General features: G+C 38.0%; 2 protein-coding genes across 2 annotated transcripts; one reads left to right on the top strand and one right to left on the bottom strand.

The window, feature by feature from the left end:
* The first annotated feature begins 28,380 nt into the window (after nucleotides 1-28,380).
* rbp2a (retinol binding protein 2a, cellular) lies at nucleotides 28,381-30,276 on the top strand. Its single transcript, XM_017422014.2, has 4 exons — nucleotides 28,381-28,464; nucleotides 29,383-29,561; nucleotides 29,651-29,752; nucleotides 30,007-30,276. The coding sequence occupies exons 1-4, from the start codon at nucleotides 28,392-28,394 to the stop codon at nucleotides 30,058-30,060; spliced, it is 408 nt and encodes a 135-aa protein (XP_017277503.1). The 5' UTR covers nucleotides 28,381-28,391; the 3' UTR covers nucleotides 30,061-30,276.
* Nucleotides 30,277-37,370: 7,094 nt separating this feature from the next.
* mrps22 (mitochondrial ribosomal protein S22) lies at nucleotides 37,371-43,176 on the bottom strand. Its single transcript, XM_017422012.3, has 8 exons — nucleotides 43,020-43,176; nucleotides 42,370-42,527; nucleotides 42,115-42,279; nucleotides 41,756-41,899; nucleotides 39,925-40,008; nucleotides 38,471-38,616; nucleotides 38,274-38,382; nucleotides 37,371-37,742 (listed from the first exon to the last, which is right to left on the bottom strand). The coding sequence occupies exons 1-8, from the start codon at nucleotides 43,144-43,146 to the stop codon at nucleotides 37,650-37,652; spliced, it is 1,026 nt and encodes a 341-aa protein (XP_017277501.1). The 5' UTR covers nucleotides 43,147-43,176; the 3' UTR covers nucleotides 37,371-37,649.
* Between the last annotated feature and the right edge of the window lie 28,913 nt (nucleotides 43,177-72,089).

Here is a 72,089-nt window from a genome sequence, read left to right as displayed (position 1 = left end):
TTTTTTAAGGAGCTTTGAGGACAAACCCCTGACCTGCATTAACGACCTGCTATGCACCAAAGATGGAAATTGCTTTTGTAACCACAATTTTTCTCATTTTGACTTCAACGAAGTATTGAGGGAAGGGACAGAGACAGGAAGGGACGGAACGGGACTTAGACAATACATCAAGAAGCTCCAGTAGCAACACTATATACTTGGTATGCATTGATTTGTTGTTTTATTTGCTGTTATTGTTTAGGCTGTTACACTGAACTGATGTTACTTTGTTGCATGCAGAAATAGAAACTTTAATACAGGCTTTAGGTCATTTGTGTCAAACGTCACAAATAATACAGCCACACTTCCAATTTGGTCTTCAGATGACCTGAGTGCAGAGATCTGTTTATACTTAAAGCACTTTTCCCCCCTTTCCTGCCCACTACAATAATTTTTGCTGTACTCAAACTAACTACAAGGATTCATTTATTCACTCATTCATTTATTCTGACATGCCCATGCAATGTGATTGCCATCCTCTGCTTTGGAAGACTCTTCAAACTTCACTGGCTACAGACCCTTTGTAGCATGATGCCATGCTGTGATGTCTCAATTTCCCACTTGTGGGCAAAAGACCCCAATTTTAAATTGAACAAGATCATAAAATGTACAAAAAGTCCAAATGCCAATGAGTTGTTGTACATATAGGTGTACAATAAGGTTTGTTTTGAGCTCAGGTGTTAATTTGTACAGATTTCTTAAAGGAAAAAAGCAAAAATCTGCGCAAGCCAACTACTCTGTGTATTGACATCAGTAACTCAAAAAAAGCGCTGGACCCTTCAGATCACTATCACATGTGTAGCCTGCATTTTACTAGATATATTTTTCTTTGGGTTATTTATTTTGTTATAATTCTGTTTACTTTTAGTCTTAGCTTCAGGAGTAAGCCCAACACAACATCAACAGCACTCATTATTGAGCTCGTAGCTGGCTCCCACCTCGCCTGTACCTGAGCGTGCCAAGTGAAACAAACAGAAACTAAATCATCAGTGAAAACTCCACTGTTTTACTTATTCAGCTTTACAGCTGCAGTGGGCACTGATGACAAATTTATCATTCTTTATAAAGGCACACTCACAGCCCACAAGGCTTGCCAGACACTCTGAGATGGAATTAACGTAGATTTGTTTGGCTTACTAAATTGGTGCCACCTCTTGAATTGGAGTTTTATTCATTACAAATTCATTGGCAGCACAATCCATGAGGTCACAAAAATCTGAGCTGCACGTCTTTGTCTGCTGAGGAGCCTGGTGGACTCTTACATAGATGGCAAAATTAATGCCACACAGGATTTGCAATTAAGCAAACTAACACAGAACCATTAATTAAAACTTCATCATATTTCTATACAGTTTAGTATATTGTATGAGAATGATTTATTTGTTCATGGGTTTTGTGGAACATTTAAAAGGTGGTGCCCCATTCTTTAATTCAATTGTAATTTGATTTTTGTGATTGCTTGTCATTTCAAACTTGCTTGGACTTTCCAAGTTTAACCAGAACACCCAGGTGTTTTCCTGATATTAATAATTTGCAAGTGTTTGGAAATCTTTCTTTCAAGACAGTGCCACCCTCTCAAAATCTGTGTTAGAGCTTGGAGACCTCTTAGAGAAAAAAGTTGTATTGTTTTGTGGTAAGTCTATTTTTTAACACTTGGTAATTCCCTCCTCGTAACATACCTTTAGTTTTAGGGCAGATTTCTGACAGCTTGATTCTACCCCCACCCCCACTCCAACCACTGTACTGCATTGTGTCACAGTTTCCATATATGAGTAGTTACTGCAGTAGGCCAAGTGGTTGTAAACCAGGGTAATATGTTCATGTGCTACATTTAGAAACCCACACACTTCGATACAGATCATTACCAGTGTGGTACATAGCATTTAGTTAACACAAACCCTGGGCCACATTTTCTACCTTCATTCACATTTGTTTGACTTTTTCCATCTTTGGTGTCAACACGTATTTAGATCCCTCCCTCGGTTACCCAAAAGAGTGTCATTAGTTTCTCCTCATCCCAATGCCCCCCATCCATAGCACTTTTATCAGTGACAGTCCTGCTGTTGGTAAAAGTGTTACAGTGAAGAAAAAAACATAATTCCGCCTTGGCATTTTCTCCACTTCACATTCTCTTTGCCAAGTCTTTTCTCTGCTCTGCCATTTCCAACCAATCCACCGACTCACAGCCCGGCCCACAACCATCTTATATGTTGGCCAGGAAAAGTAGATTACAGAGAGAAAATGTCATACACTATGGAGAGGAAGCACAGGATGTCAATTATACATGTGCCACTCTGCTGCTATCTCTGACTCTCTTTCTCCACCCACTCCAAGTGACTCAGTCGAGGCAAACCCACTCTTCTACTCTCACTTCTATCTCTGTCTAAGTCTGACATCTGTCTTTTATAGCACTGCCACAAGCAAGCGTACACACACACACACACACACACACACACACACACACACACAAAACATCCCACATAAATCCTGTTTGGAGAGACAGATGTCTGAACCGAGCCCAAAATATTCTGATAGGTTAGAATCTAGCAAGACTGGAGCAGGGAGAGGATGGAGAGTTGTGCTGCAGAAGACTAAAACATCAATGTCTTCATGCAGATTGCTCTATAAATAAACCCCTTCAAAGAAAAACCACAGCAGAAGAGAAAATGAGTGCAAAGACAATAGATTTGCTTCTAGTAAAAGGCAGGTTTAGATAGAATTTGTGTTGAGAGTTTTTGTTTTAGTGCTTGGGTTTGGTTTACCTACAGTTTTGCCAATAAAACATAATATGTTGGTCTTCCAAAGAACAAAAGAAGATCACTTCTCAAAAGTAAAAATTTTCACAAAATGTCACAATCCATGATACAAAAGGACCTTAATGAAGAACTAAGGTCGTCAGAGGTAGACGACTGAAGAAACAAAAAAGAACTTTATTCTAGGAAACAGAGCTCTGAATCAGCAGGCAGTCTAAAACTGAAATTGATTTTTTTTTATTTAATCTTTATTTAAGAACCTTGAGATTTTAAATCTAATTTACAAAGCTGTTCAGCCAAGACAAGCAGCAGCAAAAATCAGCATTTAAACATGAAACACTCTTATGAAAAAAATGAAAAAGAAAAATTTACACATCACAAAATCCTAAAAGTTCATTAGGACTTTAAACAATAAAACCTAAAATAATTCAGATGCCCTTATAATCTGCTCATAATCGGCATCTGTGTTTACTTTGGAAATGTAATTGGTTACAATTTCAAGTTACCCTACTTAAAATGTATGTAGCAGTAGTGTAATCCTTTTAATCCATTTATCATATTAAAATACCTAATTATATTTAATTACTTTTTAAATTTTGACAGAATGTTAACCAATGTGACACACTGTTAACCATTCTTAATTGTTTAAAACTGGCAGTCAAACCCTTACAGGTGAACGCCACAGATTTCTGTCAAACCCTTTTTTAAACCCTTCAAACACGTGAAACACCATCACAGAAATTTAGCAATTTTGTAATGACAGTTTAACAACAGCCACCCAAGGTCATACTTCAGCACCTCTTTTAATGTGAGAAAAGAGTTGACGTGTCTCTGTGCGACATGTGAACGCTGCCCTGTACAAACTGTGCTGGTCTGTCTGCTTTATTTTTACATAGTTAACATGAAAGTACTCCTCTTTCAGGAGGGAAAGAGGCTCGGCCTTCGCCTGAATTGATTATTAGATCAGTGTGTTGTTGCAAGACATAACCTCCACCCGCCCACGGCGCGAGCACCTGAGGAGAAAATCAACAACAACATGGTACGCAGGAAAAACATGCAAAGCAAGAAAATAAATATTAAATAACATCAGTGTTGTGCAAGTTCACCTCTCAATGGAACTAGCTCAATCTTCAGCTCACACATATTAAATTACTTCATATTCTTAAAAACACTAAAATTCACACTACCAGCGTAAACTACCTCACATTTTTAATTAAATCTTTACAAAATAAAGTCTTCTAGAGAAGTTGTTCAGGTTTGGTTAAACATTTAAGTGACTGTTTTAAGGTTTAATGGATTGACAGGATATGTATAACAGATATCCATATTTCAGTTCCTTCTAGTCAAAATAAAAAGTATTTCGCATATCTCAGTTGTTATTATTCCTTGGACAAATTATGTCACTTTTTTACAATAATGTTTCAATTCAAATTGTGCTTCTCCATTTTCCTTAAATGTTTAAAATGACCCTGTAGGGGAAAATAATTGTCCGCCTGTGTTTTAGCCTCAAAAGAAATACAAGACTCAATTCTAAAAAGAAAATAAATAAGTTTTAGCTTCAGAAATGAGAAATTAAAACCTAAAAATGGCAGGAAACATATCTAATTAGACAAATAAACTACTCAAGCTTGACTCAGTATTGAGTGAAAATACACAGTTGTTTTGTTGTAGTGTCACTGAATTCTGAGCATCCGCAGCCTTGTGATCAGCTCGCTCTGCAGCAGATTTGGACCAGTTGTTTAGTATTTATTATTTATCATCGGCATGTTTTTATATATATATATATATATATATATATATATATATATATATATATATATATACCTGGACATGTTTTTTTCTGTCAGAGGAGAGAATTTTGAGAGAAAATTTGTTGCCGTTTTTTTGAGCATGTTCAAAATTCAGGTGACAAGACAGCAAGCCTCTTCAGCTGTCATGAGAAAATCAACATGTTTCAAGACATATTGGAGAGTCCCTCTTGAATGTTGTTCGCCACCTCGTCACTAGCAGCACAGACCAGTGAGATAATACCTTGAAGTGAGTATCTTGTACTGAACAAAGGAAACCAATACAATCTAGGTGTATTTTTACTTTTTAATGAAACAAAAGAATAAGAAACTGGCAGCTGCCAGGAGACGTTTAATAGATCTGAACAACTGCTGGACAGGCTTGTAATGGAAAAACCCACAGAGAGTAAAAACACTGATACTTATATTTTCTTCTTACATTTTTCTGACAACAATCAAATACAGCAGTTACTGTGGCACCATTCACATAAACAAGTATAAAAACAGGCTCCACAGATAGACATGTTTTCTTAATGTTAGCATGCATTCTGGCTCCAAACAGGGTACATGTGACAACTTTAGATCCTCTCTGGGACATCGTGACATTTGCACTTTCTTGTAAGTTAATATTTACTCTAGTGCAGTGGTGTCCACTCCTGGTCCTGGAGGGCCACTATCCTGCAGGTTTTTGTTCTGCAGGAGCCAGTTAGTCACTCGTTCATTTAAATCTGGTGTGTCACAGCAGAGAAACACCGAAAACATGCAGGATAGTGGCCATTCTGGAGTGGGTGGAAATATAAAGTAATTCTACCATCAAATTAAAAACATCTAAAGACCAAATTTAAATCCAGAACTTCCCACGCTGTGGCATGTGTCAAAAAAAACATGCTTCTTATGTGAAAACTGAAAAGGCTGAATACATTTTCTTTGCTTTAAATTTAAATGCATGCAGTTAACGTCTGTTCCCAGAAATCATGCCAAGATGTCAGTGTCACTTCATTTAGGAGCTAAATCAGCTCATGCATGAGACAACGAAGTTTAATGTTTTAGCTCATTTTTGAAATAAGAAAAACAAGGATAAGATTTTGAAAAGTCAGTGGCATTGACTTGGCTACTGATCAAAAATTTAAAAAGAAATGAAAAATAGTAGCTCAGGTAAATGTTTAACTACCCAGATATGTACACATTTTCATAAATTTATCCAAGCAGCAGCATTCTGCTAAATGTGACGTGATAATCACAAGTCTTGCAAGAAAAAAAAGAGTTCACAAATAAATAAAAACATATAAAGGAATGAATTTTTCATCAAACAACTGAGTTATTTTTGTCGCACAAAGGAAACAAGAAACTCAGTATCAGTCTGTAATGACAAAAACCAGAAGGTGGATTCACACTGGATTAGAAGTGCTCTCCACATTATGTTTTTACTCTTCTTTATCTCTGAAACTCTCTGCCTAAAAATGAAGCTGCTTTAAGTAAAAACCAATCATAAAGTATTAAACAAAATCTGCACAATTTTCTTCTCATATTGATAGTCAATTTGTTCTTAAATTGAAAATTTGTAAGCAAAATTTCTGAACGGTTGCCAACTACCACATGGGTTTGTTTACCTACCGAAACATCCAAAGTGAATGAAAATAGTTCAACAATGATAACATTCATGGAAAAGCTGGATGGGATCAAGACATCTGACAATTTTGATGTGTTGGTACATACTTATGCTCAGATTTGTCGAATAAAGTATGCTGGTAAGGAAGTATGCAGAAATTTTGCAAAAGCAGCATGTGTTTGATTGCCGAGCTCTGTCTTTATGGCGTTCCAGCGCCCTGCTTGATCCTTGATGTTTCTTTTTGACAGCTGTCTCCCTCAGTCTTTCTTTTTTCTCTCCTGTCTTGCAGCAGATTCACTCTTATAGACGTTCTGTTTAAACATCTTCCCTGAGATTGTCCCATTCTGCCACATTTGTTTTGTTTTCTGGGTTGTTATGACTATATCTGTATGGGCCAGAATATACAGAAAAGATCTGCAGGACGGTGAGACAGAATATATCCTGGCATACTCAGCTGATCAGTTGCTACCACGCACAGTTAGTAGTTATCATCTCTGATATGGAGTTGTTTTAGATAGTGAAAATTCACTACTCAATGGGCACTGCTCCTGAGAAGTAGTTTGCTTTATGCCTTCATGTAAATTTCTACCCAATTCATCAAATTGAGCTTGCACTGGCCACTGCCTACAGCAGGTAAGCACCTTTAGCCACCCACTCTGGTCCAGATAGGAAAGAAAAATCAAATTGAAATAGATTATTTTCAAAGTCATGTTTTGCAGTTTTTTGCACAAATAAAATTCAGTTATTCACAAAGTAACTGAATTTTACAAGCAAAAAAACAAAGCAAAAATGTGAAATATTCACAAAATATTTCACATTTTTGCTTGTTTTTTGGTTTGTATTGCAAATGACACCTTATTGGCAGATTAGAACATCACTCATGGTTGACAAAGCTTCAAAAATATTCTCATTTAGGTTTTGTCAAGCCAACAAATAGAAAGAGTGCCTGGCATTGCAGAGCCTCATTAGAAGCACCCTTTCTACTCACCTTTTGTTCTTCAACCAGCCATCTGTGAGCTTATTTTGGCTCTTCTGTGACCTAAATGTAATAATATATTTACATGAGCAAACAGAAGACCTGAACACCTCAAAAGTCTGAACAGAATCAGAAATTCATGCCTATTTTTTAAATTTTATGTATTTTTACAGATACAGTAGTACTTCTCATATTTATGTTTTACCCTACCCATTTTTCTGGGTTTATAGATGCTTGCTTTTAAGTAGATGATAAAGTAGGCCCAAATGAGGCACTCATACTATTGAAAACTGAACAGGTATACATTAAACAGTCCTGCATGGAAAAAATTGCTATTTAAATTGTATAAACGAGTACAACACATTTGTTTCTAGTATTTGTTGTGACTTTTAGCAGTTTGAGCTCCAATGCTGCATTCCAATTGCCTCAAAAGTTGAAACTTAAATCTCAGAATGATATCACATTCAAGTTGACCATGTTTCAGTTGCAAGTTGGAAAAACAGCAAGATATCCTAAGTGTTGTGCTCAATAACCGTGGCCAGGCCCGTAGCTACCATTGAGGACACCGAGGTCCGGACGTCAGTATTTTTCTGCTGTGTATATAAAAAAAATAATCAAAACAACTCTTTTGAGCGGCGTGGTTCTCTGCGTAGCTCCATCAGTTTACTGTAGGAGGAGCTGCAACTGTGTGCAGCTGCGGCCAAACTCAATGTCTACGAAGAAGAGTGCAGCTTTGCTACCTTACTGCTAAAATAAAGACCAGAAGAAGAAGAGCGCCACTTACAGTGAAACCCAACTGAGGTAACTTGCTAAAAATATTCTCCTTCAATTCCATGAAGCTGAAGTTGGCTTCCGATTGCAGCTTTCGATTCGGAAAATGGCTAAAGGGCGATTCCACCTAATTTTTCACTACCTTCAGCATCTTTAATCTACTCTAATTAAAAAACTACAACACCTAAACACTTCAAACCTGGACCAGATTATTCTGCACTGATTGCAGAACATTTAAAACCAACTGTGTGATCTGTGAAACCTTTATCTAATTTGTGAAACCTCAATGAAGGGCGACTTCAGCACTTTTTTGCATCCGGACCACAGTAGTGCTGGTCCAGCTCCAAAACTACAACACCTCACTGGAATTTGATAAAAAGGTCAACTCTATGCTAAAATCTTGTGTTTTGAATGTGTTTGTGCAGCGTGAACAATCAACATTCATATAAACTAATTCATGTCATTTCAGTGAGTCATCATGGTTGTGCCCTGAGTCCTCTGTTGCTTCAGATGATATTGCACACACACACAAATACATGTCATATACACGTTCAAGTCACTTGTTTTAAATAAATGCTTCTATTTTAATAAAGTTTTGGTCTTCATTGTAACTGATGTGCAGGGGGATAATGAGTGGTTGACCTCAGTATTTTTTAAAGTCTGGCTACGGCCCTGACCGTGGCTACTTTTTATTAGCAATACAAACTGATAGCAATGTATTTTTCTGCACCTATCCATTCAAGCAGTATATTAGCATGTTAGAGGTAGTATATTGTCATGGGTGTGACATGCTTTTTGAGATACAAATTGGTTGAACTGAAAATATGTATTTTTTTCACACTTATGTCATTATTTTTCATGCTTTAAGCAGCCATGTTGGATATTGAGGTCAGGGTTGGTCAAGAATCTTTGACTTTCCAAATTGGAATACCAACTTCAAGGGAGATCCAGTTATTTCTATTTATTTATTTTTTGACATAAAATTAGATTTCTGAGTAGAAATGGAATGCACTATTAATCAGCTGGATGTTTAACCAGTCTGTTAATATTTGTTGATTTCTCTGGCATTTTTTCTTTCTGTTCAGCACCCAACTGCTTTTATAGACCTCTCATTTAACCTCACATTGGATAGAAAAATCTCAGAGAATTATTTTGGTTTAAGAACAAGTGTTGTACTGTATAGACTTGGACAAGCTGGAAATAAAGACAGCATTGATGAGGAGAGACAAAAGGCGACACAGCAGCAGCTCTGTAACTCATTAGTGTTGTTATTAGTCTCTTTACAGCATATTGTGAAAGCAGGATTCCAGCTGTCACTGATCAGTACTTGGCAGCATCTTGAGCTTTCCCAGTTGGTTGTCTTCTCCTCACATATCTCCTGTTGCTGAGCATTTTACCAGCAGGAATCTCATAGTAGATGATTCAGAAGAAGGAGACCCGGAGTGGAGCTTTTGTCTTGCTGGGCAAACATCGTGACCAGAGGGATGAGTGGATGTTGGTAGAGATCAGGTAGGGATGAAGGATGGAAATGATGAAAAAATATAGAAGGTTGTATTGAACTGCCTGGAGATGTATCTGATGAGATTGGACAGTGTGGATTGGACCCGCTCTGTAAAACCCTGCAATACCTTTGCTGATGATAAGGGGACAGGAGGGTGGGTGTCGAGAGCATAAGACAAACTCAGCTGGAAGGATGAGCCGACTATAAGAAGGCCTGTTAGCTGATTAGAGGTGTGGCTGAGACATGACCTTGCTCCCAAACCTAAGTTAACGTATTAACTTCATGTGTCTGCAGTGAGTATAGAGTACTGGACCACACTTCTGAACAGACAGTTTATGGTAACATTTTCAGATGCTTTTGCTTCATCCAGTGATGAATGCTATATTATAGGTTAAATTGCATTCCAGCTCTTTTGTGGCTTGAGCTCAGTAACACACTCATGTGGATGATCTGCAGGACCCTTCATTTCCAGTCTAAGAACAAATACACACTAAATAGATTGGACTGCATCCAAAAACACAAAGGCCCAATGTTATAAGCATTGATCGCAGTGTTCACCTCACATCATTAATAGACATACTATGGCCTCATGTTGCCGTTTTCAAATAATCTCCCTGGTTATGACACTAAAGGGCCAGTTCAATACAAACCAACAGAGATAAATCTTTACCCTTCTATCTTCTACTAGCTGATGCTGGGATTGTTTGACTTCTACGATGCCTCCGTAATACTCTGCATATCGCCTGGAATGAATCCAGTTCTTAAAATAGTGCCAGGGTCCTGGAAGAAGGTACAGAGCATGATATGAGAAAAGGAAAGTGGAAGACAGGAGAGAATATGAAAGGGAGGAAAAATGACTGCGGTAGTGCGGGTAAAGAGGTCTCCTATTAGGGCAGTGGAGAGAAAAATATTGGCCAGTGCAGCCCCGTACCATTTGTCCTCGTCAGGATCTTAAATAGAATTGGAATCAATTATTCATAGGGTCCATAACTCGCAATAAATGTTAGCTGAGACAGGGCAGCCTGTGCCAGGGAGAGACAGAAGAATGGGGGTTAGAGGCACTTATAGAGGGCCAAGTTTAAAAATCTGGACAAAACAGCTGAATAACCAATTATAGCTTAGACCCAGAAGTGACATTTAAAAGGCCCTTCACTTTTTTGATGTGCCACTTTAACTGTGTGATTATCTGGGAAAACACAATGCAGCCTTGAACCCAACAGAGCACTGGCAACATCAAATTAATTCAGCATGAATAATGCTGCTGGAGTCAAAAGTAACACGAAATGACCTTAAAACTTATTATTTAGGTCAGAACGGATGTACTGAACATCAGATAGAAATGTTTTTTACTCATTTCTTTTTAAACTTTCAGGCCTCAGCAAGAGGAAGTCACATCACAGCCAAGTTGTTGTCGGAAGTTACACAATATGTTTGTGCGTTTAGTCTTGAAATCAGTAAAATCTAATAAAACTACCTGACTGAAGTTATTTATATATATATATATATACACTCCTGATCAAAATCTTAAGACCAGTCAAAAAATTGCAAGAATTTGCATTTTGCACTATTGGATCTTAAGAAGGTTCTAAGTAGAGCTTCACAATGTTAAAAGAAGAAATCAGCGTAAGAGACAAAAACTTTTGAGCGGGGAATTAATTGAAAACTGCATTTACACTCAAACCCCTCGGTATTTCCGTACCTAACTTTCATTTGCCCAGTCAAGCTAGCGATGGATAAAAAGAAAGACACACTTTTAATGGACAATTTCACTTTAAGTTGTTATTAGATGGTGCTTTGGACAAAACCAAAGTAATCTGCATGCTTTGTAAAGGTAAATTTAATTACCTGAAGCAGTTCATCACTTACATATCACCTGAAGGCAAAACCTCCGTTGTGGCAGCTACGTTAGAGGAAGGACGTCTCCGACAGAAAACTTTGCAACAGTTTGGAGCGAGAGGTGGGCTGCTGACTAGATTAGCCACCAACAAAATAACAGAGGTTATGTTCGTTGGGTAGCTAAAAATTGTCGACCTGTAAATATTGTTGAGGAGGGACTTTAGTTATGTTCTGCATTTTTTAATGCAAAACTTATTTCAAAGCTTTCAAACAGTGTATCTATGTAAAAACAAAACAATAAAAGTTCCTTTTGTGAAATTAATGACTGAATCCTGTCATGTTGGGTGGAGATGACGGAGACAAACCCAGTGCAAAGACTCATTTTAAAAGAAACTAATTTATTTAACTAAAGAACAAACCAAAACAAAAGCTGATGGGGCAGCAACAAATAGAAACATAAACTAAATCAAAACTAAGAAGAAGATGAACATAATAGAACGGAGCAAGAACAGAACCAGGAACAGGACAGAAACATGCAACGGGCAACTACAACAAACAAACTATCAGCAACAAACATCAATGGACCAGCAGGGAATGGAAAGAAATTACCGGGTTTTAAAGTACAGATGATGATTATGGTAAGTGGACTCAGGTGTGAGGGAACAATCACAGGCAGGTGGAGATGGGCGTGGCAGGAGAACCAAAAGAGGGTGACTGGGGGGGAGAGAAATGAAAACACAAACATGAGGAAAACAAAAAGCAAATATAACCAAATAACAGAATAGAAACAAAAACCGAAGAACTAAAATAAAAATAAAACAAACAAAACCCAGAAAAAGCCAAATCACCACAGAATCCATCTTTATTATAAGTTGCCTTGTAAAGTGATTCACCACAGATAACAGCACTGCCTGCACATGCACCATAAGCTTGGTTATTCTTCTGCACCACAACAAACAAACTCAAGTTTGGATAGAACTAGAATCAGTCTTTTCATTTTTAATGAGCAGTTCCTATAAAGACTTTATTATCACTGTTTAAGTGGCCACTAGCACATCATTTAACAATTGTCCACTCCAGTTTTCCCAAAGGGTCCCAAAATATTGTCAGGATTTGGGTATTTTTGAGTTATTTTTTGATCTTCTGTATTTGATTTTCATGTTTGCGTTCCTGTAAATCTTGTGTTATGTTTGGTTTTTTTGTGTTTCTTTATATTGAGTTCTTGTATAGTTCTTCTCCTTTTGCCTTATGTGTTTGCTGTGCCACTATTCTCCTGCCCTCAGCTCAGGCGTGTTCCAGTCAGCTTGCCACGCCCACTTCACCTGTTCCCCATTACTTGTCCCTCAAGCTGTAGTCAATCTCCCACCCACTCTCAGCCTTTATATTCAGTTACTTCCATCATATTCTCACTGAATTTCATGCCACAATTAGGTCTGCTCTTTGTGTCTCCTCATGGTCCTCAGAGTTACGTTGTTGTTGTAGGTTAGGCTGTCACATCAACCTTTTTTTTTTAAATATTGTTTTTGAAGATGAGTCTGTACTTTGGGTTAAATTTTCCTTAACACTTGATAAATATTCTCCACTGCATTTTTGTTTTTGAGTCTTTTGTATTTGAAACCAAGATTGTAATTTACTTGAACCACTTATCTTTTATGGTAACTACATCACAGTTTATCTTATGATAAATGATAGAAATTGGATTGTTATTTAACTTGTAAACAGTTTGTACTATTTAAAGGATCTTGAGTACCACCAGTGGTACCTGTAACTAAGTTGAGAACCATGGCATTAGAGAATACATCCTTAATATAGTTTATAACCAATTTTTCTGCGAAGACAAGTATGAACTTCTGACATTTACTAAAGTAAACTGCTGACACTGACAGCAGTTTACTTGGGGTCTTGGAACAGGTGTTAATTTGGTTACAATCAAATTTTTATCCTAAAAAACAAACAAAAAAAACCTCTTAACCAGCTAAAGCTAGCATTTTGATTTTGTTTACAAAAACTAAACATTTATACCATCAGAGGAAAGATTTAAGCAGATCTTGCCTAAGGACACTTAAATTGGCTGCACAGGCTGGGGAATAAACCTCCAGTCCTCTGCCTGGAAGACCACTGGATTAAAATGTTAAGTCCATGAGAAAATAACTTGTCTTTTTATTTGTTGTCTTTCTTGGTGCCAAATGGTTTCACTTTGGCACATTTTTGTTCAAATGTGCCAAAGCGAAACCGTTAAGTGCCTCTAAACTATAAAAACTACTCAAGGAAAAACCTGCTAATTTGCACATTTGAATAGCTGAAACAAGCCTTTTTTTCTTTTTGTCAAAATGATCATTAGAAAAGGGGCTGACAATTCAAGCTAGGTAGATGTAATAAAGTAAAAAAAACATTCATTTCTAAAATTAGGTGGATTATAAAATATTGTATATCAAATGTGAAAATGGAGTGAGAGCCTGAATGGTTGTTTGTCTCCTTTGTCTCTATGTGTCCCTGTGAAGGACTTGCGACCTGTCCAGGTGTTCACAATATAACAAAGAGAAGCTGGGTTCGCTTCGGTCCTATCCTTAGTTGAGAGGCTTTGTGGTAAGAAAATGTTGCTTGGTCAGGAACAAAAACGATTTTGACTCTAGACTGCAGCTCACAGTCTCTAACAAGCTAACTGAGTACAAAACAGTGAATCAATGCTTCCAAAACACATTCAAAGAAAAAGTATTATTTACCTTAAAAACAGCACTGTCTTAACATAGCAAATGTTATAAAGTACCTGAATTATTATACATTTAGTTTTTTATCACAGACCAAGTCCAGTAAGGTTTATTGAGAAGCAAAGACAGTAGACAATTGTTAGGTTGGAGTAACTTTTTTCTCAGTCAAATGTGCTTCATCAGTTTTACACAATGTTGTCATTTTAATAAAAAAATCTTTCAAATTTAAAATCATGCAACAACAGAGAAAATTTGGATTCAGATAGTCTTAAAGGTACTGGCCTGAGGTGTATTTCTTTTTACTAACAACTGTAAAATAATGAAAAAACACAGATAAGAAATGGATTGCCGCTGCGATTGTATATGGATTTCACAAAAGATACAGTGTTTTTAAAACTTGTGTGAAGAAATGGATAATGCACATTAAGTGGTGACAGCACACTGGGTCAGGATGGTCTCCATGATCAGCAGTCAAACACTACGGCAGATGAGCAAATACCAACAGATTTTAATGTTGATTCCCAAACTTTTTCTTCCAGTCTGTTAGATTATTCTCCTGAGGAATTCAGCTCAGAGGGAAAAAAATGCAATGAAGATCACACAGAGTCGAAGTCCGAGTTGTGTGGAGTTGAGCCTTACGGGTTTGAGTTGTACTCTGATGATCCTGAAGCTGCCATGAATGAACCAAACCGTGATTAGGACATTGATCATGTTTGGAACTCAAACTGGTACAAATCTTTTTATATTCCTGTCTCAATCTTTTTTATTTGATTTTTCAAGGGGTCGAGTCTAATATCTGCTAAGTCATCTTTTGCACTAGCAGTTTCAGCTTTGTGCCAGTAAGTTACAAGACAGATATTTTAATTATTCTGCATCCACGCAATTACCGTATGCTTGTTTTCTGTATGCATATGACCCTGCATGCACCAATCTACATAGTATTTTTGCAAAACATGACCCTGCACAGCACTATACGTTTTTTGGAAAAAATAATGGATGGATGAATATAGCGATGGTGACACGTTTTTATTTGCAATACTACATTTGGTTTGTAGTTCCTGATAGTTAAATAAACATCCCTTCTCTTTACCAACCTTAATTTGTTGATGAAACAACACAGCTCTGCTGCTGCAGCAACAAGAGAAAGGTCTTCACCTGCAATTGGTCAGCTGCAGTGTGTAAAATGCACAAAAATATTGTATGTAGGAAGTGAACTTGATTGGATTTTACAGAAAAGTCTGCCAAGTGCACTTAAGTTGGACGCATGAAAAGAAAATGTACATTTATGAACCCTGTTGGTCTGAGTTGTGGAATTGGGCCAATTTAGACAATTCAACAAGTCATATATTCTTTTTTTCACAGCGGAGAGATTAAGCTAAACTCGCCACTGATGCCGACATGTTATCAAAAAACCTACAGCAGTGCATTTCAGCAGTGCCCAAAATTTTGTTGGGAAGGGTGAAACTGAATTAACTAAAGATCGACAATTATTTTTTACATTAATTTGAGGCCTAATAATAACATGATGATGCAAAGTTTTGCAGCAGTTAAAAAACAATGTGCTTAAAATGATGTTGACAACCATCTAAACACCAGTATGACGGCCTAGTGGTTAGCACTGTTTCCTCAGAGCAAGAAGGTCTTGGGATCTTCTGTGTGGAGTTTGCATATTCTTCTTGCGTTTGCGTGGGTTTTCTCCAAGCACTCCGGTTTCCTCCCACAGTCTAAAAACATGCATGTTAGGCTGCTTTCAGGCCCAGGCCTCCCTTGAAAAAGAGATCTGTGATCTCAATTGAATTTGCCTGGTTAAAAAAGGATAATAAATAAATAAATCTAATCAAGGAACACAATCAGTCCTTTCATCAAAGGCTTAGGACATGACTGGATGAGAGTAAAGCTAACTTTGTTTCTGACAGCAAGCTACCAAAGTACTCTGCTTCCATCACAGGCAAAACCAAGCTCTTTACTTAAATTACCAAGAACTAATAAGATGAATAAGTGAATTAATTCTGTGAAGAGAAAAGTTGAAAATGGGCCCTGCAGCTGCTGCTTTACAACAATTCTTTAGATATTCAAACTTATGTTCTGTGAATTCAGGGGTGAAGTTACCAGTTTTGCCCTATTTCATAGTATTTTACATGCACACACTAACTGGAACTATACTCACTTCAGTAGGTTACTTTTGTGAAGAGCCAACACCACACCGTGGAGGTTAAAGGTCTATGCACAGACTCACTGATCTGTACCCTAATATAAGTGGGTACTATAGTGTTATTATATATATATATATATATATATATATATATATATATATATATATATATATATATATATATATATATATATATATATATATATAACAATAAGATGTGTCTTTCATGTATTTCCTATCTTTTCGGCCTTGACAGCTATGGAAGTTTTGTGCATGCTCAAAACCACTGTGGACTTAATACACTCTAGCACGTTTCATGGGGAGCTTACTGCAGCCTAAATGCCCACTGAAGACCACACCAAGAGCCTGCAAAGGCCATTCATATTCTGGCTGATCACCCAGTTTGAAAGGGGCCTAATAGTGCAGCAAATAGGTCAAACTATCTTTCAAAATGTGATGCAAGTGTTGCACACTAAAATAATTAATCAGTGTTTTTGTTACAGGTTTTTTTCCTTTATTGTTGATGACTTTTAACAAACAGACTCGAGAGCAACAATGAGCATCTCCTTCTTCAACAGTCAACATAGCACTGAATTGCTGTTCATTTTCTGCACAAACAATCCTAACTTCAGTCTAATAACAAATTATTCAGTTACAGCTCAATTCGTCTAGCACACAAATAATTATGGCGGCACAATGTCTGAACCTTATTCTGTCACACAAGCATCAAACTTGGCATAAATACTCCTTAGTTATCTTTTGTTTTAAAATGTTTTTTTTTTTCAAATTCAAATTCACTGAAATTCAAGATTGCTGCCATTTGTGTATAAATTGCCTATTTTACCACAGAATCGCACAACAGAAACCAGTTTAGTTGATCTTGGTGTTAAAAAGTAGCTTCTTGAGTATGAGGAATCCAAAAATACAACTCTTTGGAGCCCTTTTCTACCATTTCTAGCCCAAAACCATAAAAAAGTAACATGGGATATGATATCTGCAATGATATGAAACTAAATTTATTAAGAGTGATACATGTACATCTACAACACATATTTCTATTTATTCTGCAATATTTTGGATGACCAGCTGTCATCCATTTCAGTAGAACAGATCTCTCAAATATTATTTTCATGTCCATACAAAGTGCAGAGGCAAACTAGAACAGTCTTAATTTTTTTAATACATGTATAAGTCACTACATGACATTGTGTAGTATGTGGTATACAGTCTTGTTTGTCTTTCATTGTATTTGTGCTTGAGTTGAACATGAGTCTAATCCTCCCATCTGCAACTACATAATATTGAACAAGTTAGACCAAAGCTGTAGCATTTGCATCTTCTTGCATGGCATTCTGACTTGTACCCGCATTTGGTCAGCTGTTGACAACTCTTTGCAATAGGAGGAAGTGTTGTTCAGAAGACCTGCCACAGATCACCCTTTTTGTCCAGCCCCAGTCAACAGGACTCTGTGTTTCTGGTTGGTGCAGTGTGCCTTGACATGCATTCTATTATTCTCTCTTTCAATTCCTTGGTGAATATGTGTCCCTCTCCTCTTGGTGATTTTTGTCTCCTCTTCTATATTCCTTGATGGAGGTGTAGTTCTCATCATATCTGGGAGGTGTTCCACATTGGCCAGCCATGGATGAGTTCTTGTGTTGACTTCATGCACTTTGTGTCGAAGTCTGGCATGCTTCATCACACACAGAGACTCTTTCTGTGTGCTTCTCTCAGTTCAGCCCGCAAGTCAACACAGGGTACTGAGGTGTGGCTGCTGCTGTGCACTAGCAACTTCTTGAAGCCATGAATGAGAATTAAGTAAGTAGTGAGGACCATTGCCAAGAGTCCATAAAGGATGTGGCTGACTGCGGAAACAAACACTACCTCTAATACTACACCCAACACCCCAAACTAAACAGCTAAGACCTACTGCACTAGTATAGCATTATGTAGGTTAACCACAGTTATGTAATTTTGATCCACAGTCCCAAATAAGGTAAGAATAAGATTCAAAAGTTTAAAATACAGATTATGCATGGTCTAAAATGTATGCTTTGGTTCCAGAATCATTCATACAGGGCAAGTCTGTGAATATGTATTGCAAAAAGCAATGTTTCAGTATTTATTATGGTGCCTATCTTGGAAAAATGGCAGCTATCTTGGATTTCAGGTGGCCAGCACATTTTTTTCAAAAAGGTAACCCCCAAGGAGTATTTGTGCCAGGTTTGGTGCTTGTATCACATTTTTAATGATTCCCCTGAAAAAATATATATATATATCTGCAGCGACTGAATTATATAAAGACTTCTGCAGAACTTGATGACCTGCTGAGGAGTATATTCAACTATTTAAATCTGCTGTACTGACACAGGGAAACATCTAAAATATGCATGACAGAAGGTCTTGACGACCAGGATTGAGAACCTTAATTTTAGAGGACACGGCTACACCACATCAAACTCACCCTCTCACTCTGTTTTACTTACTTACTTTAGGGTATGAAAAATTAATTACGGGGTTAAAATGGGGCTTGAGCATCTCCCAGCAGTCAATGAGCGAGTAGAGGGGTGCGCTCTGGACAGGTTGCTAGTCCATCACAGGGCCACATATAAACACACAAGACAAAAACCCCTATACATACACAATTTCAGCCTATACATGATTTTTATCTCTACACCACTTGTGTCAAACTCCATTCCTCGTGGAATCCTCATGGGGTCAGTTTCTTGCATGTTTTAGACTCTTTCTTGCTTTTAAACACTGGATTTAAATGGATGACTTGTGGACATGCTTCTGGAGAACTTGATGATTTGGTGAGGAGGTAATTTGAACCAGGTGTATTGGAGCGGGAAACTGACTAAAACGTCCAGTACAGTTTCCCTTGAAGCCTGAGTTTGACACTCATTCTCAACACTGAATGTAACTGTAAGCTGTGAACACAAATTGTGAGCAATGAACACCAGTATATACAATGGAGAAGGTGAACACTAGTAGTGGGCAGCCATAGGTGTAGCAAACAGGATGTTAGGCAGGACAGCTTTTGTCATTTACTGCCTCAGCTCACATTTGTTTCCTGCCAGTCAGGGTAACCCTCCAGCTCCAAGCCACTTTCCTAGCTGCCTGGTTGCATTTCCCAGCTATACAGTCATGTAATTTCTGCTGCCTTTGTTCCTGCCATCAAACCATTTCTCAGACACTTGTAATTTAGGGAGAATGAAAAAAAAACTGGAGGTGCTCCACTGAGATAGACAGTTGTCATTCCATCTGGGTGTGGAAAATGCTCTGGTTGTCACTAAAAGTATGCACAGAAAAAAAAAGACCACAAAGAACTAAAGCATGTTCGAATTAAGATGGAGAAAAGAGGATGTGAGCCAATGAGGAGAAATGAAAAGGAGGGCAGAAATAACTAATAGAAGGAAGGAAGGTAAGAGGTTGTAATTATTATAGAGGTTATTTCACATATACTCAACACTGTAGGCACATTGTCCGTGCCTCTGATGAGAGATAGGGGAGTGGAATGAGAAAACTTTGGCCCAGGTTCATGGCTAATTTTTCTTAGTTATTTGGAGTTTCTGCTTGTGAAGCTTTCAATCTCTGAGGCCTTCAGGGGGTCCAGATTATCTCTTTCGTTTGGAGAAAATGAGCTGAGCTGGAAGCTACATTACCTCCTCTTTCTTGTGTGAGCTCATTTTTTCCCACACCACCATTAGCTCGCTAAAGCCATTTGGAGATGCACAGTGGAGTGTTTCCATGTTCATCAGTGAGTGCCTGGCATTCCTTCAATCAATTATCACCCGTACTGTCTCTGTGTGATAATTCGGGCTTGTGCATGTGTGCCAGGATGGATTTATAAGGAACATTTCCATGGAGGTTTTCAGCACAGATTCCAGATTCACAGTGGTACTCACTCATCACAATACTATAATCACTCTTAACACTGGGTGATATAATAAATGCAGCAACAATGTTACCAAAATGCACAACACAAAGTAAATGGCATGGCATCTTCTGTTGATTGCAATTGTGTGTGTGTGTAAGCCAGGGTGACTGTGGCGCATTGGTAGGGCAGCCATCATATGACTGGAAAGTCACAGGTTCAATTCCCCATCATGTGCTGGTGTCCTTCAGCAAGACACCTTGCTCTTAAATAGCTGCCCACTGCTCCACCTGTGTGTATCTCACATGTGATGGGTCAAATGCAGAAAGCAAATTGAGTCATTGTGTGGGTGCATATAGCATATACTTATGTATATTTCAATTTGCCCCTCTCTATGTATTAATATGTAGCTCAAAAATTGCTAAAATGAGATTACATCTTGCAGACACTGTAGCCTTCACAGTACTATTTGGTGGTATAATTTCAACAAAGATATCACATTTTTTATTTCTTACATATTGATTTTGGTCTCACAACCCTCCATTTGTTTCCTCAACAATCCCGTGGTGTTTGAATGAAACACACCAAATACCCTTTGGCATCTGTAGTGTGTTTCAAGCCAAATTATGATGTTTTCTCCACTCTGCCTGAGGTGATTTTGTCCCTAAAACCAAACAGTTTTATTTTTTGAAGTTACTAAACATTGAGTGAGGGCCAGACTAAAAAGAAAAAAAAACTGTGATCTTGAAATAGAATAAAGAAAATGAAATAAAAACAACAATCTGGTGCGTTAACTTGAGTTTTCAACCTGGACTCCATTTCCTCTTTTCTTTCAGTTTGAAGTATTGATCAACAAAAACAAAAATCTTTTCACTTGGCTCCATATGGAGCCAAGCACTCTAGTTTCCTCCCACAGTCCAAAAGTGTGCACTTTAGGTTAATTACTTACTCTAAATGGGCGCTAGGTGTGAATGTGAGTGTTTGTCTGTCTCTAGCAGCCTTGTGATAGACTGGTGACCTGCTAAGAAAGTACCCCGCCTCTCACACAAAGACTGCTGGAGATAAGCGCACAGTAAAACAGGCTCAAGACAGAATGGATGCATGGAAGAATTTTTTATATGATATTAAAATGTAGATGTACCACCATAAACTAGAAATCTATGTTAAGCTTTCAGAGGGGAAATGTAACACTTTAAAAGGTCTGGAAAGTTTGAAACAACAGAAACTGTTCTCCGTTTTAAATAAATTCAGTTAAAGGCCTGGCATGAAAAAATGCTTATGGTAAACTGACTTTCATTGCAGTGTTTTAGACTAAGATCATCTTATGAGGAGAAATGGAAGTTAACACTATTTGGGGTAAACCTTAAAAATAATACTATGCATATTATGGAATATGCGACATCTCACAGGATCTCACATGATCTGTTAGTGCTGGGTATGTATTGTGAATGACTCTCAGCTACTACCACACCAAATTTTACCTCAGTATTTTTAAAATCCACTGAGGTATGGTCATTTCTGTGCAGGCTATTTGTTTGACTCCAAAAGTTAATCATTTGTAGATGTGTAGGCAGTGATAACTTCCAGAGAGTTTCATTAAAATTCATCAAGCAGATCATGAGATATTTTGCTAACAGACACACAGTTTTAACTCCAGAGGTTAATGCCAAGGTTTTAAGCAAATATATAATTTGAGTGCTGTGTTGCACTCGAATTATGTTGGGAAAGAAGCTGAGGTATTACCACTTCAAGTTTTAGCTGAATATCTGTTAAATTAATTAACTTATAGCCATTTTTGTATTTCCTAAGACTGCTTTGCTGTGGTGGACATCTTGAAATGAATTGACTCAAGAAGTTAATCAGTTGTAGATGTTCCTCTAGTGATTACTTTGTGAAAGTTTCATTAAAATCCATTGAATGATTCATGAGATATTTTGCTTCTGGTACAGAAAAACGAATATTTTCACACACACACACACAGACAGGCAGAGGATGGTAACATGAGAAGGTGAAGATGGATAAGAGCGTACATGTGACAGCTCACATTTGTGCTAATTATTGGTTAGAATAAGCAAGAGCTAACATAAGAGAGCATGTAGATTCTGTTTTAACAAAATAAATAAACTCCAGAGCCACGAGATAAAAGCACCTCGATGCTAAAAGCTGAGAGAATTCTGCATAATTGAACTTTGCTCAGATAACAAGAAACTTTCTTGACACTTTATTTATTCAACCTTTTATACTTTGTCAATGACAGCTGAAAATGAAGAAGCACGGGAAAGTTTGATTTATACCTGACTGATTTGACTCACACTTGAAATTTTTTTTTTATTATTTTAAAAAGCATGTTTTTAGTCATGGCAAAACACTTTCAATTGATAACTAAGAGGGCAATAATTTAAAAAAACAGCTTTTTGTTGATTTTATGTTTTGTTTGAAGTACAAAATGTAAAACTTACTGGACCGTGAGCTTAAAAAAAGGAATAAGCCATGTTTTAAATTTCTTTTCCTTCTTTTCCAGAATGAGAGACTGGACACTGTTTCCCAGACTGATCTCACAGGACCCACAGCCCTTTCCAGCTCCGCATAGGAAGCCACATGAATTATGCATCACCATCCAGGCCTATTTCGAAGCCAAGCAGCAAAAAATAAAAAAATAAAATAAAGGGAACAGAAAGCTTCCCTGGCTCATTCTATCACTCCCATAGTTTCTTGTGTTTCTCTGGAAAATGAGGTCTTGTTCCGTACCGTACGGAATCACCAAGAGGGAAATCATGTCATATTTAACATTGTCATTCTCTTTTCCTCCCTCTGCACTTTTCAGCTCAAACTTCCTGCACGGAACAAAGGCAGAGAGCTTATGATATGTTTTCTTCTTCTGATTATCTGAACGCTTTGGGGGGGATTTGGGAGTTTAAAAAAAAAAAAAGAGGCACCACGTGGCCTGCTGGATGTCCTACTCCTAACTGCCATATTTTTTTCCCCCTTAGGGGACTGGATGACACACGCGGAGGTGGAACGTGAGATTTGATTTATGGTGAGAAGAACGGGCTGCGGTGCACGCTGGGACGGGCCAGATCAAAAGTACAGGAACAAGAAGAGCGATGATGCCCAGCCAAGGTTGGGCTTTTATCATGCAGACATGGGCGAGTGTGTGCGCATGCATACATTCATGACAACATAAATACACAGAGCTTGCTTGAAGCAGCACACATCTACAGTACTCATTGGTGACCTTGACACAGCGTAACCACCCCCACCCCCCACCACAGGGCACCTCAGTGAGAAGAGATATTTGTGACACCTTAAAAGGTTCCTTCTATTGACATGTGGGCTGTCCAACCAGCAGACCTATTATTTTCTGCTCTCTGAAGGCCTGCGCACTCTTTGTGAGTGTGTAGAAGCCAGAAGAATTGACTCACACAGTTTTTTGTTATCGGTTTGAAATCATAAAGCTTTTTCTGTATGAAAACACCATTTTTCTGCATCTCTGTCTCTCTCTCTCTGTCTGTCTCTCTCTCTCTCTCTGTCTCTCTCTCTCTCTCTCTCTCTGTCTCCCTCTCTCTGTGTAGACATACTTTCCTTCGACGTGTGCCATCTCTAATATGTGTATTTATTTTTTTGCTTTTAGTAATATATGTAATACCACTGCTGAGCTTCCGTTTTGTTTTTTTTCTGTCTCTCTCCCTTTGTTTCAAACAAGGAGGATAAAAGCTGAAATTATTCTATTGTGTGGGAACATTTGGGCCCTTTCAATTCTCACTGGGACATCAAAGCACACAACATGACACTGTACTATTAGAATCCATGGGTGGGCTGAAAATATATTACAAACATATCTGCACTCTGCTGAAATCCACAATACGGGCCTCATAAGCGAGAGCAGACTTTTCTCAGTCATTTGTCTCCAAGGAGGATTGTGATTAATCGTACCTTTGATGTTCCTAAAACAACAGGGAGGAGGAGGAGATGGGCGAGATGAGAGAGCCACTGCAGGCGCCGGCACGCGGATGTAAAGACGCCGCAAAGCACAGCTTTAAATGTCAAGTTAATGAAGCCAGTTGAATCGAATCACACAGGATATTGAAATTGTATTGAGCGACACAGCGTGCGAGCGCAATGCACAGCCTCTTACTGTTACAAGATTACGCAGAGGTGGAGGGATGAGAAATTTCAGCTCTTGAAGGGGGGAGGGGAGAAAGGAAGTGTCAAAGGAAATAAAAGTCTGAAGAGTCTGTGAGAGAGTCACGTGGTGTGCATCAACACACACTTTGTTCCGGTGCTTTGAGAAAACAGGCTCGGGTGTGAAAATTACTGCTAAGCTGCACCGAAATGTTGAACACAGCAGGCGCCATGTGATCGGCTTACAGATGAAATATTAGTTAGCGAACATGTGTGCCTTCGGGGTTAGGGGGCAAACATGTGCTTTAGGTGTGAAATAGAGTAAAAAAAATGGAACTGCTGTTTTGCATTAATAAGAATACACTAATTGCATTTGGACATGTTTACGAGGTGCTGTGGTGTACAAGCAGTGGGTGCAGTCATTCTTACTAATAGGATTACTTGTAAGTCACTAAATCACTAAGTACTTTTTCAAATCTGCATCACTTCTCCTCATTTCCATATTGGCAGTAACCAGTCGACTGAACAATAGAAAAGAAAACCTATAGAATAAGACCTCCTCTAAGACAGCCTCTCTGTTGGCAGATGGCTCTGTGTCATCTTAACTTTGATCACAGTATAACATGTGGTATTACTTTGCTCACAGCAGAGGATGCTGCTGCTGCTTCACGCCAGGAGCTTTGACTCGTGCGACAACATCGCCCCTGTGTGGTGGAATGGGGAAAAATGTTATGAAGATTGAGGAAAAACGGGCAGGGTTTAAAGAGCATGCATATTTTCACTGCAGATGTTCAATGAGACATAAAAAAAACACACAATCAAATTGTGTCAAAAAAAATCTATTTACCAAATATTTTAAAACCTGATGAGCTTCTTTGTAATAAAGTAAATGTGATCAAACCAAAATTACAGCATGTGAACAGTGGGCTGAATTTCACTAACAGTCCAGTTTCTTTGTTTGATTGGGCTTTTTTGTGCTATTTGACACATTAATTATGAGTGAAAATATGTAAAAGCAAAGAAAAAAAAAAGAAAAAAAAAACCATCAACTGGTTAACCAAGATTTTTTCGCAGAATTCCCAACATGTGCAGTTCATGAAAGCAGCATGTACAATTTTAAACAGATTGTTTACCAGATTTAGACACTAAGATATTCAAAAAATGTTTCATACAGGCGCTGTTCTATGATTGTTGAGCGCTGATGTTTCTTGAATTATGTATTATCATAAAAAAAAAATTAACGAACACTAATCACATCAGTTAACCATTACGTGAGAGTGTTTTTTTCCCACTCCTTTATCCTCCTCAGAGAGATAATTAGCTTGATTTTTCTTTGTTGTGCTCTTCAGCGAGTCGCCAACTTTTATGACTTAAGTTACGGGCTTCTACTCTACAAGGGCCATGCATAAGTTTATATTGCTTTGTCTCCTGCTAATGAAAATAGTATAACTAAAGGAGTACAATGTACCTTAAAGTTGTAAACACAGTAAATGAAACACTCTGCTAAAACAATAAAAGCTTTGTGGAAAGAGTAATAATGCAGTTACAGCTCAAAAATCCAAGATACAACAAATCTCCTTTATAAGCCAAATTTGGAAATTCCTCTTTTAATTAAAGGCCTAGCGTTTCTCAAGGAAACGCATATCTCTCATCAGCTTTCATGCCAGAGTTTGAGACTAAGACCATCTTATGTTGAGAGTTGTAGCCGTTTTGGTCAAACCTTGAAAATAACATTCTCATGCAGTATTCTCAGATGTGATGTGAATGACTCTCAGCTACTTCCACATCAAATTTTTGTTAAATATCTGTACAATTGACTGAGTTATAGCTATTTCAGTGCTGACTAATGTTGATTAGCTGTGGCAGCTGTCTTGATTTGAATTTACTACAAAAGGTAATGAGTTCCGGTTTGAGCTGTCGCCTCCCAGCAAGAAGGTTGCAGGATTGCTTCCCAGCCTGGGGTCTTTCTGGGTGGAGTTTGCATGTTCTCCCTGTGCACACGTGGGTTCACTCCGGGTACTCCGGTTTCCTCCCACAGACCAAAAACATGCATGTTAGGTTAATTGATGACTCTAAAATTGTCCCTAGGTGTGAGTGAAAGTGTGAATGGTTGTTTGTCTTGTTTGTCTATTTTTCAAGTGGTTCATGAGACAAACAGGGTTTATTTAACTATTTACGTTAAAGTTTTAAGCAAAGATTTTGCACGATGAGTAGCACTTGGAGTGTGTGTTGTGAATTTCTCTCAGCAACAATCACACCTGATTTTATTATATTATCTATAGAAATTACTAAATTATAGTCATTTTTGTGTTTTCTAAGGTCAGTTGGCTCTGGTGGCCAACTTGAATTTGGATTGGCTTCAGAGGTTAATCACTTTTAGAGGTACAACTAATGATTAGTTCCTGAAGGTTTCAATTCAATCCATCCAGTGATTCATTAGATATCCTGATTGCATGTGTATACTCTGCACTCTGGAAGGGTTTGAGGCAAAACCACAAGTCTTATAGCATTGAGAGACACATTGGGTTAAAGAAGATACAAATATCTAGATTTGTATGAATAAACTGTACAAGAACTGTTAAAATTGTTGAAATAAGAAGAGTTGGTTTGCAAAACATTGAGAAAAATTAGTTTAAAAACTAATGTGTGATATCATCACACTCTAAGTTGAACATTCTGCTATAAGATTTAAACTGCAGTTGTCTCAAAACTGTTAAAGACAGTTGTCCCATCCAATTGTTATGTAGCTTTTTTTTTCTTTGCAAATTTTGAGGTCAAGGCTTGTGACTTTCCCATTTTTTCCAGTTGATTCGCCTGTCCTGGAACACAGAAATTCGTGTGGTAGCAAAAGGAGCACACCTTTGTTAACAGTTATAAGATGCTAAAGGGATGTGAGGTCATCGTAATGTGCTGTATGCCCTAATTATATTTTATTTCCATTGGTAAATATTTTTTTAAAAGTGTACTTTTTAAAGCATTTTCTTCCAAGTCAACTAGTTGTTCAAATGTCAAAAAAAAAAATTGAAACTGAATGAAATAAGGCAAAAAAAAAAATCAAAAATCAAACACTTTTAGACATTTTGTTCTTGCTGTCTGTATGGAGTAAAATGTTGCTGTAGTAGACCCAGGCTTCTTATCACTTCTGATAAACCATGACACACAAATCCTACTTCACCTTTAACCCTCCACATATAACCCTTTCAGTACAGGATCAATTTAGTGTCACTGTCAGATAGAGATACTACAATACTGCAGTTGTAAAACCATATCGCAGTGGTGATTTGTTTTACCCCATGGAAGCACATGAAAGAGTCCTCAAGATCAAACTTTAGTCATTGTAGCTTAGTGTTAAATGATCGGCGATAAGAACGGAAGGAAACGACGTATCAGATGCCAATTTGATCAAATTCTTATTTGATAAATAGTATCTGCTGGTGAAACTGCAAGATCAGTAAAACCCAAGACAGACCTTTTCATTAACCAGCGCTGTGCTGTTCAGAGATTTAAGAGACAAAAACTGTTGTAAATATTTTATCAAGACATGCTCACACTCTCATGCTGATAAAGTAGCTCCAGCTGACTGAAGCGAGGGCCTTTTATCTTGAAAATGATTCTGAAAAAAAGCTTGAAATAAGGACACTTTGGGATCACTTTTGGAAGAAAAAAAAAAAACGAACAAAATGTACTTCAGAAAACCTTCTCTGAAATACACCCAACCCCTTCGCTCCCACCAAAAATTCTCCACTGTAAAGCTTCTAAAAATACACGAGTAAAAAGCTCCTGGCTGGGGATGAGCATCTCTGCTGGAGTTTCTCTCCATCTTCCCTCCATTCCAGCCCATTAGCGGTAGTAAACACAGGAGCTGGATCACTCGGAGGAAATGGGCTGAAGATTCTCATCAGCCTAATGCATGGACGAAGAGGCATATGCACAAACTGTGCCAGACTGTGCCTGATATGATGTGTTTTAAATACAATGCAAATATATGTATTAAGGTTTTTATACAGTGTTCACAATGCAGCAAGAAAAGTTTGAACTTTATGCTACACACAAGCACACACACACACACACACACACACACAGACATACACAAACTCAGTGCCCTGAAGACATTATCAGGCGAACCCTGTCCTTTTGTTACACATGCGCACAAACACACATGAACACAGTGTATATAAAGGGCTGGGCACTTGAACTCTCTCCTTTCATTAGACAAACAATCCTTAAGGCCAGTTGCTACCTCCTCTCACACACTGATCCAAAATGCCTGCAGACTACAACGGACGTTGGGAGATGGTGACCAATGAGAACTTCGAGGAGCTCATGAAGGCCCTGGGTGAGTTTCCTCCATTCATAACGTATTTAACATTACTCTGAATAGGACAGCATATGGCAGCTATCTTTAAAAGTGATAGCTTTACTGATAAAGAGGAAGATCTGAGCAGAAGATTTGACAGAACAGACAAGTGAGCATTAGTCTCAAAGGGAAAGAAAGAAGGGGAGAGGGGAGATGTGATACTGTTTCATCTCCTTACTGAGCCGCTGTCAGGTGAAGTTAACCTCCACTCTCTGAGCAGTTGCTGTCTGTTACTGCGCCAAATAAATATTGATTCAGCCCTTTCTGCATTTTCATCCTCCCGATCCGCAGAAACAAAAGACGGATTCCAGCTCGTGGTTAGGCAACGAGCCAGCTCTCCTCTGTGTGGCGCGTCATTGATCAGACCCAGAAACACTTTCATTATTCACGACTCTATCTGCAATTCATAAAAACGACCCCCTCCGTACTTTCAGCTCCCACAAAAATCCCGGAAAGCCTCATCACCTTCAACTCATTTTCATCGAGCGGGCGGGAAAATGACATCCGTATGGAAATGGGTCAAAATGTCATTCAGACGGGTAAATAAAGCGGCCTCATCTCCAAGAGCCATGGGCAGAAATTGGATTTTCACTTTAGGGAAAATCAAAAATGAATATCTAAACGGTCAGATAGATGGGGGTTCACTTTGGAAGAGCCCAATTCTGAAGGAGGTGAGAAACTGAGTCAGACCTATTCTGACGGTACAAGGTCACCTCTGAATGCTTAAACTATAAAAAGATAATATGAGAATATTATTGTCACAAATGTGCTTTAGGTGTGTCTGTACAAGTTTTCATAGTGCCATTAAACTTACTGTGTAATTCTCCAACTTTTTCATGATTGCTCTTCTGTGATCGGGTGCATTTTTTTTTTCTTTTTTTTTTTTTTTGAATGCAGACATTGACTTTGCCACCAGAAAGATAGCTTGCCACCTGACTCAGACTAAAGTGATTGTCCAGAATGGAAACAAGTTTGAGACCAAGACCCTGAGCACCTTCAGGAACTACGAGGTCAACTTCACAGTGGGTGAGGAGTTTGAGGAGCACACAAAGGGCCTGGATAACAGGAAAGTCAAGGTACTACTTATGAGATGTCAAATACCGACAAATTCCTGAATTTCTGATGTGCGGTGTGTCATTTAAACGTCCTTGTTGTGATGTGACAGACCCTGGTTACCTGGGATGGGGACAAACTGGTGTGCGTTCAAAAGGGGGAGAAAGAAAATCGTGGGTGGAAACACTGGATCGAGGGTGACCTGCTACATCTGGTGAGGAAAAGAGTGACAACCTGGGCACCGTAACCTTTCACTTATGCCGAAATAAACAATAAAAAAATTTATTGCTTACCTGATGTAACCTTTTTGAGTTGCATCATGCTGAGGTGTCTATTATCTTTGGGTAATAACAATAAAAATCCATCCACAAGAACACAGATATAAGATCTGCTTTTTGTGCAATTATTAAATACATTTCTTGCATCATGTTGCCCTGTGAGTCTGAAGGTCTCTGCCTTGTCTTTCAGGAACTCACCGTTCTCGACAAAGTCTGCCATCAAGTGTTCAAGAAGGTGCAATAAAATGGGAAGGGTTGTTGTCTGTAGTGCTGTGTGTCTTGCTGCTGTGTGTTTGAATGTGGAGAGCTGTAATAAAACATTTTAATACAACCTTTTTTGCACAACAGTGTTTCTGGTTTTAAAATATGCAGCATAATCATAGAAGAGTATTTTTTTCTATAATAAAGTTCAGTCTTCCTAAGTTTTTGCATGTAAAGTGCCAATAAATAAATAAATAAACTTTCCTCTTTCAAATGGCCAACTGGAGAGACGTGTATCAGTGATCATATACTAGGAGTGTGTTTTGTGCGTTCAGTAACCCATTTAAATATTCACTCATGTGTCAAAATGGACCTTGGTGTAGAAAGCTTTGATAAAATGAAAACAATTTGATGCTCATGTAAAAATTAAAACATTTTAAAAACAAGAATGTCCAAATGAAATTCATAGCTACAATAATACATTTGTGGACTCAAAATACGGTGGAATGTTAAAGTAGTAACCTAGCAACAGCAGGAGATAGTGATTGAAGGAAAGCAAAAGCTTTTTAAATTTTATGAATAATTATGAACAGGAATGGTCACGTTTTGAAGAAAAAAAGCCACAAAGTAACATCCTACATGTTGATTTTGACCCCAACAATCAACTGCATATATTTGTTACAGTTTAATTGCAGTTTTCTGGTAGTTAGAGGATTCACACTTTTAGGAAAAACTTGTGTAACTATCGCCTGTTTGTAGCTTAGCCTGCTAACTGATGAAAGTGAGACAGGGTCACAACCTAAAAACAGCAAATGTTAATAGTCTTTAAAGTCCACAGGAAAATCCTTAACCCTCCCGTGGCCTTTGGGTCAATTGGCCCAAAGTTACAAGGGCTCTCTATCTCTCTCTCTTTTAAAGGGCTTCATGAGGGTTAACTCAATCATGATATTAATTCAAAACCACTGCAGAGAGGCTAAAACTGATATAATCTGCTCAGATTTCTTAGTTACTGACAGTTGTCAGTTTTAAGCATGTTAAAGGGGCTCTTTCCCTAAGCAGTGTGGGGGAAAATAAGGATCTCTGTACTGTATGTTGGTGATCATATTTTATTGTTTCATTTTTGTATTATCTCCAGGCAGGTGAAAAAAAGCTAGAACAAGTTTAGAGACTTTGTGCTTAAAGCTGAAGTGATGTAAAACAGATTCTTTTTAATGGTCTTCATTTGCTCCAGCAAGAAATCAACTGATACGGATGTCTGTCTTGTATGGATTTGGTCTCAGGAGGTTCTGACAGGTGTTGTTTTGACAGTCAAGCAGTGAACTCAGTTTACCTGGTGAATTTAGCAACAACATAAGTATGTAAGTGTAAGAATCTGAAGTTGTCCATAATGTACATGTTTCAGTGTTCCCTGCAGATGGTGCTGATTACAGAAGAAGGTCTAACTAGCAGGACTCAGAGCCCCTCAATATGAAGGAGGAAGAGGAGGACCTCTGGACCAGTCTGCTGGGAGAGCAGATCATTATGAAGCAGTCTGATGCCACCAGGTTTCCATTCAGTTCCTTTAAAGAGTGAGGATGATGAAGAGAAACCTGTTCTCACAGCTTCATCAACACCAACTTGAAGACAGAGATCTTCCAAGCAGCAGACAGCAGAAACTGGCGGGGAGGACTGTGGAGGACTCATGAAGATGATTCCAGCTCTTCAGAGGTGTGAAGACTGTGGCAAAAGGTTTACCAGAAAAGCAGCTCTAAACACAAAATAGGTTGTGATCTATGTGAACAAAGACTTAGCCATAAAACACATTCAAACAAACTTGTGAAAATCCATACAGGAGCTAAACCATTTCCTTGTGATGTTTGTGGACAAAAGTTTATTCGAAAGCCACATTTAAGCTCACCCGTGAAAATTCAGACAGGAAACAAAGCAGCCATTTGCAGTGACTCTTAAAACACACAGGAGGAATCACACCAAAGGGAAAACACTATCTGTGAACACAAAGACACGCATGAGAAGTCACAGAGAAATAAAACTGCACGGTTCCAAGATTTGTTGGTAAATGACTGGGTGATGCGGAAGTTTGTTGTCAAGAACTTCAGTAGTTTTTACTTATATATGTGTACGTAGTACTCCAGCTTTTTTGTCCTGTGAATATTTTTCTATTTTCTTGATATTCATATTTTGTTCTTTTAAATAATATCTTCAATTACACCACAGCCCTTTATAGCTGTCTTGCCAGTAGTTCCAGGTTTTACTCTATTTAAAGGAGTACAAGCTGCTCTGTTGCACAGAAATACTAAATGTTGCACAGATTTAACATCCAATGTTTTTTTCTCAGAAAAATGTTCAAACTCTGCTGTCATAGAAAATTTATTGCATACAAATGTATTTTAGTTCATTTCACTATTTTTTTTACATATAAACAGTTGAAAGAATATATAAATGAATACAGATAAAATATAAAACAAATTATTTTTTAAAATATATTTCAGCCTGCAATATACTTGCTGGCTAACTACTCTTTGGTAGTTATATGTGGTAGATCCATTTTATGAAATTAGTCAGTTTTCAACATAATAAAAAATGCTGTTTAAAAGAAACAGTATAAAGGTATAAAATCCAAGATTCTTGTGCATTTATGAAATGCCCACATGTCTTGGGTTGCAACTCCAAGCAACATTTTGTTTTTCCTTTTTTACGTCCACGTTAAATTAAACTTTTAACAATACATTTCATGTGAAGGGTCTGAATTTGGTGTTCATATAAATCAATAGATGTTCATTTTGTTTGAGAACAAATGTGTCTACATTCAGAACTGTTGATGTGTGAAACTAAATTTTAATTAAAAACATCAGCAACACAATCTCCAAGAAAGTTTGAAGTCCATAAATCATCCCCACATTCACAGACTGCATCAGAAGGATTATTTTATGCGTGGAAAGAGGGAATTAGCACAAACAGCGGTACTTTTGTAAATACTTTTCTATCCAGCAATATCTCTGTGTTCTACATTCAGACAATACATGAAATCTGTTCCAATACCAGTACCTTCACACAGATTACAAATACTTCTTGTTTTTTTAATTATTTCTCTCCAACCCCCTGTATCTTCCAAGAATTTTTGATATTCCACGGTTCACTGAGCTGATAACACATAGCTTGTCTTTCTCCCTGGTGCTCTTGCAACAAATACTCGCAACTACAAAGTGCAAGTTTAACTTGGCTCAGAAGTGTCTGCACCAAACTCTGGGTTATGGGGGATTACCACTGCTGGCCACCAGCTCTGGCAACGCAGAGATGGTGGGCAAACTGGCAGAGAAGGATGGGAAGACCAATGTGGTCTTCCTCGCTCACTTCATCTACTTTATGCAGGGGAGGTTATCATAAACCCAGGATTGTTTGTCCAAAGAGCGAAGCCGAAACCAGACACTGAGACGTAAATAAAGGCAAGTGAGTTTTATTTTCAGGTGGTGCTAGTATGTACAGTGAGCAGGTCTCGGGAGTAGTCTGTAAGGCAAGAAGAACTGGGTGAGTCTCGGGTACGAGTCTGGTCAGAGTAGTTTCAAAGATGGAGGTAATAATGTCTCTTGTTTTCTTACAGATCCAGGAGGTGAGTTGCTGCGCAGAGGAGGTGAGGAGCGGTTCCAGATTGATCCAAAAGATGATGAGCCAGTTCCCACAAAGGTAAGTATCAGACAGGTTCCAGGTAAGTTTCCCTTAAGGTCCGTAGTCATGGAGTGGCAAAACCTAAGTTGTAGGCAAGGCAAAGAACATAATTAATACTTAGAGCAGAATCGCGGTTAGACGCTGAGGCAGAGAATCTAACCCGGAAGGTTTGATGCTCCAGCGAAGATCTGATCTCAGCCTGCAGCTTAAATGCTGGATGGTCTCGTCAGTGGAATCAAGAACACCTGTGGAGTAAGGGTTAGTGACGCCGCCCAAGGGCGGAGCTAAGCCCAGATCCTCACAGTGGTAAGTATTTGAGATGCAGTCAACCAATATGAGCTGTTTGAAACAGATTATGCTTTTCACTGTTTGCTCTTGTTCCTCCCCAGAACTGATAAATATGTGAACCTGCTTCATAGTCTGCCAGAGGCTGCATTCCTGGCAAGAAAAAACAGCATATGCCCAGTCAAATCTCAAGATAAGCCTGTCTCTAATCAGGGCATATCAATACATATTGCTTTCCAGTTGAAACTGCTGAATGGTACACTTACTAATGCTAAACCTCTCTCTGCATGCAGCACTGTAATTTGAAGTTGTTTCTGCAAGTTTTTGTTTGCTAGAGAACCAAAACAATGCAAGGTACAGATTGAATTTTAGTGAAAAAATTGTCTGTCTTTCGAGGTTTTCATCAATTATTTCAAGCAGCACTGGTGAGCTCCATGTGCCTTTCTTCCTCCAGGATAGTGGAGCTGTGGAAGAAGAACCTGGTCAATGTTACCCAGAAGGCAGCAGATGCTCTGGCTGACCCCAACCAGTACAGCAACCTGTTCCATGGCCTCCAGCAAGCCCTGCTGTCTGAGTAGTACCTGAAGGAGACTTGTGTCAGGGTCAGACGTACTCCAGAATACTCACTCATCACATTCAGCAGGAGGATCAGCACAACTGAGCTTTAAAACTTAATCTGAGAAGAGATGTATTACTAAATTATTACTACAAGTTGAGAAAAAATCTGAATATTAAAAAAAAAAAAAGATGTTTGAAATTACATGTTTCTGTTTTATCTGTTCTTCATTCAAAACAAGACCATCATTTTCTGGAGAAATCGGCAAGTTTTCATCACAAATGGTAAATAGATTGCACTTCTATAGTGCCTTTCTAGCCAACCAGGCTACTCAAAGCGCTTTACAACACAGTCTGCCCTCATATACCCATCCACACACACATTCATACAGCACTCTACTACATCTCTACAAAGCTAATCTACATAAATCATTCTATAGATACTAATGAGTGCTTTAAACTCCATTCATACACCGATGGGGCACACATCAGAGGCAATGAGGGGTTCAATGTCTTGCCCACTTCAACAAGTGACTGCTGCCAGGAATCAAACCTCAAACTCTCTCATTGGAGGACAACTGCTGTAACCACTGACCCAAAGATGCCCACAAAGACTGATGAGCAGGAAGTGAGGATACAAATATGTAAGTTCATGTAGCTACTTTGAAAGATGGAAAATATACACGTGGTTCTCATACATAGATATTAGCCAGTCACACATACACAAGTCTGAACAGAATACTGTGGCAATAATAGTGCTGCAGCCAAGACGTTTACATACAATCATAATGGGCCGGGTCATGGGGAGCTGATGCCTATCTCCAGCCATCACTGTGCAAGAGGTGGGGTACACAGTAGACAGGTCACAAGTCCATCACAGGGCCACATAGAGACAAACAACTATTCATGCTCTCACTCAAACCTGGGGACAATTTAGTTACCAGTTAACCTAAAATGCATGTTTTTTGGTCTGTGGGAGGAAACCAGAGTATCCAGAGTAAACCCATGGGGAGGACATGCAATCTCCACCCAGAAAGACCCCAGGTCTGGAAGCAATTCTGCAGCCTTCTTGCTGGGAGGAAACAGCTCTAACCACTGTGCCACTGTGCCACCCCAAATGTCATAATAATTTGGGGATTTTTATGATTTATTTGTACTATTCTTTTTCCAGGGCAAATTAATTATACAACATACAGCTTCTATATTTTTGTGACCATGATTAACTGCAGCTGGTAGTTTTTGTTTCCCAGCATAAAAACAATTGATTTGACAGCACTCATTGCACAGACAAATACTTGAAACTCAGAGCAATGGGAAAGTCCAAGGATTCTATGCAATCTGCCAGCTTCCTTAGATAGGTAACTTTTACTAATTGGCTCTTTATAATATATGTGAATGTTTTTGTACAGTGCAACTTTTGTTGTGACTTGGTATTTTACAAATTGAATTGAACTGAGTAAACTCTTAGTGTCTAGATGTGTGAGACTGACTGAGACTCATCCACACAGACTCCATGTTGATTACAGCCAAATGTCCTTGTACTAAATTTTGATGCGAGTATTTATGCAGTCATTTATTTTACATTATAAATTTTTATTAAATTGAAAATATTCTGTAAATATTTGATTTCACTTTGACATTGAAGTCAAACCTGCCGTGATAGATTCATGACATCAATAAAAGCATAAAACATCCAAGGGGGTGAATACCTTTAATAAAAAAATATATGTATTTTTCTGTTTATCTGCCTCCAGCCTCCCTAATAATGATCCCCTCATTTATATTCATTCCAGTTTACTTGAACTTGGTTCATTCTGTGCTACTATATACAATTTTACCTTGCTTTATTACTTTATTTCTGTTTAATTTTAATTCATTCTTTGCCATGCTGAACAGTGTTTCTTTCCTCAGTTACGTCTCAGAGATAAATAAAGGTTTCTGAATCTGAAAATTGGTTTCTGCTTGGATAAAACAGGCTACCATTGAGCTTCTGGAATGGCATTCCTGAAGCCCCAACCTCAACCGTTTTGAAAAGTTGTGGATTATGCTTAAAATTCAGGTCCATGCCAAGAAACCAACCAGTTTAAATGAACTTTACCAATTCTGCCATGGAGAGTGGCCAGATATCCAGACTGAATCTTGTTGGTGGCTGTAAAAAGAACCTTGAACCTCAAGATGCAACTTGCTAAGAGAAATTTAACCAAGTATCAAGTATCATATGTAAGCACATATTTGAGCCTTTATGTACAGTTTTAATTCTACCCTGGGAAGAAAATGGTACAAATACATTGGCATAGATTCTTAGTCCTCCAGGTCATGACAATTCTAAGTGGTCCAACAAAGGTTTTGACGACCCAAATGACTCACAGGATATAGTGGGTCAGCAACACACATGACCCTAACGTCCCGATTGCTGTGATGCTGTGATTGTTAGAACGATGACTTATAAATCTGGATCTTCCAACTTACGATCAGAACTAAAGAGTCTTGGATGAGAGGTGAAAAGTCTTCAAGAATCAAGAGAAGTACAGCTGCATTCTATTGAAGCACTCAGGAATGAAACACATAAATTATTAAAATCCCCAAGCTGATGACATTCATCCCCATGAGTGGATGTAAACCTCTAACTGTAACCGTACATCTCGAAATCCATCTGAACAGTTGATTATTGATGACTGGTGTAATCATCAGTGATGAGAGCAATATTGTTGTTACTTGTGCCTTTTCAATTTGTTTGTCTTTCTTTTTTAATAATAAAAAATAGATATGACTGTGTATTAGACTAGAAAAATGACTTCAAATCATTTTAACTAAAGTCTTCTCAACTATCGAGGCTTCAAAAACATGACATTCAGACCTAAAGACTGACTTTATTTTATGTACATCAGTTTCATTCAGCGATATAAATGAAATACACAGAAAGACAAAATCTCTCCAACAGAAACAAGGTTCAGAGTTTCAGACTGATGACTGCTCAGTATAAAGGGTTTTTTTTCTAAGTGAGAAGCATCTTGGACCCATGCTGAGTCAAAACAGCAAAAGTCGTATATTCCAACACTAGTTCTGCTTTCTTGTGTGTTCTTCCTCATTGTGAATACATGTTTATATTTGTATCCTAGTGCTGGGATGTTAGGCAGCTGATTCTTCTGCAGTCCTGTCCTCATACGCCTGCAGAGCCAACTTGATGTAGCCTGACCTTTCGGACTCGTTCTCGGCATAAATCTGTGGGAACAAGCATCGTAGGTCAGCAAAATGACAGAAGAGACCGTTTCAGCTGAGGCTGCGCATGACAAAATCCACAAAATCAGAAGTAAAAAGGGTCTGAGAGCTAAAAATCCAGAAATCAACTCACTGAATAAAATATTTTCACACTTGGAAGGTCACAAACAAAAAAATACATTCTTTTTTTTTTTAGTTTTTAAGTTGATAGTGAACTAAAAACACCTGATTATCTTAAGCAATACAATGAAAATGTTCCTTGAAGTTGAGTGTTGTACATAGTTCACTTATTAAAATATAACCCACAGTTCTCTATCTGCATTTATGTGAGGACTAAAAAGACCTGATTTATTCTGAACTTGGCACCACAGCTAGAAGAAAAAATAAAACTCAGACAGGAAATCTTAGATGAGACAACCTTGATGTGAGCTAATCTTCTGCTTGACTGACCTTTTTATTTGGCCTGAATCACACGATTACACATAATAAACACACTACAAAACCAGTGTGGGTGTAAAATCGAGGCAATCTCACCTTAAGCAGGTCAGTACCAGTGGCCTGTTGGCTGGCAGCTTCCTGAGCCGACTCACTGTGGGGATGGACCATATGGAACAGAGACACCAGACTCACGGCATCCTGAAGCCTGGCAACGCAAACACACAGGAACTCAAACTTACAGCAGACTTGTTAGTGGGCAGGAAAACAGTTTGAGGACGAGTTCAAAAACCCACAGCTCTTTCTTCAGCATGTCCACTAAAAGCCCGTCCACCCTACGAGCGTTGACGAGGTACCAGGCCATGCCTCCAAAATGCCGGGTGAATCGCAGCAGGTGATATTTGCCGTATTTGTCCAGGTCCTCATATGTGGCTACGTGCATCTAAACCAAGAAGAGGAGAAGGAAGCACACAAGTCAACTTAAGAGTTCTTAGCACAATGCTCTCCACATAAAACAGAAACTCAGAAGATGTACACTTATATAAAATACACATAATATATAAATTTAAAAAGAAAAAAAGAGGAATGGAAAAAATCTGGACTTCAACAAGCTCAGGGAGCAAAGCAAAACATAAAAACAAAGTAACCACAAAGCCACCGTGACATCAACTAATTTTAGTCTTTGAGGCCAGAAGTGATGGAGCCAAAAAGGAATAACTGAAACTTAAATGAGCAACCATCTTTAAGGCCAAAGTTAGATATTTAAAGAAGTAATTATTTTTCTTTACACTCACAGGCACATAGACTATAAGGAGTAACTGTTGTAAATGAATCCAGAACATGTACAAATTGTTTTCTTCCTTCCTTTTTATTGAAGCAGAGATTTTTGACAAACAGGTAAGAAAGGAAAATAATTGTTCTTCAACAGAAAAAACAGAAATGCTTTCTGCTTGTAGATCTCTTACTGGCAGCAGAAAATGTTAAATGTTGATATTTATGATGGCACAACTAAATAAAATACTGATTAATTATATTTTTAATCAATTTCCTGGAATAAAACAAGAACAAAGAGCACCAACGTTGTTCCACAAATGTATATGTTAAACTGAGTCCAGTCATTTTAGTCCATGTGTAGTAATATCTGATATCATTTCCCCCTGGCTGTGGGAACAGAGTCGATCTCTTCTATAACCTGCTTTAACAACTGATTCACATGATGAATCTCTCTCTCATTCAGTCACTAACCTCTGGTTTTCTGTCAGGCTTTAGTTTGAGAAGAGACACTAAATGACTGCATCACATCAGTCCAGATGTTGAAATGTTTTCTAAGGAACACAACTAGAAGATGAGAACATGGAGAGTAATAAACGTGGAACTAACAGAATCCCCCTGACAGCAACACGACAGAAATCTAATTGTATTAATTCGGCATGTCTGGGGCTTCTTAAACGTTTCTTTTTTTCTTCCTACAAGTACTTGTAACATCAGATTACATCGACGACAGGCAAAATGTACTGAATGTAAGCAGTACCTTTAACTGTTCAGACACATAACATATTTAATTGTATTTAGTGATGAAATGTGTGAAAAGTTTCACTGTTATTTTATTTCTGACTTCAATATGTCAAAAACAAGTTTTTCATCATGGTTTGACTAAAAGAAAAATGTTTTGCTTTGGATTCCCACTCATCATCTGAGCTGAGAGTTTTTAGTTCATTCGGTGCTCCCAAAGAACACGGCATAAACTTACTTTAATGTAGTCGGCAGAGTCGGGTTCAAACTGGACCAGACACAGGTCTAACACATCCTTATGGCGGTCCTGAGAAAACACCACCTAAATGAAAGGAAAAATAAATTTGTTTGTAAAGGCTTTTTTTCCCTTTGTTGAGATCTGAATCTCCACCAGTTTTGTTCTGCTTCCCTCTTATCTGCTGCTGTTTTAAGCAACAGTACTTAAAATAAAATGCTAAAAGACAAAATCCTGATTTTTTTGGCTCCTTTGCATCTGTTGTAGCAGATGAAACACATCCTGATGGTTGGAAAACTTCTATACTTAGATGGGGAAACAGATCTCAGCTTTGTGTAAATGTAGGGCTTTATTGTATCCCTTTGATTTCTGCTTGTTTTTAAACACATTTAACTACAGTATTTTCCGCATTATAAGGCATACTGGATTATAACACGCACTGTCAATGAATGGTCCATTTTCAAACTTTTGTCATATATAAAATTTTTGTAACTTTGCGCTCCGTTCAAAATGGACGATTTTGCTGCTCTAGCAGAGCTGGTTCACCTGTATCAGCATTTATATGATCCCCCCATGAGAGCGTCAAGGAGAACGCCTCCACTGTTTGAGAAAATTGAAGGCTTTTAAATGCGCCTCATAGTCCAGAAAATATGGTGTGTACTAGCATGTACGGTATGTAATTAGCAGCTGAATAAATAACATCTAAACCAAACAAATTCATATACAATCCATAAAATTAACAAATGAAACTCATATATGATGTGAGAAGTGTAGGCTAGTTGAAAAGACCCATCATTCCATTTAAATAGTTGTTTTATTTGTTTCTCTCCTTTTTCTGAAAGTAAAACCACTTGACTGAATTCCTGCAAAAGAGGGATTTCTCATCATTAATAGAACCATTACAACATGCTGAGAATTCAGCCTTTTTATTTTCAAATACATAAATAATAAGAACTTTGTTTTATTTATTTGTCACGCAGGAGTTGACACTTTAAACTTATATTTTGTATTAGTTTTTGTTTGTGGTAAAGTGTAGATGCCAAAGTTGACTGCTATAAACAAAATAACTAAAATAAACTTGTAGAGTATGATTTTTGGAGAAAATTTAGTCCATAGAAAAATTGGAATAGAAATAGTTGGTAGTGGCAGCCCTAAAAGTCAGTTCTTTTCACTGAATACAAACATGAAAGTTGTTCTGCTCTTCAACAGGACTGCAGAAATATTCACAGAGCTCACTAACAAGACCTGTCTTCTTCACATCACACACACATGATTCAGTTTGGTTTCAGGCTCAGGTTTTTTTTTTTCTTAAATCACACACATCCCAAACCAAACCAATGGGTTTGTTTGGTTATTTTTGTTTTTTTGTTTTCTTCATACACAGTGTCTTCCCCAATACACACTACTGATGGTAATTTTGTTTCAGCTTTTATGCTTTAAAGAAAAACACACCAATCTGTAACACGTCTTATCTTTTATGAAGGTTAAATAAAACCTGGAAGTTCTGTAAATGTAGACGAGTAAACATGCAGTTTAAGATTGATTAGGATTGGTGAACACTGTCTACTTCAATCTCAATATTATTACCGTTAGCATCATAATAAATTATACATTTAGACATTACTGCATAAAAACCCCTGATTAATTAAAGCGGTATCTTCACAGCTTTAAATACTGGGCCTGCAAACACAAACACTCTAAACTATCACAAGAGTTGGTCACAGGGTTTAGTCACAGCAGGTCTTCCGTCAACAAGAAATTTGAAAAGAAACTAACACGAGAACCAGAAGAGATTTTTTCCCCCATTAATTCAGTCAGTTTGCTATTTTCTCACCTTGAGGTTTTCCTCTTTGAACATGAGCGGTACTGCTATTTTGCGTCCCTCCCTGGGGAAGTAGACCTGAACCAGCCGGTCCCGCTCCTCCCAGGTGGCCTTCCGAAGAGTACCATCAGGCTCCCGAACAACTATAAACCTCTCCTAAAACACATCGAGAGAGACAACTGGAGATTTGCAAATTTAATCAACCTAAATGTTTTCGTTTCACTGCTGGTAACAACAGCACCGGAAAAAAAAACTTGCAAAATTCACTAAACTCAAAATGCCTGTCCAAACACTGCTCACACTTATTTTAACTTGCATCTAGTCACACAAACTATGCATCTGCTAACTTTGAAAGAAGAGCATGTGTGTACCCTGTGTGGAACGTTGTAGGTGATGTCTGTGAAGACATATTTCGCTGTGTCCATGCCATCCAGGATCTTATCCACAGCCAGCACATCATTGATGGGCTTCCTCTCTGGAAGGACGGGGGGCATCTGCAGCCGCTTCCTCGCTTCTACTGAGGCCAGCTGTATGGCCTGGAGACAGACAGGAGATGTATTGGGGTAATCAGTAGACGTTTGTGTGATACTGATAAGGTCTGTTATAGCTGAATTTTTAAAAGGTACCTGCTCCAGCTGATCATCCGTCATTAGTTTGCATGTGGGCGGCTTCAGTTCCTGTTTAAAGGACTGGAACACTTTCTGCAGGTCCAGTCCGGTAATTCTAGCAAGGATCTCCTGCACAGCTGGGTCTGTGAACTGGGGCTTACTGTGGTCTGTGGGAGCTAAAGGCGGTTTAAGTGATTTTAATGTTAATACAAGCACGTGTTGCAGAAGGCTAAAATAACTATGACTGGCTTCAAATAAAAACATATATGTATATATTTTACACAAGTGATCAAATCTGAACTTTCCAATGACAACCTTACAAACCTCCTCTTTTACTCCGACCATAAGAATGTCGTATAGCTCAACAAGCACCTCTTATTAAGAAGTTTTTGTTCTCTCTCTTAAATGAAGACAGTGTTCAGCACTGTTAACCTTTACTCTTAAACCTTAATCTTCAAACAACAACACCCACATAACACCGACATTACAAACAAATTATAACAGCTTAATCCCCCCCTAAATATTTTCTTCAGATATGTGTATCTGAACCAATACATATCATTCCCATAGATGGTTGCTACGCTAGACGCCGCTAACGAGCAACAAGGTCAGCAGTTTCGACATAAAAATATTTAATTACAGCCTCATTTGCACAGATAAAAACATACCTTTGTCGTGGGTCTCACCGCACAACGTCCTTACACTGCACCTCACTAACGTTTGTTTGTTTCTGTGCACATTTTTCACCCAGGAGAAGCTCCGAAACAAGCACCGCGCTGTGCCGAGCGCCGCCATCTTTGTTATTACCTCAGGAACGCGACGTGACCTCTGGCCTAAGAGAGGCGAGGCATCATGGGAAATGGAGTGTCTTTTTAACATGTAAGTCACTGTTTTAGATTTGTCTTTCTCACAGCCGATAAAAATATCCAAATTAAAAGACAAATTATACAATCTTAATAGGTGGAAATTGTTGGTTTCTTTACTTAAGAACTACACCGAATTTTTTAACAATTTGTATTTTTATATTTATAAACAATTATAAATTAATATAGAGGTCTATCATAAAAGTTAAAAAGGCTATTTACTAAAGAATAAAACACGTCAGAACTGAAAAATACTTCTGCTACATAGGGTTACAAAGATCATTGTATTTGACCACCAAATGGTTCCAGTTTAACTGTGATTGTTGGCTGTAAAGGCCATTCTTTATGAGTTTTTGGAAGTTACAAACATTTAAAAAGGCAAGACAAATTTATTTATATAGCACATACAAGAGGGCAACTCAAAATGCTTTACAAGATATAGACAAAATTACCAAGAACAGGGCAAGAGGACACACATACACACACAGACATATATTAAATATAATTTAACAGTTTAAAAGTCAGTTAATTAAAATAAATTGCAAAAATGAGTCTAAATTTAATCTGGTCAGATTCACTGCAAGTCTGAGCTCCTCGGGCATTTTCTTTTTAACCGGTGAGGCTTAAAAACTAAAAGCAGCTTCACCACATTTGGTTTTGATTTATGAAACAACTAATAACTCTGTGTTTACTGATCTGAGAGTTCTGGGTGGTTCATCATGTGTAAGATGGTCCAATAAGTACTGTGGAGCTAAGCCGTTTAATGATTTACAAACAAGGACAAATACATTGTGATGTATTCTGTGATAAACTGGAGTCAACGAAGAGCTGGGACTTGTTGCTGAGAGTTTTTTGATCTTTGTTACGACTCTGACAGCTGCATTCTGAACCAGCTGGACTTGTTGAAGTGTATTTTTTGGCAGTCCTTGGATTAAGCCATTACAGTAATCTAGTCAATTGGAAATGAAAGCATGAAAAAAGACTTCAAGATCGGATTCTGAAATAAATTCTCTGATCATTGCAATGTTTTTAGGGGCCAAAAAAAGATTTTGTTTTTGATTTATTGTGCCTTTAAAAATGTAATTCTCCATCAAAAGTGACTCAAAGGTTTCTAACTTGGCTTTTATGTTTTAAGGACAGACTACTGAGGTCAACAATCATTTTGGCTTTCTCTGTATTTCCTCAAAAAATTATAACCTCTGTTTAATCCTTTTTAAAATCAAGAAAGTTTTCTAACATCAGCTCATTTATTTGTTTGACGTTTTTTTTTTTTTGTGTTTACTGCGCAACTGTCATTTTAAGACTGAGTAATGATCTGGGTGTCATATGCAAACATGTGAAATGAGATTATACAGGACTCTAAAAATTTGGTTAATGGCAATATATACAGATTGAATAAAAGAGGTCCAAGAATTGACCCTTGTGATACTCCACATGATAGTACGAAGGACTCTGAAGTGCAGTTACCAGTTGATACAAAATTATTTCTGTCTTGAAGATAGCATTTAACCAATTTAAATTGTGTCTGACAAACCAAACCACTGTTCAAGTCTGTGAATTATTATGTTTTGGTCACTTGCATTGAATGCAGCAGTGAGGTCTAATAACACAAGAACAGAAAAATTGCCAGAATCTAAGTTAAGATTGATGTCATTCAAAAGCTTTGTAAAGATAAGTCCTAAATCCAGGCTGGAAGATGCCCAGGTATTTATCAACTGTCAGAAAATTAGGAAGTTGAGGAGAGACAATTTTCTCAATAATTTTGATGATAAATGATTGATTTGAAATAGGCCTATAGTTGTTTAGTACAGATGCATCCGGGTTAGCTTTCATATGAAGTGGTTGATCACAGCTGTTTTTAGAGCTTTGGGAAAGACGTCTGACAGCACAGAGCTGTGGACTATCTGTAATCATTCAGCTGATAGGCAGGGTAAACCTTTTTGTGGGCAGTGGATTGAGGCAACATGTGGAGGAATTGAGATATGAAGCAGTAAATTCTAATGGGAAAAAGTAAGCCGTTCAGTGATATTACTGTAAATGTAAATGTAAGTACATAAATAAATAAATACAAATGTGAAACTCCTCTGTTGACCACCAGATGGCACAATGCCCCCAGGTCTGTCAAACCTGCAGAGCCTGAACTCAAACCTCAGCACTTCTCCTGCTCTCACACTCCACTCTCATACCTCCTGCCTGCCTCTGTCAGAGTTCACCAGCTTTTCTGCATTTTATCTTCTTTGTGGCTTAGCTTTGCGTAGCCTACACACATTCCTGACTCGTCATTACAGCTTGTTCCTGAATTAGCTGATAGTCTGTCTGGGTGATAAGTTAAATATTCTGCTTGCAAAGAAAAACATATGCCGGCTTTTATAACGCAAAGATAGATTTCTTTGGTTTTTTTCAGCTCAAACTTTGCCTCCATTAAAAACAAAACTAAACAAAAAGAGTGGAAAATTTTATAAAGGTAAAACGTGATTGAGGTCTTTATATTTTCTGCAGAATTTTTTACATTTAATATTTACAAGTTAATCAAACAGTTTTTTTTAAACATTTTGAATATGAACTTTACTGACAACAAATATTATGATTTTGCTTATTTAGGCAATTTAGGGAATTAACAAAAACACTTGACTCTCATACAGACTGACTATTATACATAGAACTTGCCAAATGATTCAATAAATTGTTTATAATTCAATGAAAATGGAAAGTGTAAGTCTTTGAATATTACAGACAAGTAGGATATTGGAAACCAACACCTAGTTTACATAAAACCTACAGGTAAACTTTTCTTTGTCCCGGTTCAGACAAACATCTTCACTGATAAAACTCAAGCAGAGCTGTGTGCCATACAGCTGAATGCTTAAAAATAGGACATAAATAATTAACATTTACACATTTTTAGATTCTGCAATTTAGCCTTCTGACTAAAGAAAACAAGGCCAAAATATTGGTGCAGATGGAAAACCTGCAATATCAGTTATGGGAATTTTAGGATTTAGTTGTTTGTTTTTAAATACATTTTACATTCAAAGCTTCACAATGTGCAAGTAAATTAAACAAAGAAAGAAAGAAAACTTACTTGTTATCAGTTCTGTACAGTCACATCGAGCCTTGACAAAAAAAAGGGAAGCATTTCTGTTGTCAGGAAGAAAAGCTAAGAACAAACAATCCTCAAAAGATGGTGCAAGTGACTTTATTTTAGTTCAAAATCTTGCATTAACATGTTGTTCAAAAATACTGCTGCAGTGTAAAGCTTTAGATGAGCTTGTGCAAGTGGGCACAAAGAAAAGACAGAATAAAGATTCACTTAAAAACTTATACATACTAATAGATTAAAATAAACTCCAATAGAAACACACGTTAACAGAGAGTGCCATTAAACAGTGGAAGGGTCGACTTTAATTCACTGAGAGAGAAGGAACTAAAAAAACATTTATGTAGTGCATTTTGGTATCAAATAAAAATAAGTTATAGAGATGAAATTGAGCACCCAATGGCATAAAGAGAAATGTAAAAAACATAAGCAAAATGTGAGGGAATCATGAAAAAATTAAGTAAAAATTATGTAAGTGCTACTTTTTGTTGAGATTTGAAGTTGATTTCTCATTGGTGAGAGATTATCTGAGGAACTGAGTGAAACTCTGTGTTCATAGAAGGAGCATGTGGCTGAGTTTAACAGTGACTCACTGACATGTTTTTAACAGCTCAGTTTGTGGCCAACTGTGGGGCTCTGTGGCACTAAGCAATAACACATATTAGAGCGAGACTGCAAAGACTTCAAGACATGCAATCCCTCCTGGATCATTTGTCTGAGGGCAACAAGATAAATCACTTGATGATTTTTTTTTCTGTTTCTGTTGCTTCTTTGTCTCCTTAAAAGACAAGCACAAGCTAGAGTACAGCGTCAGTCCTCCCACATCACCCAACTCCAGTCAGTGTTCAGTCAACCACCCGATCAACAACGATCAAACTCATCCTCCAGGGCCTTATTTGTCCCCTCTTTCCTAGCACCCCCCTCACTCATTTACAGTCAGATTTAGATATTAGGTGGACAGATGGAGGTGTGGCTCGCTCGGTAATGAGGTGAGCAGTGGCAGCGAGACCGGAGGCCCAGACACCGGCGAAACGACGTGTGGATTGAGATGTCGGAGGCCCCTACAGGACCAGATGTACCCAGCTGTCACCCTGCTGACAGAAAGTAATCCTGCAGCCGCAGCGCGCCACGACAGAGACTGAACGGGAAGGGTCTGGAGTTTTAACTCGCTGCATTCAGAGTTTATTGTCAGATAGAATGTATCTACAGGCCTCTCTATCGGTGTATGTTCTCATGGAAATAATAAAAGGGAGACTCTGCATGTTGAAAGCTATTATGTTTTATTTTGAAACTCTGTGTATTTTTGACACTTCTCATATTTTTCCCATCATAGATTTGAATGTAAACACACCAACTTGACTCATAATGAAACTTTTTATTTACTACAATCAAAAAGGCCTTTTTTGAACCACTGCCTCAGCTTCTGTCAGTACGCTGAGTGTGTGTGTCAGCCTGACTGGGAGCAGCAGGAAGCTGAGGGGTGAAACCTGAGTGTAGAAGAGGGGCTGGATGGGGGTGGAGGGGGTGAATCAGCAGAGAGGTGATGCAGGGGGTGAGGAGCCAGGCGGGGTGGCGGAGCAGTGGCGTTGGTGGTGTTGGTGGTAGTGGGGCACTCTGGGAATGACTCGCTGCACGTGTTTATTTAGCTTTCTGCAGGTCAACGGAGAGCGGGTTCAGAGCCGGGTGAAACGGGAAGTTGTGTGTGTGTGCGTTAGACAAGGATGTGTGTTCTCAAGCAACTTCTGAGTCAAAAATAAGGAACAGTGTAAGAGGATGATGGGACTTTCTTTTTTTAAATTATGAGTTTCTTAAATAAATAAATTTCTTATTTCTAGCACTAAAAAGAGGACAAGGGGAGGTGTGTGTGTGTGCTGGTGTGTGTGTGTGTGTGTGGTGGTGGTGGTGGTGGTGGGGGGGGGTTAGCATGCAAACTGGGGTGCAGTTACAGAGTTATTTTAACACTGGTGTCATTTCTGAAACCGTAGGAACACGTACCATTCTCCTGTTTTTTTTCCCAAAAGGTATTTAGCAAAAAAAAAAAAAAAAATCCAATTTCCAGAAAAGTTGGGAACTACAAATGAAATGTCACAGGAACTTGAATCCAGAATTTAGGTCATGAAGGTGTAAGGGGTGAGTTGTGTGGGAGGTGATGCCCAATTTAAGAAAACAGGATATGTTTCTGTGTTTTTTCCTTTTTCTTTCTAGTTTTTCAGAGTAACTTTAATGTGCTTTGGAAGTATCAACAAACCTAAAATTTATTTTTTAATTACTGGATATTCATAGAAACCCATCATGCTGCCATCAAGGTGACATGCTTGCCAGGTGATTCATAAATATTTCAGTAAATCCTAAAGATTTACAACAGTCTGATTCATAAACCCAGGCTGTGTGAAGTTAACTGAGATGCCTTGAGTTCCGATTTGTGTCCTAAATGGATCCGAGCGTCATGAAGGAACGACTGACTTAACACAGATCTCATACTGCTACAATTACTGTCATCAGTTCCAAAATAAACCAAAAGTGTTATTATAAAGGAATGATGCTGTAACACAAAGTTAAATGTGGCCTTTTACTACACTTTGTGTTTTGCTAGAATCACTTTTAAGACGCCTTTATAGTTTAGATGTCTTTTAAACGTCTCAGTCAGATAAAATTTGAACAAATTTACAGAAAGTCTATTAAATTTGATTTTTTTATGACATCATGAAACCCATCAGGGTCTAACGAAGAAGACTCAGATTAGTCTGATAATGATCCACTTCAGTCACACACAGTTCAAGTCAAAAACCTAATCTGGGAATGCAGTGTTCGTTTTCGCATGGCTTTTTATTCAAATAGACATTTTCCAGGTATGACAAAATCTTGTTTTTACCAAAGATCTATGTTGTCAGAATGACGTACAATAAAATGATTTGTCCGTTAAATTAAAACACGTGTTTGTTTGGCTGCAAAATATTTAGAAAAAAAAATGGTGATTTGATTTAAGGCTTATGTTAACTATTTTCCAATAACAAGTGGATAAAAATTGTGTTTGCAAACATAGGAGACTTCTTTTCAATAATCATATAGGATCAACAAAATTCAAATTGTAATCTCTTTTTTTATTCTGAACTGGAACTCAGTTTTTGGTTTAATGATCACAAAGACCTCTGTTTTAAAGGGCTTCACAGGAAAATGGAAAATGCAAAACGGTGCTACATATATATATATATAAAATTAGTATAATTAGTATATATATAATTAGTACATTTCTGAATTTTTTTTCTACTATATCAAATATCTCACTTGTTTTGTAATGGTTTCATAAGTAAAGTAAATATTTTAACTATGGGGACAAGTTTTGGTTCCAACCAAAGATAAGACGTTTTATCTCTTTTGTTCTTGACGACCTTTAAAACCTGTATTTTGACTGTTTTATGCTGTCGTTCGGTCCAAGTGTGGTTTATAAAATGTGTATTTTACAAGAAAAACATTCCAATTGTATGTTAAACCTAACAAACAAACATAGGGAACTTATAAATGATTCATTCTGTAGTGTTAAGTGTGTTTTCACATTTAGTAGGATACAGACGTGGAACTTTACAGTGTGATGTGTGCGTGCGCGTTTGTGTGTGTGTGTGTGCGTCAAATGCACCTGTGTTGGAGCTGTTGTGGCTTTGGGAGTGGGCACTCAAGGCCAGTTCGGTGCTCCTCCGCCTCCTCCTCCTTCGCTTTGAAGAGCGGTGAGGATGGGAGAGCGGGCAGACAGAAGGTCAGAGGAGCCTCGGCGATGGGAGGCGTGAGGGGGAGCCGGGGAGGGAGAACAGGGGAGGAGGTGGGCAGCCGAGGGCACAGTGACATTACCTCCAAGGACCTCAGCTACCTCCCTCTGACACCGACTCAGAATCTCACAGAGCAGAGAGCTTAGATCTTCTTTTATCAGCTAAAACTATAAAATCTTTATTTTCAGCTCGGACTGAGTAACAAGTCATTTGTAAAGCCTTTAATTTTCTGAAACAGTTAAAGGTTTGTTAGTCAGCTACAAGAATTTACTTTATGTCTTTCTTATGTGCACTGAATGAACACCCACAGCTGATTATCTTTTGAAGTCAACCTGATTGAAGATGGCCGCCACAGCTAATAAACCTTAGAAAACACAAATTCAGCCAGTTTTACAATTATCTAGCTAAATGTTTTGTGTGGTAGTAGCTAAGAGTCATCTCCATCTCACACACTGATTACACACACTTTGTATTTGCCAACTTTGCCAATTATTATTGCCATTTATTTATTATTTATTATTGACATATGTCTGTCTGTTAGCAAAATATCTCATGGACCACTGGACAGATTTTAATGAAACTCTCAGAAGGTATTTGTTAGATATTTATCTACAACTAATTAACTTTTGAAGTCAATCCAATTTAAGATGGCCGCCACAACTAACTGAACTTAGAAAACACAAACACGTATACAACTAAGCTGATGTCGCAGACGTGGAGTTAAAGTTTGGTGTGGGTCTGAGGGTCATCCTCAACACATACTTTGAGCACTACGTATAACGCAAGATTTTTGCTTAAAATGTTGTCAATAACAATTATCTTCAGTCCTGTTTGTCTGTTAGCAAAATCTCTCATGAACCACTGAACAAATTTTAACCAAACTCTCAGAAAGTAATCACTAGATGTACCTCTACAACCGAATAACCTTTGGAGTCAATAAACTCAAAATGGCCACTACAAATAATAAAATTTAGCCAGGACAAAAAAATGGCCTAAACTCAGTCAAATTTATTGCCATTCAGGTAAAATCTGGTGTAATAGGAGCTGAGGGTCCTTCACACATACAACCCATCCTCTGAGTGCTAACAGACTGCGAGATACGTAACACATGAGATTGAGCATAACAATATTTTCACACGTTTACCAAAATGTCTACAACCCCCTTATTTTTCAACATAAAATGATCGCAGCATAAACCTCTGGTATGAAAGGCAATGGGCGATATGCGTTCTTTCAAAAAATGCAGTGCTTTGAATTTATTTACATATTCAAATATGACGATGTCATGAACCTAAAGCAATGAATAATAAAATTTGTAATAAAAAGCTGCTGCTGAACCCAAGACAAGGTTACAGTTTTGTTGATTTGATGTGTTTTAACCTTTATTGAATGTCCTAAAATATTCATCGTTTTACTAACAATGAAAAACGGGATCTTAAAAGAAAAGACGAGTATCTGCCATTTGTGTCAGAGAAGAAAAATTAGAAAAGAAAGTCAGATGGTTGGTGTGTGTGAGCGCCACGCATGTGTGTGTGTGTGAAGGTTCAGGAGGAGGGGTGAAAGGGGTCAGAGTCGGGGAAAGTTGGAGGTATGAACGCTGATGGCAGCAGAGTTCACCTGCACCTTCTCTGACCTCTATCCATGTGTTTATATTCACTGATTCCGGCTTCGCAGGGGAAAAAAATTCCTCTGCGGCACACTCACACACACACACCCCCCTACATGTACACACACACACTATAGATGTTTCACTGAAACGTCCTTTGGTTTAGGGGGACCTTTAAACTTTGGTTCAGCACCATTTTTATTACATATTTTTCTAACACAGAGAGAAAGTTCATCGCAAAGATAGAAAGCAGGAGCGCTGATGATCGAAGCCACATCTGAAGCAGCCCAGGCGTACGCGTTGCATTCGGTCAGTCGGGCACTGAACTCTTCACTTCCATGGCTGACATTAGGAAATGAAAATATGTCACTTCAAAATGTGTCATTATGCAAGAATGATTTTGGTGTTTACTCAGAGAGGATGAGCTCAAACAATATCTTGTCAGAAGCACTAATCCTGAAACTAAAATGAAGAATGACTAAAGAAAAAAGGGATATGTTTGTGTAACTAAAGGAACATTTCTCAGTTGTTGCCTCACTGCAAGAAAGCTCCCAGTATGAGTCTTAGCTGTGGCTGTTAAAGGTTTTTTACCTACCGAGGGTTCGGCTGCAGTGACTGAACATGTTTTTATATCCTTTTTAATATATGGTTAGATCTCTTTTAAGTCTTTCATCATAAATCATTTGAAGCCAAGTTATGGAAGACTGTTTAAAAAATTGCAAATTGTTGTGATGTGAGGAAAGAACTACAGCTAAATACACTTCGTACAAAGAGTTTTCTGATACACTGATATAAGTGGAAACACCTACCAGCTGTGATCAAATGTGAAATGCTCAATATCAATAAATAAGACACTCAGTAGAAGTGCCTTCCAGATTACAGGAAAAGATGTTTTATTTTTTTCAACCCTGCAAGGAGCTAATACCGAGGTCTGAGTGTTGTTTGGTTTCATTGGGGAGAAATGCTGCACCTCATCTTCAGCAGTGATAACGTTTGTTAAGTTGTCTAAATACTGATGAAATGCACTAAATGTAACGTAGGAAAGGAGGAAATTTTAGTCAGTCTATAAAGCCCTGTTTGTACTACTCTGGACATTGTTTTAAACTCAACTCAGCTTTTCTTTCTAGCACTTTTCAAACGCAAGCGTCACTCGAAGGTGCTGAACCAAACAGGTAGAATTAGGTATTACAATAAAAATCCAAAATATCAAAACACAGAAACGAGAATATAAAATATAAAACGAACACAATAAAAACAAATTCAATACAATCTAAATGAAAAAGAATGGCAAAAAAGTGCAAGAGTATTTGATAAAAACATTAAGACAGTAACACACAGGTTAATTGGAAAAACAGTTGCTGTGTAACCAGCAAATGCTAACAAAGATCAACTCTTTTAAATAAATATGTTTGTTTAATATGATTTTAAACAAATATTTTTATCAGTTTAAAAAAAATGTATCCGCAATATTTTAACAAAAATTTTGAAATACTGATGCCATGCCAACAACATTCACCTTAACAACATCTTTAAATATATCTGAACACAATAAAAGCTTAATGGTGATAGGATGATGAAGAAGTGAGGCAGACAAAGATAAACAGTAAAAGCAGCTTGACTGTTTTTGGGGTAACCGGGGCACTAAGTGGTATTGGGAATGCATAAAGTGGGATTCTACGTTGTTGTTTTTGAAAAACCTAAATCCAAAAATCTCCACTTTTTGTCAGCATTTTGAACATTTTATTTTTTTCTCACTAAAAACTGTGTGTGAACAGGAGGTGCAAACACAGCTCAAAAGATAATCTCAGTTTTAAAAAAGCATACAGTAGTGTGAAGAAGTGGTGTTCAGGTCCCTTTATGTCCCCCTGATTGATATATAATGTGTATAAACTGTAGGGATAGGTTATAATGTTAAAAATAGAGAAAGGACCAGAAGTTGAAGCCACAAAGGATGAGCTCCCTCTAGTGGCTAGCTACACAATAATTTTTAGGTCCTGCGCCTTCATGTAAACAAATGGGACATTTTACTGACTAAAATAAAACAAAAAACAATTCAGATATTATTTTTTTTCAGGTGTTGATTTTGTCCACGTATTTTTCACCATGCTGCTGTATCTTCAAATGTGCATTTTAAAAATATGTTTATTTTCAATTAGCTATTTAAAGCTTTAAAAAGGTGGCATGTTACACTGTGACTGACAGCGTCACTGTCTGTTAGCGAGTGGGGAGGGTGGACTTTTGAATCGAGGGTGCAGCCCCATGACCCGAGTGCTCAAACTCTGGTTCCAAAAATATACCATGGCAGCTCTCCCCAAAGAAAAACTATTTTGGCTTCAATTCTGATCAACATGAGAAGACATAGACACATCATCCATCTTTATTATTGTCGATGGTATAAACAGTCTCAGAGGCACACAATTTGTATCATCTAAAACATAGCAAGTTCACTTTTTTCAATGTTTAGGGAGAGGTCTGAGTAACTTCGAGATAGAATATTGGAAAACTTAGGTGTACTTGCTTTTTTCTGTGTATCTCCAAATACAGTGTTTGAAAATGCTATAAAGACCCTCGAGCTCAAACGTGACTTCAGCCTCACTTTAAATTCAGCAAGAAACCTAAAGCGAGAACAAGAACACTCTCCCATTCCTCTTCTTTTACTTTCACCTTGTTATTTTTTTTCTTATTCTACGTCAGTGTGAGCAGGAGATGGGGTGACAGGGGGAGCGTGGCACTGATAGGGTAGCTAATGCTCAGCTTTTGAATAGGTCAAAGGTCGACCCTGCTTGACTGCTGGTAGTTGGGGTGTTATGTGTTTGGTGTGTCTTGGGAGGGAGCGGCGGGATTTAAAGAATCAGAGTCAAGGTGTTGGGGGTAGGGGAGTTTTATTCTCTGATTTTTAACAAAACCAAAAAAAAAAAAAAATTGAAAAACGTGCCAAAGGAAAAGCAAAAGGTTCTCGTCACTAACAGAGAACCGAATTAGAGACCCACAGGAAGAGGAAATCCAGAGGGATCAGTCCTCTGATCCACCCCGGCACTCAGGCAGACTAACACACACATGTTAACACACACATTTGCTACCACCAAATCAGCCCGCTGATTGATACGGCCGCTAATTTTAGCCAAGGACCCCCGGCTTCCCGACCGGCAGCCCTGCTTTGCATGTCCGGGTCCAGTTGGGAGCAGGCGGAAGAGAAGGTGATTAATAACTGTCACGTCTGTCACGACAGAGCTGCGCACGAGAGGGGAGGGTCTGCAGGGCTGACGCTGTTGGGGGGGAAATGAAGTTACACGCGAGATGCCAACAGCGCCTGTTGTTGTTGTTGTTTGTGTGCAGGGAGGAGAACAGCTGGAGCGTGTGCACGTTACTGCTTTTGTTTCAGCTCTGCTTCAGACAGCTGGCTGAAATAATGTCAACACTGTTATTACACTGGGTACTTACAAAAACAGAGGATGATTAAAGGAATTCAACAACTGAAACTCTCAGAAAGTAATCACTGGATGTACATCTACAACCAATTAACTTCTGGAGCCAACTCGATTCAAAGCTGCAACAGACTTTTAGAAACACAAAAAATGCCTATAACTTACTCAATTTTACAGACACTGAGCTTAAATTTGGTGTGGTTGTAGATGGGACTCATCCACAACAAATATTGTGTGGGCTAACAAAATGCACAACATCTATGTACAAAGATTTTGCCATTGACTATTTATAGTCAACTTTGTCTGTCTGTTAGCAAAATATTTCATGAACCACTAGAAACTTCCAGGTAATAAGAACTTGTTGCACATCTTTAACACATTAATCTTTGGAGACAAACCAATTCAACTTGCATTAAAAAAAACTAAATGTCTACGATTCTGTCAGTTTTACAGATATCATGCTAAAATTGAGCAGTTGTAGTTAAGAGTCATTCATAACAAATACTCCAAGGGCTACGTGTTGTACAAGATCTTTGTTTAAAATATCAGAAGTGCCTGTTTAAGTCACCCCATTTATCTGTCAGCAAAACATCTCATGAACCACAGGACAAATTTTATTGAAACTTTCAGAAATAATATGAAAGCCTCCTGCAGATCAGTACATCTTATCCCAGCCTTTGCCTGAGAAGAGTGCACAACATCTTGCGTGACCCTACACACCCTCCCTGTTTCTCTCAGGTAGGAGATTCAGAGCAATACCTGCTAAAACCACCAAACAGGCCCATGGCCTCTGTCCCCGGGCTGAACAAATCGCCCCCACCAAACCACCTCCAAACCTAAGATGTTGAACCCAATAAGTTATACATTCACATGTCACAACCATTATTCATCTGTAAATGGATAATGCTTGTCAAATACATACGTGGTTGCTGAAAACAACCCTAGGACTGCCTATGTGGGCTGCTCATTGTCGTTTCATTATTATTCTAGCAATGACAACAAATATTCTAATTCTGAAAACATTCTGAATATGCATACACACTAATTAACTTTTGGAGTCAATCCAGTTTAAGATGCTCGCCACAACTATTTGACCTTAGCCCACACAAATTGATTATAACTCAGACGGTTTTAATAGATATTGAGCCCATAAGGTGAGAGTCATCCTCAACACATACTCTGAGCGTTATCAAAGTTATTTTCAAGGTTCGGCCAAAGTGTTTTTTATCATCATTTCTCAGCATAATATGATCTTGGCATAAAACTCTACCATGAAAGGTGGCGGGTGATATGTGCTCCTTCAAGGAATGCTGGGGCTTTCACTGGAAACATATACTCTGTATATATGCCTGATATTCAGTGCACACAATCACAGTAAAGCATTCAAACGTTTTTCTTTTCTTTTCTATTTGATTTCTCATCGTTTGTCACTTCTATTTTATTAAAAGAACAGACTTGTATGAAATATTTAAAAAGTGTATAGAAATGTGTAACAGTCCACTTTACATCTATATTATGTCTTTTATTTCTTCCCTCCACCGTAAGTAGTCACTAAATGTTTTAAACCTATCCCACTAGAGGGCGTCAGGTCAGAGCTCTGCGGAGGACAACAGTGGGCGTTCTCACCCCAACTTCCACAAATACTCCTCAATGTTTAACAAAAGCTTTTGGCAGAGTCACTACAAGCCACAATTTATTTTTAGTTACACTGCTGAATAACTCCTGGGTGTTGTTATATAAAGTGTTTTATAATTAAAGTTATTCACTTTTTAATTATTGAGATGATTCTGCCTTTTACTTCCTTGTCATTCTGTGTTGTACGAGATGTGATCAGCTCAGCTAAAAATAAAAAAGTTTTTTTTTTTTTTTAATGGATAATTACACTTGAAAAAACAGAGAAAACTATGCTTATTGCTACCATTTTCAAAAGCAACTCTGACAAGTAGATTTGATGTTTAGGATATTTCTCTGTTGGTACCACTGGTATTTTTCTGTCTCATTTTGGGTTTTACCCCCCTCAAGCACACGCTTTAAGGGCATACATGTTGTAAATATCTCTTTAAACAACCTCAGTTTGGAGAAACAGACTTTAAATTCTGACAGGACTGATGAGCTAATGGCTAGTTTGGATGTCCCCAAACCAAACTGAATTCTTAAATCTCCAATGTCAAAAAATGCGTAGGAGTTCATACAAACACTATTTTATAAATCTCTACACCTCTGTCAGTTTCACATCACATGGTTATTTTTTTTATTATTATTATTTTAAAGTGCAAACAGCAGCAGTAACAGCTAGCTGTAAAACTGCCTGGGGCACTTTCTGCAGGAATATCATAACATTTCTGCTGTAAAATCTCTGTCATGCAAATTTGACGTCAAAACAAAGGATTAATAAAAAGCATTTGCATAGACCGCTAGGCAATTTTAAAGATTGGAGCTGTTTTAAGAGAGCAAACTCTTTTGTTTTGTTTTTGATTTTGTTTTGTTTTTTTGGAAATAGGTCTGCTCTGCTTATTAACTCATCAGTACAGTCAGAGTGGACACATTTCCAAAGCTTTTTCTGCAATCTTGAACCAACTCCAATCTTTAAAATTTCATAATGGTTTAGGTAGGTAGGTAGGTACATTTATTTATATAGCACTTTTCAGCACGAGGCGACTCAAAGTGCTTTACAACACAAAAACAAAATTACAGACAGAGTTACAGAACATGATAATGCAGTAATTAAACACAATAAAACACAAAAGCTAAACAAGATAAACTAAACTAAGTGTACAGTTTGGATAACTAAGCTAAAACATGACAATGCTAACAAAGGTACAGGACATCTAAACTACTAAAACATGATATTACTAAACCAAGGCACGAATAATCTAGGCAATAATTTAGGCAAATTTTACCACACAAACCTCTGCACCATCAGGTTGCTCAGTTAGTTTGGCGGAAATATTATAATTTTGTCGCTGTAAGTGCGCCAGGATGCACTTGATGCTACAGCTTGCTGGTGCTGCTGCTTTTTGCACTTGCAAATGTCTATAGAATTATAACTATATACTGAGAAATTTACAGCAGCGTAAAGGTTTATAAATCAGTGTTTGCACGAACACTTATAAAATTCTGGAGATTGAAGATGTTTTAAGACAGCAGCATCCTCTTTGGTCTTAGCGCCACTTGGACTAGTAGATAGCTTGTCAATCAGGTCAGAATTAAACTCTTATTTCTTCAAACTATTGTTCAAAGGGCTATCTATAACAGGTAAGATATTATATTAATATCTACTTTAAAGTGATCATGATATACCACAAGTGTAAATTATGTAAAAAAAAAAGCATACATAAAAAGATTTTGAATAATGATATCACGTCTTTAAATGATAAGAATCACATGAAAATTTAGAATGACAGAATGATAATTGTCAGAAAAATGCTTTAATGTTTTCTTGCCAAAACAGTTTTATATTAACACAGCTTTTTAAATACAAAGCCACAGGATGTGTCACACACTTCCACTTTAGCACATTTTACCATAAACCTTTCACTTTTTCCTTCACGCACACACGGGTGTGTGCCCGCCTTCACCCAGATGTTATATTGCCTGTCAGTGCTGTGTACAAGGGTTTAATCTTAATTAGCAGCCAACATTAGAAATGTTTGGACATGTCTGTCAGCGCTAATCACTTGCTTGCAGTTGACCTTGTTCCTCCTGATGATTACCTTGTTCAGTTTGCAGCAGGTATACTCCTAAATCTGATAGAAGCATATAGTTAACATGTAACTTGACTGTGTGTGTCCATCTGAGTGTGTGTGACCTCAGTCTGTCCAGAGCAGTGGCTCCAGACGTTTGATGTGACTGGCAGCTGCCTCCCTTCTCCCGCTGGCTACAGATCAGTAACCAGGGCCTGCGTGGGTCTGCCTGGTTGAGATGACCGCAGTGGCGATGGTCAGCTGCCAAACCAACTGCGCAGTCTGTGCGTGGTCACATGACCTGGGTCAGGTGACCTAGTGGGGGCAGCCGGTGCCCCCACTTGCCTCTTCATGCGGTGGGAAAACATTCCAACAGCTGGCCTTGGACAGTTCCAGAAACATCTGCAACGTCCGGCGCTGGTGAGAATCTCCCCCCCCTGCAGTTTCAGAACACAACCTAGTGATAATACGTTAGTGGATTAGGAGCTGAAAAGTTATATTTTCCTGTGGTCTTATGTCATATGATGCATTTTGAAAAGATGTGGGAGAGCATTAAAATTTAGGATGGTAATTTGAGGTTTATTATCATATTATTCTGGCACACTGTGGAATTAACTGTATAGACAATGTTTTTTTTTCTTATTTTAAAGCAGATCTGCATGTATGTGCATTTCTTTGTGTGTGCGTGTGTGTGTGGTTGCGAGCACGCCATAGCCTTTGACATATTGTTAATTCAAAGAATGTTTGAAGTATGATGCAACATCAGCTGCTCTCACTTAGCTTTGAGCCGCTCTCCTCTGAAAAGGACCCCCTTCTCAAATTACTCCTGACACAGCTCAGGAACCACACTGTGTCAGTTGTGGAAAAAAACTGGGGAAAAAAAAAGAAGCTTTAATTGGCTACTTAATTCAATTTAACTTGAATCATTTGACATTTTTTTGAAGCATTCATTTAAATTCCAATAAAAACAATTCCGGAGCATTCCTAATGTGGAATAGATAATATCCATATCTGTTTTGGAAATATGTGCCTGCTTGGAGAGGCAGTGTCTCCATTCAGGGACTGTTTTGAATAACGTGGAGCTTTGTGCACGCTGCCTTTGTTGTGATGTGGATGTTAGTGTGTAAGTGGAAGGAATGAAACAGTGTTTTCCCAATCTTTCTAAAAACCTGTTGGTGAAAAGTATGTGGTGGGGATCATCTTGTTTCCACTTAGTTTAATATGTTTTCCTTTTTTTTTATAACCCGAAGGAAGAGATTTCACCAAACTCAGATCTTCCTGTCATGATGTCATTTGAAGGTTTTCCTTTTTTCACACTGCAACCTAAGCCCTACACAGTTAAGGTAAAGTTATGACAAGCCCAATACTGAGTGTTGTGGAGAGAAAGAAAGGCGTGAGGACGAGCTCTGGCCGCAAAGTTACCCCTGATTCACAGAAGGCAAAGCTTCCTCGCAGACATTCTCTCCTTTTTCACACGTTGTTCGCCTTCATTCTCATCATTTTCCTCCTCACGTGAACTTATTTGTTCATTTACCTTTCTGGGTTGGCCTCCATCCATGCCTATCGCCTCAGTAGTTCCTGTTGGGGCTCTGCCAACATGTCAGTCTCTGGAGCTCCGACGCTCGACTTTCTGTTGGAGTTTTACATGAGCCGCTGGATCACCACTGATGATAGAGTTTGATAAACAAGAGAGGACAGGATCCATGGCGCCTAATCTGACTGCTTCTCAGAGGGCAGGGCAGGCAGAACGGCGCGGAGCAGTCGAGTTTCACCCTCAGCTGGCAGAACATTACAACAGCACTCCACATTGTTTCACATAGAAGGGCTGTAAGTGTGTTACGCTGTTTTGGTTTGTAAAGTAGCAGTCTGCAGAATTATTGGCATCCAATAATAAAGGGGCAGAATGCAACAAAATGAATACCCATTTTGATAGATATCCCTTCTAAGCATGTAGAAAAATAGTATCTGGTGAAAAGAAAAATAATTTTGAGAAAGGATCACATATGAGCCACCTTTTGATTTGACTTTTCTGGGCTTCTGTGGAAAAATGGGGTTGTAACATGGTGGACTAATGTCTTTAAAAATCTCCATGTCTCATTTTAAAGCCAAACAACAACAATAACAAAAAAAAAAAAAACATCTGTGAATGATGAATGAAATTCTGTGAAAATTAGAATTCTGATTATTACATCTGATATTTTTAAATCCCACACATTGTGTTTCATTTTTTCTCTGAGAAGAACTTTTACTCTCCCAGTTGTGTTAATTTTTTAATTTGGTAGGAATTGCCACTTGATTTAATTAGATTTTTTTTTAACTTGGTTTATAATTTTATCCTATGTTTCCTTGTTATTATTTTTTATGTAAATCACTTTGGCCAGCAGCTGTTGTTTTTATATGTGCTATATAAATAAACTTGACCTGACTTGACATTTGGAAATTTTCTCAATGAAAGTAGTTCTCAGTGACAAAGCCTGTGCATATGGTGTCGGTGCCTAACCCAAACCAAACAAGTTAAGACAAAAGTAAAAGATTTACTCTACTCCAGATTTTTTTTATGAATTGATGCATTTTGCTCTGCTTATAAAAAAAATTCTGTTCAAATAGTTTGAACAAATGTTGAAATTCTCACGCTGCTCCACTAGGTGACAAGAACATCAGCATTATCAACATTTCAAAATACAGAGGAAGAACATTTTACGCTTAGCTAAAGACCCCGGAAACAATTGTAACTTTCTTTTCCTAGATACTATTTACAATTTCTCTTCAGTTCATCTACATTTTAGCACACAGCTTTGATGATAGGATCAGGATAAAATAAGACAGACGCAGGNAAAAAAAAAAAAAAAAAAAAAAAAAAAAAAAANGTTAATGGCTCAATTGTTGTTTTAGTTTCTGGGCCACAGAATAATAGTGGGAATATGTCAAACAGACTTGACAACATTGTTTCTCAAAAGATCCTTCAAAAAGCTCCATTTTAAAAAAGTATATTTTCTTTTAATCTAAAATGTCATCAAAATCTTTATGTGAACAAGAGGTGCAAATGCAAAATAAATCTCCATTTTAAAAGCAGTGTGCATAGAGCCTAAAGTATAATTGATCATTAAAACAGATAAATAAAGTATTTAAGACAGGAGATCAAATCAGTAATGTTTCAAAATAATGACTTTTCACCTACCTTACCTTCCCGTGGCCTTAGGGTCAAATTGACCAGAAGTTACGAGGGCTTCTCTACCTCTCTTCGTTTCTCTCTTTCTTTTGAGAACTTCAGGAGTGTTAAAAACAAACAGCTTTAAAAATAATTGTTCCTTCTTTCTTTTTTAAATTTCGTAAACTGTCCAGAACATGAAAGAGTTCACACACTGGGACTGTGTCAAACTGGGTAACTCTAATGTTATCTTTCATATATTTTTTAATTCAGTAGATGTTTTGCAGTTTCACTATTTATCTCAAGTTTAAAAAATAACTGGTAGTTTATAATTCTATAAACTTGTTTTATGGACAATAAATAAAAAGAACACAAACAAACAAACAACAAACTTATTGTGTCCATATTGCCTTAAAAAAACCAAGCTGCTCAAACCTTAAACATGTTTGCTAAACCCTAAGCGATCATCTGTGTGCAATATACAGCAGTGTAGAACAGCTACAATGTGCACGAGCAACGTCTTTGACCTCTCACCCACATGAAGTAACCTCAGGGTCTGTCCTTGTCTTTCAACTCTGAGTGCAGGCGCTAGGCCTCGGGCTGCCAGCCTCTGGGTCAGCTCGGATAAAAGCTTGACTTGGTAGGAAGAGGAAACGGCACATGTTGAGTTTGTTTTACATGCAGCCTAATGGATTCCCACCAACGCATGCACGTGTGAACATCCACTTCCCGTGGCTGTCGCTTAGGCAGTTCAGACACGAGTGACCGCGCACAGGCACCGTGTTGGGGGACAGGAGGGGAACCCGCACGTACCGCTCGCCGACATCGCTGGGGCTCTGGAGGCGCAACACGAGGGTTGACGGTTGCTGAGGCGGGCATGGTGGGCACAATAGAAGGATGTGGTGTATTGTTTAAGTTCATGGAGCTACCAAGCGAGGGCTGCCAAGGTGTGAAAGTCAGGGTTTGACACATGTGACAAGGCTGATGACTGATAGCAGTAAAACCGGTGCACGTGGAAACAGGTCTGTAAAACTGCAATCCTTACAATAGCTTGTTATCAGTAACATAATAAGATCAAGAACAAAAGAAAAATAATATGAAAACAAAACTAATGCCAGCTGGTTTTACCAAGGATTTTTGTACCTCTGCAGCAGGAGATCGACCGCTTCTCTGATAAACTCCTTCAGTTTCACCTGAATTTGGTCCTGACACCAGCTAAACACATTTCAACCGTCTTTAGCAGCCATGCATAATTTGTTAGGGCAACATCAATGGGGAATGTAAGTTGGAGAGGGTTAGAATGTGGAATCTGTCACAGCCAATCAGGCGCCTCAGTCTCAGGCTGACAGCCAATCAGGTCATGGCACTTCAGCTTCCTGAGAGAGCACTGAACTCCATCCAGAGGACATTTCTGAAGAGATCATGAACTTTTCACTCCAGCAGATCGCTGCTTCCTTTTCCTTTTGCATAAACTGCCTTTTCTGTCTCAGACAAGTATGATTCTGGTAATTTTATTTTGCCTCGTGCCAAAGAAATGTTTCCTTTATTCACCGCCCTTAGTTTCTCTTCTTTTTTTTTTCTCTCTCACGTCTCCCTCTTCTCTCCCCCAACGTCTGTCTCACCCCAGTGAAGGGAAAAGAGCTGGAGCAGGAATTTCTGTGTCTGCGAGTGCTGCTTGGTTAGACAGGTCATATAACACGGCTATTGCTCATTCACATGTGCCTGAGAGTTGGTTCACTAACAGCTATTTACATTAAAGACCCCAAAGCGGGCAGCGCTGGGGCTCCCAGCCTTCCACGACTACATTAGGTGAAATTGAATCAGCCTGACTCTCACCACTCAGCACACTTCATCGCTGTCTTTTTCCACTCATTTCATAGTTTGCCTTCATCAGGCACTGAAAAATTTCTGAAGTAACTTGGTCACTTAAGCACAATTCCCATTTCCTTCTCTTTTGAGCCTTTTCAAAATATGTTATCATCACCTGCAAATTCAAGGCAGCTTTGAAGAAACCTGTTCTTATGAGGTGACAGTCCTTAAATTAGAGCAAGTATACCTGCTGCAGTTCTTTTGCTCTGCCTATTGAAGTTTAAATCATTTATTGTTGCATCTTTCAGCAATTAAAAGTGCACTTCACATCCATCTTCCACTTTTTTACTGTTCTGCCATGATGGTTCTGTAAAGAATAAATCTGTAGACCATTACATCTCAGCGTTCCTCTTCAGCTTACATTAGATCAGTGGTTCTCACCATTTTTTGTTCTCTGCCCTCCATTGGAGGAAGAAATACTTCCAGATCCCCTTCAGCTCAACAAGACAAAAACAATATGAGTTAAGTTTAACTAGAATAGAAAAAGAAAAAACAAACAAAAAAGATTCACACATCTTTGAAAACTTTCCTTATAAATTTGCTGTCTCAGGTAAAACAGTGAACTAGATTTTGTGAGCTTTTGTCTTTTGATTGTTCCTTTGGAAAGTTTTTTTTTTGTTGCTGTTGTTGAAAATAAACAGTAATAACAATCAATCCAATCTGTGCAACGGCACCCAACAAGAGCTCAGAAATATCACAGTATTAATGGCTACAATGAGTCTCTTATCACTCTGTTTGAAACAACAGAAATAATTACATAAAAATTTTAAAAAATAAGATCAGTCTTGGCAAAATAAAAAATAAAAAGGTGCAGGGGTATTAGGCAGAAGTATTGAGTTTCTTCATTAATTAAGGCTAATGTCATTATTATTGGCTTTGTGTTTTCCTTTTCACTGATGCTGTATTTTTTTCTGCTTCTAATAATCAGGTTTTCTTTAAAAAACTTCAGTGACTTCCTAACATAACTGGGGCATAATGTTTCAACATGTGTTATTAATTTTTTCTAAGCTTCGTAAAGTCAGGTGACAGTTTTTAAACACAACACACATTTCTTTTTAAATTCACCTAATCTTCACTGTAAATCCAACAAGACAATACTTCCCGTCTCTGTCTTCCGTGATTTGAAGCACATTTATACACGTTGTGAGAAAAAGTTAGCACATGATTTCCGGTGGGGTTTCAGCTGGTTCAGATGCTGTGAAGCCCCGCTCAGATCCAGCACTGTTTGCGACCATCTTCTCTCTGAGACGTTGTCCATGATTTAAGGTGACACCTCCTCCAGCAAACTCATTTAGTCCATGGAAGAGAGATAAAACTCTTCCCTCTCCACTTCTCATCACTTCTATTCAGGTATTCATGTATGCCGACAGTTCGGATCCACTGGTGCACTGTGTTGACCATCTAATCGCCATGGGAACATGGTTTGTGTAACACAAGAACAAGTTTGAGTGAAAACGAAGTCTAAACAATAGTTCCTCCTAAATGTTTAAATTTTAAACCATGTTTTCCTTTTTTTAATTATGTAAATTATTTATAGAGAAATAATGTACAGTATCTTAAAGATAAGTTTGTTTTACATTTTTGAATATAAAATGTGTTAAATTCTGTGATTCTTAACATATTTAAAAAAAATCAAATTGTAATATTATTATACACTGATTTTGCACTTTAAAATGTGAACCACCAAAAAACATTTAAAATTTCATTCAAACTTGTCAAAATTGTTGAAAAACATAGAACAAAACAATACACAGCAAGCTGAGTAATTAAATAACTTACATTTTTCATTAAGAGGAACTACTCTACATGGCTTGACCTTATGGATCAGCCACACCTACTGGGACCTCAGTTATTTATATTTTACTTAAATTATGGATAGCATTTTATAGTAACTACACCTTATTTAGCCTTATTTAATCATTAATAAATAATTAATTAACCTTGAAAACATGAATTAAGGATGATTTATCTTTGTATTGACTGCTGCACAGTGAACAATTATGATGGTAAAAATATATGGTGACATGTTTTTTATTTCATAGATTTGGCTAATCTAATTTACAAGAGCTCTTTAAAATCATTATATTAGGGTATAAAATGTACAGAGTACAAACAGAAATTTTCATGAAAGTTTTCAAAGCAATAATGCTGCTGTTCTTAGATACCTGAAATATTCTACAACCATATTTCTAGCTCAGTAGTTAAATGTAAAAATCAGTATTGTAAAGAGGATTATCCAACACAGAGCAGTGTTTGAATTCTATTTACAATCTACACAGATAACATGAAGACATTGGTTTGATGGGAAATGAGACAAACATTGTCATATTTGTCACACAAAAAGCCACGACCTACAGAAATTCAAACTAGCCAATGCAATGACAGGCAAATTAAAACCGAACACAGGACAGTTTAAACTTGTCTGACTGAAGAAACAACACGGTTGTTTGAAGGAACCACATTAGAACTTCTCTAAGACAGTTCTGTTGTGGCACTGGAGGCTATTATTAGAAAAGGGAGTAGCAAAAGGTCTTTTTAAGCATTAGTGAATTGAAGGACATGGAATAGTGTTCTTCAAGTGTGAAACATTCTTGACTTTGTGCTTAGTACACCGTAAGGTAGTATCTCATTTGGCTGCGATTGTTGGTGACTAGTTATCGAAAAGAAGTTTTGAGGGAAACCGTGTTAAAGAAGTTTTCATTTCAAATGTGCAGTCTAGTAGATTAAATCATAAACGTAAGAGTGGCTGCCAAGGTTGGCAGAAAGTGAGCTGAGGCTGGTATAATGTGGGCAGATAGTCAATCAAATAATGTCCACTGCCTAGAATACAGTTTTGCAAACTGTTCACACAAAATTAGACTGTGATTTTTTTTAATTTGCCATGTAAAACACAGCCACACAAGTTGCACACTCAAAATTCTGCAACTAAAAAATTGCCTTTTTTCTTGCAATTTTGAGTCACCAACAATTACAGTGAAGTGAGATATGTACTACCTCTGATAGCAAATTATTTACACCTAAAAGTTTAAATATGTAGCTGCAATAAGAAAGGGTTGAAGAACATAAAATGTAAAGTAATACGTCTCATCACCTACAACCACAGTCTAGCTGTTTCTTGTGGTTTTCAGCAAAATGTTTAAGCTTCTTTAGCTAAATAAACCTGAATATTTTTGTTGTTGTTCAATTATAATCTTAACTTTTCCATGCAGACACAATTTTTTCTCAGAGTTTCACTCTTTGACAATTTTTTTACATTTTCATATTTACACCTCCATCTGTTCTTTTTAGTTGTAGAATCATTGGCTGCTGTTAGTGGAGGCTGAGTTGCTGTTAGACACCTTCCTCTGACACACACACTCACACACATACAAGCACACACATCCCCCCACACACATACACAAATGTACCCTATATTCCATTTCACACACACAAACTGAGTTACCGTGACTAACGTCGTACCTCTTGGCAGGCACAGGCTGAGTTCAAAGGTCAGCTCTGTGTCAATAAACAAGGGAGCATGTGATTGGCTCCACAGTGACTCAAAGCATCACTGTAGCCCTTTTTGACTGGTCTATTGCCTCTGAAACCATCACTAACAGAGTGACTTTTAGAGCAAAACAGGCACACATTTGGATTAATGTTCATTTTCCTCAGTGTAGGATTCAGCATTAAAGCATACGTAAGGTTCACCAAATTATCAAATTAAACTGTTTAAAAAAAGGTAATAAAACTTGAGGATTAATGGAGTTCTCGTTATATCCAACATTACTTGGTTTAATCTCCTGATGAGAGCAGAGTCGACTTTGACCCTGCTGATATCAAATCCTTTCCTTTTTAACCCAGTGGTGACTCTACCTCCTGCTCCAAAAGACAGGTATAGTGTTTCTCACCGAGACTTACACTGTGCTTGACCCCTCCACATAGAAAACATGTTAGATAATGTGCCTGGGCCGGCCAGTGGGGCCAAGTCACCGCGTTTGATCGGAAATCTCGCATGAGGCTGAGCTGGATGGAAATCTGATTAGTAACCTTGGTGACAAAGCAATAGGATCAATGAGGCTTTGCTTCAATCAGATGTGACAGGCAAAGATTTTGTCCACAACTCCAGTTCAGCAGGATCAACCCAGCCTTTAGGGCTGACTTACAACATTAGATAAAGTGCCGGAGAACGTAATTGAATGCATCAGCTGAGGGTGGTAGACAGGCCTCCGATTGTGGACTGATAACCAAGACCACTTACCTGATTTAGCTGGTCTTAAAGCCTACCTGCCATGTGTTACCCCATTTTTAACATAATGGATGATAAGATATATGTGGCTTCAAGTATCAAGCAATTGTACAGAGGTTTTGAGATGTTTGTTTGCCTTTTAAGGGTTTCGGGGGTGCAGAGCCACGGCGATGCAGTGGCCAGGAAAATCAGCAGTTTGAAGGGTGAAAGTAGATTCCAGTAGTCAGGAATTTCTTAGCATAACAAACATGTCAGACCTATTTAGCAGGCAATGGCAGGTCATAAGCAAGAACTGTGAGGTGTATATTGTTTCTTATTAAGCTTTTCTTCACTCGTGGTGCTGCACTTTCTAACAATTTACTTTACATAATTAGGGCTTATAACATTTGGCTTTGCCTCTGCCTTAAAAATAAATCAACCCTGTGAAAAAAATGAAGCAGAGAGCTGATTACCAGCACTGTCCTCCTATATTGACAAATCTCTCTAAAAAACATGCAAAAAAAGGTTTCTTTATACTTTTGTTAAAACTATTTCCTCTTAAACATGTCTAGATATTACTTCCCTTTTTATGAATTGATTGTGCAGAGATTCCTTTCACTGTTTCAAAACACCCCGGATAGATCCTCTCCTGGACTTCTTACACTGTTCCCTGAGGTCATGGATATTGATATCAAACGGGAACATTTCACACCAAAACACCTCATCCGCTCTCCTTCTGTGTCTCCCTTGGGAATATTGAGCAAAAGGGATGAATTGGGCGTCCATAAAAAGCCAGCACGTTGATAATTTCCCAGACATCTGCGAAAAATGTAACCTCTACGCCGCTCTCATGATGTCAGCGAGCTGTTGTGTTCAGCAAGGGATTGGGCTAAAGCGCTTGTGGCGGAGCCAAGGTAAATCGTTCCAAATGGAGGCGCGGTGCAGGAAAAGGGACACCACTGCAACAAAAGGAGTTAGATATGGATCGTTGGGTCTGCGCACCGGCTCCAGCTTGAGCCAATTATTGGTGTCATCTTGATCCAATTTAATCAATCTGAGGGGAGACTTGGGGAGGGGAGGAGGGGGTGGTGGACGGGTGCAAACATTGGTCAAATGTCCTGAGCTGACAGAGGAGCAATCACACCCTCTACCAGCCAACCACCCACCTACCAGTGCACACATTCAGCTCCTTCCTTCATGTCTTTTTTTAGGGCATAAACTTCTGAGTCATTTAATATGTGACCCAATATTTCATCTATTACAGTTTATTCTCATTGTGTAAGAACCTCAAGCTCACAATCACCTTTCAAACACTGCTTTTGATTCCCCAACACATAACTAAAAAATTCATAAAACAAGCTTTGACTTTCATAATTTTCAGACTTTACATGAGTTTGTCTGCACCGGTTTTTCACCTTTTCCAGTTTCATTTACTTATATGTCTTATTTTTCATATGTAAATAAAGAGGGGATTCAATTGTATTTTTTTAAGGTGCTTCACCTACACTATTGTTTAAATCGTTTGCTTCTTAGATCTGTCTCTATGACTGACATGACCAATTAGAACATAGCTAGATCTCAGCAAATTCGGAAAACCTCCTTCAGTGTGAAGGAAATCATTGTGCTTCTATGTTCTTAGTAAATAGAAGAACATGCCATACTAGCATGATGCTACTACCATCGTTATCATGTCTGTGCTGAGTTGTTTTCATGACCTTGTCACAATCACAATCATAATATAGGTATGAGGTCAGTGTGGCTGTTTTGCTTCAAATTCTCAACAACAAAAGCCATGCCATTGCGAGCATCATTTGCTGCCACCATGCTCCACCCAGGTCCCTAATATCTACAGCAATCATAAACCACCACAACTTTCCTGCAAAAATTGTATGCCTGCCTGCTCAAAACCATTGTGGACTTTTCATGCTCTGTCAAGCATAATGGGAGCCCATTGTGTTCTTAAAAGAATAATCCGGTCATTTTTAAAGTGATGTCAAATAATTATCAGTAGTTCCCTTACAAAAAAATCCCACGAAATTCACATGTGATCACATGTGATTCCCATTTTCCACATGTGGTTCACATAATCCACAAAAAAATCACATATTTCCACATGTGATTCCCATTTTCCACATGTGGTTCACATAATCCACAAAAAAATCACGTTTTCACATGTGGAAATCACATGTGATTCCCATGTGATCACATGTGAAAGTCACATGTGATTTTCATGGGATTTTTTTGTAAGGGTTAGCACCTCATCTGGCATGACATCAACGAAATAAACAAATGGTCTCATGCAACGATGTAGGCAGAGGTTTAATATTAACTAATGTAACGTTGTTTCACGCCGGTATGTTGTTTTTGAGAAAGAGTTGTTTTATAAGTCTAAAAAATAATTTAATGTAAAACAGGCCCTCATCTGGCTAGCTATTTGCATAGCCTGGATGAAGACTTGTGCCTTTTTGTCTATATTCGGTACTCTAGAATTGATGTCTTAGCAGAGAAGGTATTATCTTTTAATAATTATTTGACAGAATGTCACCTCAAAAATGACTAGACAATCCCTTTAATACACACCTGAAATGTTAAGATCTTGCAAAACACTATCCACATTCTGGCAGTTTTTATGTCGTAGCGAGGTCATGCTATTTGCTATGGTTCAGAGGGTCAAAAGAGCACCTACTCTGGGAGAGTTATTCACAGAGTCAAACATACTTTTTGTGAGTTTGCTCTGTGCAGGAGACTTCGATGGATTACTTGTGTGTGTTAGTGCACAGAAGGAGTACAGCTACACTATTACCCAACACAGTTTGTGTTTTTGGCACCACTAAGAGCCCAACACACAACTGCAATAATTGCGCACTTCATGTCCTGTTTATATAAGGTGAGTGTTGAATGCTATAGCTGCATTGATACCAATAGAAGCATACACATTTGAGGTGTGAAGGATGGTCTACTAAAACCTCTGCTTAAACACAACCACTGAGGAATACTTTGCCATCTACAAACAAACAAACCTAGCAGCTTAATGTGAACAGTAAAGAACAGACTACCTCTGCAGTTGCACAATCTAATGACAATTCAATGTTATAGAGTTTAATTCCAGTATACCACACAGTTATAAGCACTGGCTCACAGTTGTGAGTGGAGATCAAAGTTCAACCAATGACAAAATTTCCCAGACAGGAGCAGAAAAGGGACAGGAAAACCTGAAGCAGGAGCATACACTGTATGTATCTAATATTCAATAGGTTGTCTGCCTCCATAGTCACAACATCTACCTGTGTCTGTACAAAGAACAGCATTATTACTCCGTCGTTCTGTTTCCTTGTGCAGAAAACAACCATTCTAACAAAACAGCTTTCATTTTATTTCTTATCTAGATAATTTACCTATCCTGCAACATTTTTCATAAGTGACTGAAATTTGAACACAAATGCACACATGGGCCTTTTACTTCCTAGTTTCCGTGGCTCCATAAGTCCTAGACTATTTGTTTGAATAGAAGAGGACAGTATATGCACTGTCTACGCAACAGATTTTCTGTAGATCAGAGCACAAATCATCAATGAAAAGGAAAGAAATATCTCCATACACACTCACACACACCTGCTGACTTGCAGAGTCTAACAACTCCCGTCTAATCAGTGTTTCAATCTTCAGAAGTCTGTTGGAGTAATTAGGGCTTGGGAAAAACAATACGCAGGACTGGCTATTACTTTTCTTCTAAAGCCGGGTCGTGTTCCCAATTACCCTAAAATGTTGTGATGACATGCTCTCTGTTTTTACTGATAATATTGGTATTATTTCAGGTAATGTGACTGGGCAGGGGAAGTAAAAATGTTGGTCATTTTTATCAGGTTTTGGTTGAAGTACTAAAATAAAGCAAAACCTTTGTTTCTTTCATTAATATATAGGGTTTTCTTTTTGATCCACTTCATGATGCTTAAATTAAAATGTCTCAAAAGCTTTGTCTGAAACCATTTCTTATCCTTTCATGTTTTTAACAAATTCACTTTGAAGCCACCATTTGTTTACGTCTTCCTATTACTATCAGTCTGCCAGTCTTTCAACAG

This window comes from Kryptolebias marmoratus, linkage group LG2 (assembly GCF_001649575.2).
Source record: "Kryptolebias marmoratus isolate JLee-2015 linkage group LG2, ASM164957v2, whole genome shotgun sequence".
In the NCBI taxonomy this organism is placed as follows: Eukaryota; Metazoa; Chordata; class Actinopteri; order Cyprinodontiformes; family Rivulidae; genus Kryptolebias; species Kryptolebias marmoratus.
This window is presented reverse-complemented; position numbering and strand designations above follow the sequence as displayed.

Coding starts and splice junctions, on each gene's coding strand:
- rbp2a (XM_017422014.2), top strand. CDS start 28,392: ATGCCTGCAGACTACAACGGACGTTGGGAGATGGTGACCAATGAGAAC. Junction 29,562..29,650: donor TGGATAACAGGAAAGTCAAG/GTACTACTTATG, acceptor GTGATGTGACAG/ACCCTGGTTACCTGGGATGG. Junction 29,753..30,006: donor AGGGTGACCTGCTACATCTG/GTGAGGAAAAGA, acceptor CTTGTCTTTCAG/GAACTCACCGTTCTCGACAA.
- mrps22 (XM_017422012.3), bottom strand. CDS start 43,146: ATGGCGGCGCTCGGCACAGCGCGGTGCTTGTTTCGGAGCTTCTCCTGG. Junction 42,280..42,369: donor CGGATGATCAGCTGGAGCAG/GTACCTTTTAAA, acceptor GTCTGTCTCCAG/GCCATACAGCTGGCCTCAGT. Junction 37,743..38,273: donor CTGGTACTGACCTGCTTAAG/GTGAGATTGCCT, acceptor TTGTTCCCACAG/ATTTATGCCGAGAACGAGTC.